The 72089-nt window shown below is 38.8% G+C and overlaps 2 protein-coding genes across 6 annotated transcripts; both read right to left on the bottom strand.

The window, feature by feature from the left end:
• Positions 1-30046: 30046 nt before the first annotated feature.
• On the bottom strand, positions 30047-33544 carry ppp1r3cb (protein phosphatase 1, regulatory subunit 3Cb). 2 transcript variants are annotated; one of them, XM_052612271.1, is made up of 3 exons: positions 33330-33544; positions 31953-32463; positions 30047-31781 (listed from the first exon to the last, which is right to left on the bottom strand). In XM_052612271.1, the coding sequence occupies exons 1-3, from the start codon at positions 33341-33343 to the stop codon at positions 31524-31526; spliced, it is 783 nt and encodes a 260-aa protein (XP_052468231.1). In that variant the 5' UTR covers positions 33344-33544; the 3' UTR covers positions 30047-31523. The 2 variants fall into 2 exon arrangements, with proteins under 2 accessions (XP_052468231.1, XP_052468230.1); XM_052612270.1 differs by having other exon boundaries at positions 30047-32463; positions 33330-33543.
• Positions 33545-35818: 2274 nt separating this feature from the next.
• mpp3b (MAGUK p55 scaffold protein 3b) lies at positions 35819-61093 on the bottom strand. 4 transcript variants are annotated; one of them, XM_052612233.1, is made up of 20 exons: positions 60925-61093; positions 58504-58613; positions 57866-57984; positions 57703-57780; positions 57119-57199; positions 56456-56593; positions 56246-56327; positions 52097-52182; positions 51908-51982; positions 51604-51800; positions 51002-51066; positions 49578-49598; positions 47233-47274; positions 40469-40534; positions 39999-40160; positions 39833-39913; positions 39530-39623; positions 39124-39232; positions 38516-38644; positions 35819-38388 (listed from the first exon to the last, which is right to left on the bottom strand). In XM_052612233.1, exons 2-20 carry the CDS (start codon positions 58526-58528, stop codon positions 38209-38211), a joined length of 1830 nt encoding a protein of 609 aa, XP_052468193.1. In that variant the 5' UTR covers positions 58529-58613; positions 60925-61093; the 3' UTR covers positions 35819-38208. The 4 variants fall into 4 exon arrangements, with proteins under 4 accessions (XP_052468193.1, XP_052468194.1, XP_052468195.1 ...); XM_052612234.1 differs by lacking the exon at positions 60925-61093 and adding an exon at positions 60734-60876; XM_052612235.1 differs by lacking the exon at positions 40469-40534.
• Between the last annotated feature and the right edge of the window lie 10996 nt (positions 61094-72089).

The following is a 72089-nucleotide window of genomic DNA, read 5'->3' as shown; positions in this document are numbered from 1 at the left end:
ATGTAAGTTATTTTGTGAAATCACAAGGGCAAAGCTGATGTAATTTCCATACACGCTCTCTTTTTCGCTGGATTGCATTGCAAGAGGCACCACTAGACCAGAGATTCTGATGGATTAAGAGTGTCTGATGGTGTTTGCTGTGTTGTTTCGGAAACTGAGAGAAGCAGAATATAAACCAGCTGACAAATGCATCATCATGTGGGGTCTCTTTATTCAGCAAGCAGAAGAACTCCCATTACACTATGTCAGTGGTTCTCAATTCCAGTCCTCATGCCCTACTCTGAATAATTAGCATTTATCTCTTTTTTAACACACCTGATTCAGATAATCAGATCGTTAGAAGTGAGCTCCTTGCATGAACTGTATTCCAGTTGACAATCCCTGTACAGTGTTCATTGCTCCCTACTCCCCGAGCAGGGGAAATCTGTTGAAGATTACCTTACTTCAGAACATTTATTCACAGATTTGCACTGTGCAATGTCTTCACAAGTGTGACATCATATACCTTTGTAAATAAATACAACAAATTTTACATCTTGCACACTTCAGTACACTTTGAATGGAAACATATATGTTTGCTTCAAACTGAAATCATGGCGGAATATCCTGTGATGTCCACTTCGCAGGGCACTTACATTCAAATAGAACAAACGTCAGATGCCATAGGAAAAACATACAAAATGTGCAGAGCAGGGGGCGCAAGGACTGGAATTGATAACTGCCGCACGAAGTTAAAAATTTAAAATATTCCCTCTCACTTTAGTAATAATGACATTATGAATTTCTTCACTCATAAAATAGTAGACTCTACATCGTCTTGTTATTCAGCTTTATTCATTGCACCCAAAGAAAAATGACAGGGCTTTAAAACTATAGGAAAGGAAGAGCTAAATAAACTTATCACTGCTTCTAAACCAGCAACATGTTTATTAGATCCTGTACACACTAAACTACTGAAAGAGTTGTTATTTGTATCAGAAGAACAGCTTCTCAATATTATTAATGACAGATGAATCGGGATCTCATTTAGAGAGAACAGTCCACATAGATTGTAAACTAAACGAGCCAATGCATATTTGACGTGATGATTACATCCAGCTGCCATTGATTGCCTAGTATAACTAGGTAGTAGGTGCAACGCATACTCTTTTGCTGAGGAGGTGAGCCGGTGACCTGGCAGTTCAGCGGTGGTATAGTAGCTGTGGCAAAGGGACGTGACGTATCCATTCCCTCCTTCAGGGAATGTGGGTTACATATGTAACCCAGACGTTCCCTTTCAGTCTGTCACTTTCTACATCACGCCAGTAATGACCAATGAATTGGGATTCCCACCAAAACATGGATGCTGCCCATTCCAATGTCCTGGGCGAGCCTCCTGTGCCCCATTTTTTGGTGTAGAAATGGCAGTGTAAGTATGTGTCAGTAGGTGCATATGGAATATTAGAGGTGATTATAGCCCTCTTGGAAATGGCAGGAGTCTGCTGGGGAAACACAGCCCTGAGGCTATACCGTGGACTTTACACATATGGGATCCACTTAGGTCTCTACATATGGAACCCAGCCCTCTACCGGTTCTCATGGATTCATCAAGTGAAGGCCTGGCACTGGACGTTCCTGCCAAGGGAATGGAGGAGCTCAACAGGGTCTACAGTATGGACACTCTTGAGCAGTTTTAGCAGGCCGCCATTAAACCAGTGCCTCTCAGTGCCTCTACCCATTTGAGGTGTGAACCTTGGAGGATACCGGCTCCACACAGTGGCTATAGAATCTAGCCAATGTGTTGGGGGTCACTCAGCACACAGCTCTACAAATATCTGTCAGTGAGGCACCAAGGGTTAGTGCCCAGTGCAACACTTCCACTAGAGTGTGCTTGCAACCTGAGTGGGCAGGGCACACGTGTGCCTGATAATCCTGGGTGATGGCATCCAATATCCAGCATGCCATCCTCTGCTTAGAGATGGCACTGCACTTCTGCTGGCCTCCGTAACAGACAAAGAGCTGATCTGAGGACCTAAAGCTTTGTGTCCCATCTTCATACCATTTCAAGGCTCAGATGGGACAAAGCAAAGCAAGGGTTGGGTCTGCCTCCTCCAGGGGCAGAACTTGAAGGTTTACTACCTGATCCCTGAGAGGTAGTAGGAACCTTGGGCATGTAGCAAGGCCAGGCCCACAGGATTACCTGGGAGTCATGTGGCCCAAACTCTAGGCATGATTCATTGACCAAACATGCATGCAGGTCCCCTGCCCTCTTGATGGAGCCCAAATCAGTCAGGAACAGAGTTTTCATTGAAAGGAACTTTAGCTTGACTGACTGCAAAGGCTCAAATGGACCCTGCTTAAAAAAATGAATTTAAAATGGATCATATGACGTGATTTCCATTTTCCTTAATCTTTGGAGTGTTATAAACTCTTGGTGCATAAAGAAGATCTGTAAAGTTGCAAAGATTAAAGTCTCAAATCCAAAGAGATATACTTTATAAAAGTTTGATCAAAGAGTCAACCCCGCCCTCCTAAAATGGCTCACTCTGATACGCCCCCACATGTCTACATCACAATGTGGGAAGATTGCATAACGCTGCGCAAACTTTTATTCTCCCTCTTGCCGTCACCTCCATGTTGTGCAGATGCTGTGTATTTCATTCTGAAACCGAAACTACTTTGTTTGGCCTTCCAAAAGACTAACAGACTAGAAATCCGAGGTTACGTTGTATTTACAACACTGTTCCGGAACAGTTCAACCCAAATATTCAGATGTGTGCAGCACATTTTATGGAGGATATGGACTATTTCCTGGAAGAGTAGCCTACAATGCCAGTGTCTGTTTATGTAAAGTGGGGCAATTCCAACTTTTCAAGGACAGTCTGGCGCTTCTGACTCACAGCCTGTAAGTACTTTTATATATTTAAATAATTTGCCACTGATTATTCAAACTAAAGTTTTGAGCAGTGTAAAGTAGCGCTTGTTGTTTGTTGTTTCACATCACAAATGCAGTAATGGTTTTATTTTAATGCAACGTTATATGCAACCCAACACATAAGAAGACAGTATAAGTCATTATAATCAGTAATTATGTGCTCACTGGATGCTATAAATGCCTCGTTTGTGAGTTTTATTTTTTATTTTGTGCAGTTGCACCAAGAGATGGCATCACAGTATGTTAAGGGGTGTAACATTTCCATCACATGCTTGACCGCCAAAAACAACGCACTGGATAGCTGGCCAATCAGTGTCCACCTCGCTTTTCAGGTTTGTAAAAATGTACTCGTTTAAAAAAAGGCAGGGCATAGAGGAGCAACAATAATGTACATTATATGGAAAATATATTTTTTAACCTTAAACTGCATAAACATTATGTGTTACCACATAAACATTATTATTGCATTACACCAAATACACAAAATAATGTTCTTTTAGCAACGTCATATGACACCTCTAACCTTACGACCAAGTAATGCCTTCCTACTGACTTGCCTTCCAAGGGGTCGTGGTATGCGGAAATCGCAGCCACATTGAAATTAAGGGTGGAGGGAGAAAGTCTTCGCTTCAACCCTTGTTGCAAAAAGGACAGCTCGACTCTGATCGGGCATCTTTGGTGACCCGCTCAGAAAAATACCATTTGAAGAACAGGTTCCACTTCAAGGCATAAGTATATCTCATATATGGTGCTCTTGCCAAAGTGATGCTGTCTATTACCTCTTAAGGTAGGCAGCTGAACTTGGGGGGATGCTGGCCGAACTGAATTGCATAGCCGAGTCTGAAGATCCCCAGGAGCTAGTGGGACGGTTTGGGTAGCTAGGCACCCAGACACTGTACAAGCTGGACCAGCTGGACCACTGATGTAACCGCATTGGGGCAGTGAGCATGGAATGCAGGGACCCAGTCCATGGGTGGACCAAAGAGGGGTCTGTGTGCAACGCTTACCTGGTTTCACAGTTTGGCAGAGGGTGCATGAGTAGGGCTTTTGATGATGCTCTCGAACCGCACACTGCTGCCTGCTGGTGAGAGAGGAAGATGAGTGTGGTCCAGTGTTGGTCCATACATTACTCTCCATGCCCTCTTTGGATCCAGAGACAGAGAAAACTGCTCTCTTGTTGAGATTTTTGGGAACCAGATTCTCCACCCGGCCCTCCTCCAGGGGAAAGGAGAAGTGCATTCACCATCCCCCAAAGAGCAGTTCCCCTCTCTCTCTGGATCATCTGTCCTGGGACCTCTTGCTCTTCCGCTCACCACCAGGTTTGACAGGTGCCTGGATGGGTGGGGCAGATTGCTCTACGGCAGTGCTTGCTAGAGGCTGCTGCAGATGTGGTGCAGGATTGCAGAGAACTCACACCCATCACCATCGACAAGGCACCTGTGGAACGGGTAAGTAGCTTCACTTCAAGTTCCCCGGCGTTAACATCAGTGAGGATCTCACCTGGTCCATACACACTGATGCAGTGCTGAAGAAGGCACATCAGCGCCTCGTCTTCCTGAGACAGCTGAGGAAGTTTGGAATGAGCCCCAGCATCCTTGGAACATTCTACACCTGCACTATAAAGAGCATCCTGTTGGGCTGCATCACTGCCTGGTTCGGAAACAGCACTGCTGGCAACCGTAAAGCTCTGAAAAGGGTTGTGCGAACTGCCAGCCACATTATTGGAGGTGAGCTTCCCTCCCTCCAGGACATCTACACCAGGAGGTGCATAAGGAAAGCCCACAGAATAATCAGTGACTCCAGCCACCCATCCCACAGACTGCTCTCTCTGCTGCCCTCAGGAAGAGGTCTCCGCAGCATCCGATCCCGCATTAGCAGACTGAGGGATAGCTTTTTCCCTCAGGCTGTCAGACTGATGAACAGTCAGAACTAATACACCCTACAGCATGCTTCCACAATATGGTATGCCACACACTGCACTTTAACTTTAATAGTTCAACACTGGACTATACATACACACTGCATTTAATACAATAACCTACCCGTTACCACATAACATCCTATGCACATCCATGACATTTCTGTATCCAGTTCACGTACACTCTGTTGCACCTTAGCATATTTTTATGCGCATATATTTTTACATAATGTAGAACGTGTACATTCTGTGTATAGTGTATAATGTGTAGTGCTAACTGTATGTACATATTTAATGTGTGGTGTTAACTGTAAGTATGTCTAATAGTACACTGTGTGTACTTACTATACTGTATGTATGTGCATATTGCACATTTTTACCTGTTGAAGTCTGTATGGTTTTATGTTAATTGTTTCTGCAATTTCTGGCACAAACTCCCAAGAATTTCACTCACCAAGGCACATGTGCTGTGGTGATGTGACAATAAAAAAGACTTGACTTGACTTGGATTGGGGGTTGATGCAGGGGGCCGCTCTCGGCGATGAGCAGGCTGAGCGCTGCAGCCGACAGATGGGTGGATAACCTCAGTCTGCTCCTGTGCAGCCAAGAACTTCTGGGCCATGTTCTCAACTGCATTGCCCAAGAGGCTGGGACACAGGGACCTTGTGGGAACAAACTGGTCATCATCCCTCATGTTGATCAGAAACAGAGGTGAAGCCCCTGGACCACAAGTGTGGAAATCGCATTACCCAGAGAACTATCCGTGATCTTCATCATTCAAGCATGAGATCAATGGTGTTTTGTAGATCTTTCAGAACTTCTGGATCATGACCACCCTTATTGCACCCTCAGTGCTTATTCTGAAAAACCTGCAGTAATGCCGTAGCGTGTAAGGTGGAGGCAGCTTCTCCACAGGCCACATAAGCATCACCGGTCAGACAAGACGAGTACCTAGAGACCCGGAAGGTGAGGCATGGTTTGCCCTGCTGGTTGGAGATGGTATTAGGACACAACTGCATCGCAACTGACAACGCTCCACCAGGGGGACCCCTTATCCCCATAGCTCAGGGGTCTGCAAACTTCAATGTTAAGGGTTAAGAAGAGTGAATAAAATGAATGTGCACAACATAATTTATCCTCAAATAAAGATAATGCGAGTTATAGCTAAAGTGAAAATCAGTTATGTTACAGGACATGAGGAGCAGCAATCATTTAAGAAGTGAGGGGGACAGAAATGTCAAATGTAATGATAATAATAATAATAGGCCTAATAATATTTATTTATTTATGTCTAAAACTGTCACCCGTCCCCTCTGTGGGACACCTACATTTACTTCACTATATTACAATTAAATTGAATCTAATCTTAAACAAACTATATATCGTTGGAAAGGTCTAAGACTCCCAAATATGTATTTTACCAATATTTTTTGTTAAAAAATATATAGGAAAAGTAATTGATTAATTTATGACAAGAGTGCACCCTCAGAAGGAGTTTTGACCTTTGTTTAAAAAAAAGACTTCTTTGTTGCCTTTTGCTCAATCACATTTTAGAAATCATCAGAAATTATATATCGACTGAAAACTTAAAATCTCAAAATTCATCCTTTAAAACCCATTTTAAAATCAGACATTGAATTACCATGTAAATGGTACATTAATATCATGTTACAAAATATTTCCATTCATGAATTATAAAAATTAAGTTTGGATTGTGCACTACAAAGTCAATGTTCAAAAATGTGAGTGACAGTTAAGGGGCTAATTGACAAAAAAAAAGTTTATCTTACTTTTAATTGGCTAAGAAACAAAATACACTGCAGTACAATAAACAATTATTTGTCTTCTATAATATTTTTGATATAAATTTTAATAATGGTTTATAAAAATGTATGGTTATAATTGTGTGTAATCAGTTCAATAGTACATATACTACAAACCCCTTTAAAAAAAAAAAATACAGAATAAGGGAGTTCATCAGTTCATGCTTACATATATTTAGCTGAAGTATGAAAATGCGTATTTGGCGTGCTGTCTGGGAAAGCGCTCTGAGCTTGGGAATGGTCTGAACCAAGAGTACCCCCCCTCCCCATAGAATTGTACAATGAACTCGAAGTTAGGAGATGGGGTGGTTGTGGGATGCTGATAAACCGTCAATGGATAAAGGTAAGTCAGCTGTATTTATAGTATCTGACACGCTCCTTAAATCTGTATTACTAAAACATCATAAAATATATTTATAGCTCCTGTACTCTGTAATTAATGCAATGTCAATTACCAGTATTAAATTTATATAAAATACTTCAAATATAGTGTTGTGCTGATAGACAATGCTATCGTCTATCGATATAGCATCCAGTGAGCACATACCGATGATAATGTTTCTCGCAGTTATATCATTGAATAATTACATTGTATAGAAATTGCGGTTATCAGGGAGACACTAAACTGCTACTGAATGTGCAATCCATTTTCAATCCGCAACATCATCTTTACAAAAACGTAACATCGAGTTTGCCAGATGCAATGTCATCTTTAAAAAGATGCACCCATGAATGCTCTTGTAGGGAAACAGTTCTTTTAGCATGCTGGTGCACACAGGAGATGGCCACCCACAACACAAACGGGGTAGCACAACCTGATGTATGCAACCCACTCGACACGGGAAACCACCATCGCTAAAGCGCCATACCGCCAACACCAAGAGTTCCAAAGAGTGTGCTGGATGTGTTCGGTCTCCTTCTCTTGGTAGAGTAGTTAGGAGCAAAATGATCGCTCTGCTCTGAAGTCAAAGATGAGTATGCGTTGCACCTCCTGATCAGCAGCAGCTGGATGCAAATATTGCATGCCAATGTGCATTGGTTCGTTTAGTTACACTCTAAGTGGATTGGTTTCTCTTGATCCCAATTCATTGGTCATTACCAATGTGACATTGAGAAAGACCCACTGAAAGAGAACAGCTTAAAAAAAGAAGATATCTATGAAGAATTTCAGGCCCCATCATAGAACAACAAGAAAACTTGTTAAAATTACATATGACTTGCTTCTTGCTTTGGGCCAAGGCTGCATCTCATTACTAGTTTTACTAGTGCTGCATTTGACACTATATATCATGACATAATCCTAGATCAATTAAAAAATCTACAGGCAGTCCAAATTGCAGCTGCTAGAGTCCTTACCAGGTCAAGAAAAAAAAAATCATTTTACCCCAATTTTACAATGTATAACCTGGTTACCCATTAAATTCTATATAAGTTACAAAATATTACTACTTATAAGGTCCTAAATGGTTTAGGCCCTGTGCACCTGACTAGTATTCTATCACGCTACCATCCATCACTCAAACCATAGACTTTTGATAGTACCAGGAAGTCCACTAAAGGAGGTAGGGGCTTTTTAATTTTTCTTGGCTCCCAAACACTAGAATAGGATTCCTGTTAATGCTGACAACAACCCTGAACAATTATACAAAAACTAACAAATTTTGCTATAAATCTGATCTCAACATATAATAATTGCTGTTAATAGTGCTCACCATTTGTTTGAATACATGTCATTAACTAACTGCATGATTTTTATGGTACATTTCTGCCATATGGACATCACCTTGAAAATCACCACCTATAAGCTTCTCCAAAATATAATGTACTGTAGAAACATTGCAATCCCCCAGGAAATTTTGTGTTCGGTATCAAAAGCATTGGAATTTAATTTATTCCCATCTCATTTTATTCACATCACCAGTTTTGCATTCAATTTGCAAACAATTTATTTACTGATATTTTTTCTTTGCAAAGGTTCTTGGTGAACAAAAACTTATAGAGTGAATGCAATAACACTGAAATATCATTTATTCAGTCTCATCTCATATTATTTTCTGTCACCATGTGTCTGTCCTAAGCATCTCCGTAATGAACTCACCAAAAGTAGGCAAATGTTTAGACAATTATGTATTGCTGCTGACCTAGAAAAAAAGCCCTCTAATTATTTAAAAATTGTATCCATTCTCCCTCTGAAGAAATAGACTTGTTTACTTGAAATTATTTATGATAGACAACAGCATGATGAAAGCTGGAATTTTAATGAGTAACTTGTTTGCCAATATGTCATGTTCAATCAGAGAGCCTCAATATCATCGGTTTTGAAGGTATACATCCAAAGTCTACATGAAGTTTAATTAAGATCTGTTTCAGATAAGAGAGACTGTGTAAGAGGTTGACATTATAGCTGGTTGTACTCCAGGCACCTTTTATCGTGTTAATGAACCGTAGCATACATTATTTGGATTGTTATTCTATAGTAAAGTCATCAGTTCACCATTGTTTCACAGCCGGAACAGATTGAGGTGTTCTGTTTTTGCCCTTCCTAATAATGTGCTAATTAGCAAGTTTCATGATGAATGTGGCTGAAGCAAACAGTCCCTCAGAGAGGGGCTCGGAAGAAAGAGGCGGGGTCAGCAGAGCTATTTTGAAATTGTAAAAAGGGGGTTGTTTTACACTACCATTGAGAAATTTTAACCAAACTATGTTACAGACTTTTCATTAAGACCCTAAAGAATCCTATCAACTTGTGGAAAATGGACATCCGATGACCCCTTTAAACCGTCTGACAGATCTGTAAAATTGACAGGAAGATACCCACTATATCGGTATCAACAAAGACTAGAATGACAGGACTAGAGGATGTAATCAAGTATCTTGTATTTATATATTGCAATACAAAAACAGAAACAATAAAGAACCTCCATCGGTGGCAGACTGGAAAAAAAAAAAACCTTGGGAGAAAACCAGGTTCAGTTGGGGGGCCAGTTCTCTTATGGCCAGATGAACCTGCAGGTTGATCCATGCTACAGCAAAGTTAGATTGTGCAGAGTGCTCATCTAGTTCTGTGGTCTTGCTCTGATGGATGTCTTTGAGACAAGGGGCCTCATTTATAAAATGTCCTAAATTTGTTAATTTAAAGATAATTCTCAAAGTGTGTGAGTGCGATTCAGAGAAAACGAAAATGCCTACAAAAACATGTGCGTACACCTCTCTTCCAGAGGTAGCATTTATAAATCACAAATGATCTTGAAATTGTGTGCAGTTGACTGGTGTCAGATCTCCACCTTGTAAACGCCCCCTAATTATTATCTTTACCATTTAAAGAGAGAGACAGAGTTTTCAGAGCGTAACAGATGTGGAGGACTAGTGTTGTAAAAAGACCAGGTTTTACAGTACCAAGTTGGTACTAAAAGAAAAAATAAAAATGTTACAGTTTTCTTAGGCACTGGTACATGGTATGAATGTAAAAGTGTATGATTAACAGTGTTTATATTAGTCTGTCCATTGAAAAAGTTCAATTTTTTTTTTAGGTAGTTGTGATTATTGGCTGAATATCTCTAGTTTGTTTCAAAAGCCCTTTAAAATTAAATATGAACATAGTTTTGTTACAGCTGGTAAAGGAGGCAAACAGGCAGATGGGTCCAGTATGTCATCTGTCTTCCCATGATCTCTCCTCAGGACCGTACCCCTCCCAGTCTATGAGGTATTGAAGTCGGCAACATTGCTGCCTGGAATCGAGGAACTCTTTGACTCTCTAGATGGTTTTGTTGGAAATAACCTTAGGTGGAGGAGGGGGTACCTCGTGCTCTGTGGAGGGATGGAGAAGAGGATTAGGGAATGGTTTTAGCAGGGAAACATGGAAGATGGGTGCCATTCGGTAATGGCCAGGCAGGTGTAGTTGGTAAGTGAATTCATTGATGTGCCATGCTATAGGAAAATGACTTTTGTACTGGGGACTCCGTTTCCTGCTAGGCAGCTGGAGGAGAATGTCCTGGGTGGAAAACCAGACATGGTCCCTGGGTTGATAGAATCGGAGAGAGAAGCATCTACATTGACCTCGTGTCTCCAGACTGCCCGCTGGAGATGGACATGAGCTGAGTCCCATACCCTCTTGCTCTCACAGAACCAGTAATCTATCACTGGGACTTCCGAACACTCCTCGGTCCAGGGAAACTGTGGCGGCTGGTATCCAAGGGCACATTAAAATGGAGTGAGTCCAGTGGTTTCCTGGCACAGGGAATTCTGGGCCTACTCTGCCCAGGGTAGATACGGTCTCTAGCTGTCCTGATGTTCGTGACAGTAAGGCCCAGAGATACCATCCAATTTCCTGGATTTTACATTTGGTCCAGACCAGGGCTGGTGAGGGATGGGTAATGGGCCCTCAGGCAGGTGACATGGTGTGGTGGAGATGGCACAGACCGAACATCCCTTGACATGGTAGGCGACATCTTGGGCCATCAGTAAAGGTTCTGGAGGAGCGAGAGGGTTCAGTGGCTGCCTAGATCCTGGAGAGGTGTGGACGGAGTAGACGTTCTTACTCCTCGGATTGTGAGTAAACACAAAGCGGAAGCGGGTAAAGAACAGATCCCAGCAGGCCAGCCTTGGGTTAAGACGCTTGGCTTCTCGGAGGTACTGTACACCTCAAATGGATATTGGGCATTGTCTAATCAAGATGGGGTTCAGGCCTCGGTGGAAGGCCAAGAGAAGAACAGCCTTGTTCCAGCCACTTAATAAAACCACTTGCCGTATTTGGAAAAGCTCATGCACAGTGATCTATTTGGTTGACTGCCTGAATACCTCTTAGAAGTGTTGAAAAAAGCTATCCAGTGTGTGAACTTGAGGGCTCTGCAAATTCCACAAGGTTTCCGCCCACTACAAGGCTCTTTCGGACAGCAACAAGATGAATGCCACCTTCGCCCGTTCAGTCACAAACAGGTGGGGTTGCAACTTGAAACAGAGCGAACATTGCAACTAAAACTCACTGCAAGAGGCTCCCTCACCAGAGAAAGTCACTGGCCAGGCCATGGGACAGGCTGGTGGTGTGGTGGTGACAGTCGTCAAGAGGTTTGACTCAGATGAGGATGTGCTCTGAGGATCCATGTGAATCTTTTTGAGTATACGGTTATGGGCTGGTCACATCTGGTCAAGGAGGCAAACAGGCCGGTAAGTTTAAGGCAACTGATGGAGAAGCTTCCAACATAGGAGAATCAAAACTGAGGTGATCAATGGAAAAAAACAGTCTTATCTGAGCTGAAACTTCTAGTCTTTCGAAAGATAGCAGAGGATTCCATGATCGACAGGGTGACAGATAGGTAAGGGACCCACTGAGAAGCTTGTAACCTTGAGACCAGTCGACAAGTGACTGTGTTGAGTATGTTTATTGAATGCTGTGGTAAGTGGATGCAGGTGTCTGTGATTAATAATCAGGTGATTGTGAATGGGTGTATGAGGCTAGTTTGGTTGGTGATTCTGTGATAAGTTTGGATTAAATAAATACACTCAGGCAGACGCAGACACCCACACGGAGACGCGTTTCTGTGAATACGCACACATTTTTTATCGGATAGGCGTTTCGTCCACACGGATCCGGCGTTTTTGCAAGGTGAAACCGCTATTTTTTGAAACCGGGTCCCAAAGTGGATAAATTTGAAAACGCCGTCTTTGCGTTTTCGTCTGGACAGCTAATCCGTATATTTTCTGAAATGATGGCGTCATCAGCCCACGTCTCCCCCCTAGTCAGACAGCTCTACGTCACGTAGCAGCAACAAAAACATGAACAAACACTGAACGATTGTCTTTTTATTAACTAACATTAACACTGATTAATAAATGTATTGTTCCATGTTCGTTTGTGTACCACGCGCAAGGTTTATGAGCATAGTCTGAGTCTTCTTCTCTGTTTTTAGTGTATCTCTGTGTCAGAATTTCAGCGCCACATACTGGTCTGGCATGTATACTAAATCATTTTGTGGTTTTGTGTGGACGCGGATATTTCTTGAGACGAGGGAAAAAAAGATCGGATTGTGGTAAGCTCCGTTTACGTGTGGACGGGGCCTCAAATTATATCTCCTGTATCGACTTTACCGTACAATGACTTAATGTTTTCTGGATGTGTGTTCACAGTGTATGTGTGTGTGTGTGTGTGTGTGTGTGTGTGTGTGTGTGTGTGTGTGTGTGTGTGTTCACTGCTGTGTGTGTGGACTTTGAATGAGTAAAATGCAGAGCACAAATTCCGAGTATGGGTCACCATAATTGGCTGTATGTCATGTCACTTTCACTTAATATATGCAATCTTAACTTAATTTATTATAAAAGCTGAGGATTGTTATGTACCAAAATGTTACATTTTAGATAGTGTCAATGATCAAATGTTGAATTTTGTTAGAATCAGCCAATTGCTTTACTTAAATATATTATATTTTCATTTTAAAGCTGCAGACTGAGGAAGTTCCTGAAACACACCAGCAAACCCTAAAACAGACAAGTTTACAAATGTTTTTTTAGTGGCAGCAGAACTATGACTATTTTTTTTTTATTACTTAATTACTTAATCATTTAAAATTGAAACAATTTTTAATTGGTTTTGTACATTTTACATTTTGTTTAATGTTGTTAATAAAAAGAATGTTGTTCAATTGGCATGTTTTTGTGTTTTGCTTTGGTACCGAAAATGGTACAGAGAACCGTGGATTTTCACTGGTATTGGTACCGAATACTAAAATTTTATGATAAGAGCTTGCTCAAGTACTGAGGTGCTAAACCATTCAGGGCTTTATAAGTGATTAGCAGGATTTTAAAATCTATACAATGTTTAATAGGGAGCCAGTACAGTTTGACAGAACCGGGCTAATATGATCATACTTCCTTGGTTCTAGTAAGAACTCAAGCTGCTGCATTTTGGACCAACTGCAGTTTGTTTATTAAAGAGCCAGTAAGATGAAAATTCTATGCTTCCTATCACTGTTTATAAGTCCTGTACAACAGGTTTAAATCCATCCAAGGTTAAAAAAAACATTGTCATTTTGTCAAAATATCATTTTAAAATTACCTCAATTCTCAGAGATCCCCAAACGGTTCGCGCGAAGCTGTTCAAAAGATTCAGTTTCCTTAAACCCCACCTTTCGATAGCATACTGTGTTCTGATTGGTCAACTGACATAGTCAGTTTTGATTGGTTGTTCCGCACACAACTTCACGGTAAACAATGCGTTAGCATCTTTTTGGGGTGAATTATGTCTTATTCCTCTCATCGCGAAGCAAACAGTAAAATAAAAAACTTGAAAAATTTTGCTGCTTTTTCTTCTGTGTGGGCGTATTCAAGCCGCGCGCTTCAGTTTGAATCTGAATAGCGTGTTCAGCGCGGGGGCGTGGTCACATTAGATCTAATGAAGGGAGACGTGAAAAACGAACATCGCGTTGTTTTCATATGGATTACTTTATCACAGAATATTTTCGGCAGCACTTGTTTAGTTTTAGATAAGACATGTCAAGCTTTCTATAGATATCTCTCTCATGTATCTTAGTTGAGTATTCACGGAGTTACACTTCATTTTAATGACGTGTTTGTAAATGAAGATCAGTGCAGACAAAGGCTGCAGACAGCACACATACTGATAAGACGCTCGGGAGAAAACAAACACATAACTATATAATCATACTTACAGGTTGTGATTCGGAGATGCTTGTTGGTCCAAATAAAGTTGGTAATGAACCCTCTTTTATGGCCTAACGCTTTGAAAATCCCGCCTTGAACTCACCGAGATTAGAAAAGCAGTCATCAGTGAAATGTTGTGAACACAACAAAAGGGATTTGTTGTACACTGGTATTGTGGTAAAAATGAATTTTAGCCATTGGTTCTTCTGATCTTCATTCTTTGGCAGTGAAAATAAAACAAACTTGCCTTTACAATTAAAAAAACACTGTCTCCTCGACATGATGCTATCACACCAACCAGAGCATCTGTGTGTAAGGGGTAGGGCAGGTCAGAGTTTTGTTTCTCTCAAGACGGTAGGCGGAGATTATTATGCAAAGTGTTCTAGTGACGTACATAGAGATGGGCAAAAGATTTGAAATCTATAACGACTCGTTTCAGCGATTCAGAGTCGACTCCTTACTTTAGAAGCCAATAACTTTATAAATCGTGTACTTTTTGGTTTAATTACTTTGCACATTGTTTACACTGATGGACAGCTACATCATACTCTGTAATACAGTTAATTTTTGATTTCCCATCTGTGTGGCTCTTTAAGCATGCAGAACAACCACCCAATAAAGCATTACAACAATATAACCTTAAGGCCATGAACACATGAATTAGCATTTCTGCATTTGACAGAGAGCATAAGTCACAATTTAGTTATATTATTTAGATGGAAAAATGCATTTTTACAAATGCTAAAAACGTGGCTTTTGAAGGAAAGATTGCTATCAAATAACACACTTAAGTGCCTAAATGATGATGAAGAATTGACAGAGTAGCCATTAAGTGTTGTATAGTGTTCTAGGTTATTACATGCAGAGGTTTTAGGTCCATTAATTAACACCTCGGCTGTTGTTTTTTTTCTTCAGAATTTAGCAGTAAGAAATTACTTGTCATCTAGCTTTTTATATCGATTATGCTTTCTGTTAGTTTTTCATACTGGTATGTTTCGCTGGGCCACAAAGAAATATTGAGCTGAGTGTCATCAGCATAACAGTGAAAACTAACACAGTGTTTCCCATGATATCTCTTAAGGGTAACATGTAAAGCGTGGAAAGTAATGGCCCTAGTGCTGAGCCTTGAGGTACTCTATACTGCACTTGTGATCGATATGAGACCTCTCCATTCACTGCTACAAATTGATGCACTGCTACAGTGCACTGTCTGATGCAATACTGTAGCTGACGGTTGCATGGTTACAATTTTATCTCTAATAGTATCGATCTGGGAATGGATGCTGTATTGTTATTAATTGGGATGTGAGCCATACTCCTGTAATTAACCCATATATTTACTGTACATTAAGGCACCTTTATCTATAAACCTACCCCTTATTTATGTGCATTATAAGGAAACTATAATTATTCCATCTTGTGACAGAGGTTTAATGACTTTTCATCAGGGGATTCAGCTGCTCTGGTTTAATGGCTGAAATTTGGTTTGATGTGATGCTTCTAGAAGCAATGTAGACTGCCACTCTCGTGTTCTTTTTCTTCTAAAACACAATTTGAATTATAGCATCACTTTCATTACCCTAAACACAATACCATGACTGTGAAATAATGCTTTGCTTATACAGCTCTGCAACATTTTTTATTTTTATTTTTTGATTCCAATAATGATAATGTAATTGACAATAATACCCATCAGAGTGTGTACTGCCTGACATCACAGATTTTGCTGTGGGGGTTAATAAAGGCCTCCTGAAGCGAATCGATGTGTGTTTGTAAGAAAAATGTCCATATTTAAAACTCTATAAACCAGTGGTCGGCAACAGGCTCGCCAGCAATAATATCTGGCCTATGCCAACAGCCAGATTATTTTGATAGCAGTTGGTTTTAAAATCGATCTGTCATGACAGCAACAATTACTCACAATCAGAGAATGAGCGGAGCGGTGTGATTTTGACTGGAGTGAGGAGCAGAGCGTCGTGGTATTCTCTCACTCCAAATGCCAAACTTACTAGCGACCCCTGCTATAATTCCGCTAACTGCCGTACGTGCATTCACTAGGAAGTAGGCATAGCGTCAGCTCCAGTGAAAAATGAAAAAGGAGGTGCGCAGAAGAGAGAGCAAAACAAAACAAAATACTAGTCACAAATTAAAAATACAAAAGATTGATTTTTTTAAAGAGGATTTCGATATAAACCAAGAGGAGACTGGTTTTCCTGTGCTAAAAAATTAAACTTTGCTTCCTTTGCTCCTATGGTTGCCAACTATTGAGTTGTCCGATGACATACCCCCACAGAAGAAAATTTTGAAAAATAACCCCTGAAATTATGACTTCTGGTGAATATTGTGGAAACTAATTGATATATCTTACATGGCGCTAATGATGTTCGACTTTGCCAGTTGGAGATCAGTAAAAATAACATTAAAGGTCCCATGTTTTGTGCTTTTTTGAAGCTTTGATTGTGTTTACAGTGAGCAATATAATATGTGTTCATGTTTCGCATGTAAAAATACAGTATTTTTCACACAATTCACCTATCTGTATACCGCTGTTTTCACTGTCATAAAAACTGGCTGATGTCTTCCTTGTTCTATAAAGTCCCTCCTGCAGAAATACATAACGAGATTGTGCCAGCGGTTCCTGTGTTGTGATTCGGCACCAGCTTAGCACACGCAGCCCTCCTGCAAATGCGATTGGGCTAGTTTTGGAGTAGTTTTGAGAAGCAAGTGGGCAGGATTTGTTTTGAAAACCTGTCAATCCTGATCTGAACGCATTTGCCGGAGATGTACTTATAATCACAGGAGTGTTTTTACTGACGAGATGCGCATGAAAATCGCATTCGATTTTTTTTGCACAGCCCTAAAATCTAGTTAACAAAGCTAAACAGCGTTGCCCTTTGTGTAATAAGTTACAGAAACCGTTAAACGCACCAACTTACATAATAAAATACACTTACCAGTTGTGGTCCATAAACAACGCCTTCTCCAGATAAAGAAGGAGCTGCTCCATCTTTCAAGAATAATCTTTGCGCGAATCCGACATTAAACTGATTGAGATTGAGGAAGCTCTCCTCAGCTAAATGTGCTGCACATAGTTTCACATGTGGATTATAATTTTCGGGAACTGAGTTAAACATAAATTGTAACCATTGATCTCCAAGTACAGCATCCCTGGGAAGGCCAAACAAAGGTGATTGGACAATAACAGCGTTTCAACGACATGGTGACAAACACAAACGCAACTCTTCCTCTTCTCCGTCAGAGCGCAACAAGACCACGCACCCTTTTTTGTGTATTCCTGTGGCAGAGGTTAGTCAAAAAACTGTTTTAGTGACGTCATTACTGCAGGAACTAGAGGGATGTAGTCCAAAAGGGTCATTCGTTGTAGGCAAATTCTGTTAAATAGAATATCTCGCTTGTCATTGAACTTTGAGCTTTAGAATTTTACAGATATTATTTATACTCTAACAAAAACATTACACACTAACTAAAGTTTAAAACCTGGGATCACGAAGAACAGGACCTTTAAAAAGGTGGGAGAACTTGCAAGCACGATGTCAGACACTGTAATATGCTCTAGTCCCCTCCCTGCTTACCGTGGTGACGAGATGTATAGCAGATTGTCATCACTCAATGGGTGAATGTCTAAGGCAGGGCATACACTGTGCGATTTTCATCCAATTTTCAGCCGAATTCTGACTCGTGCGACTCTTTTTTGTGTCGGGCCGATTGAAAGCATTTTCGTGCGTCGTTTGTCGTGCAGTGTTCGTGCAGTGTACAAGGGGAAACGAGAGACGATTAATCTCTCCCAACCGGCAATCGGTTGGTCGGATGGAATTCTGAAAATGTCAGAAATTTTGGTCGCCTCTCGTGAGGTATCGCACTATTGAAGCAGGGCTACGAACCGATTTTCCGCGTTTCCCTCACTGCGCGTGCGTGAAACCATAAACGAAACCATGGTGACACGGCATGTAGTGTGGACTGAAGTGATGGAGGGAAAACTTGTGGAGTTATGGCAAAGAAAAATAAAAAAAGGGAAGAAAACGCCTGCTTACCTCCAGTTCACGTTGCAAAATGGATAAACCATATTGGCCACGGCCTCCGAGCCACCTGCGCGTCTAGATATGGCTACGCCTTTTTTTTTTTTGGGACGTTTCAGCACACAGAATTGCGCATTTCATCAAAGCAGTGCGTTTATCCCGGGAAAGCATGTTTATTCAGAAACCACCACAAACATCCGGGTTCTGAGGGAACCTACATGTTGATTCCTCACGTATAGTGTGAGCAGTCAAATCGCAACTCGACGATCGGACCGTACAGTGAGCGCATAAAAATTGTGAGTTTTGGCTTTACATCGCATGCGATCTACTCGTACAGTGTGAGTTGGTACCTTGCCGAAATCGCACAGTGTATGTCCGCCTTAAGTGGTGCCAGCAGAATAACATAAGTTTCATAGACAATTAGACGAGCTTTTAGGGCAGACCTGACCTGTTGAAAAGAGATGGTTTTCATCCCTCCGGGGGTAGTGCTGCTCTTCTCTCTAGAAATATGGCACATAGTCTTAGAGTTTATACTTGACTAACTGGGGCCCAGGTCAGGAAGCAGACAGACTGGCTAAACCGACCGTCTTCTAGCTGCCTCATGTCACAGAGGTCAGTTACTGTCTCAGAGCATAGAGACTCTTTCACCTAGATATCACACTATAGAGACTGTGTCTGTTCCCCAAACTAGAAAATACAAAAAACGGCCAAACCAATTTAAGAGTAACAATTTAATTAAGGTTCAACAAATAAACAACAGTTGCAATACGGATAAACAGATGATAAAGCTTGGCTTATTGAATATCAGATCCCTTTCTACGAAAGCACTTTTTGTAAATAATATGATCACTGATCATAATCTAGATGTCCTCTGCTTGACAGAAACCAGAAAACTAAAACCTTAATGATTACATTATTTTAAATGAGTCCACCCCCCAAGATTACTGTTATAAACATGAGCCGAATCCAAAAGGCAAAGGGGGAGGTGTTGCTTCAATTTATAACGATGTTTTCAGGATTTCTCTGAGGGCAGGCTTCAAGTATAACTAGTTTGAGTTTGCTGATTTTACATCCAAGTTAGTTCTGGCTGCAGATAGAGTTTTAATAGTTGGTGATTTTAATATCCATGTTGATAATGAAAAAGATGCATTGGGATCAGCATTTATAGACATTCTGAACTCTATTGGCGTTAGACATGTCTCAGGACCTACTCATTGTCGAAATCATACTCTAGATTTAATACTGTCATATGGAATTGATGTTGATGGTGTTGAAATTATGCAGCCAAGTGATGATATCTCAAATCATTATTTAGTTTTGTGTAAACTTCATATGGCCAAAATTCAACTTCTTGTTATGAGTATGGTAGAACCATCACTTCTACCACAAAACACTGCTTTGTAAGTAATCAGCTGGGCGATATGTAGCAAAAAATATATCTCAATATATTTTGCTATATCTCGATATCTTTACAGGAAAAATAACCCCCCAAAAACTACTGCAAAAACAAATACGCCGAATATTATGTTTAGGGCCCTTTGAAACGTTTTATTTTTTTCTTCACCATATGTTTTATTGTTACCTAATTCTGTGTTTTAGCATTTGTAATTGTTTAAATGCATAAAAACAACTTAATTAGTAAAAAAAAAAGTCTTAAAATAGCCTTATGTGAAATGTTTTTTCCCTTTAGAAATTCTGTGTATTTACATTTTTCTGGTAATCAAATGAAGGCATAAAACATTCATTTAATTTATCTTTTAATTATTTAAAATTAAGCAAACTTAATTTTTTGGTAAACAAAGGGTATTGACTATTCAAAATAAAACATGGAAGAAATGTTGTGTGATTATTCCTTAAAAAAAAAAATTTAAGAGTAGTAGTAGTGGGCACATTCTGCTGAACAATAGTAATAGATGTCTGGCAAATACTTTTATTTTGACGGGTTTACCTTTACAGTTCTGTGTTTGTGATACTACAGTCTATGATGTAATATATGACGCTAGTTTTACTCAAATCAAATGGGCAAATGCTCATGAAGTGACTCTCAGTGCAGTTCTTGAGATGTTCTGCATGTGTTTACGTCCTCATTTAGTGAGAGGAAAGATGCTGAAATCAAGCGTGCTTCCGTGTGTGTAATAGACGAAGTCGCGCTTCTGACACAGACACACAGAACATGCATGATTCATATTTAAATACACTTTTCTGGCTTAATATTTGCAGATATTTGTCCATATCACGATTTGATGAAAGTGCAATGACCTACTTTTGGTTAATTCATTCAAAATTTGACAAATTCCGTGACATACCACGTCAAACTGTAAATTCCGTTTTATGACTGGATTCCGCGATTCCGTCCGTGTTATCTGCATCGCGGAAAATCATAGGGCCCTACAGTAGACATCTGCCTGCTGTTCACCTACGCCTTAAACAGAAGTATCTCCATGTAATGGAGCCAGTTGTCCTTTAAGACTTTTTTTGAGACTAGTCCTGTACACGTGAGGGGAGGGGGGGGGGGGGGCAAAATCAAGGAGGCGGGGGGCAAGCAAGCAGGGGTGAGCACAGCACAGAGAAGGCAAACAAGCAAAGTGGCAGAATCAGAATTAAATATAAACAATATATCGATATATACGATATGTCAAAATCCATATTGTGTTTAAAAAATATCTCGATATATTTTAAAAAGTCTGCATGTTATAACCTAGAACACTGTCTAAGACTTGATGGCTGCTCTGTCAAGTCTACGTCATCAGTTAGGAACCTAGGTGTGCTATTTGATAGCAATCTTTCTTTAGAAACTCATGTTTCTAGCATTTTTAAAACTGCATTTTTCCATCTCAAAAATATCTCTAAATTATGGGCAATGCTCTCAATGTCAATTGCAGAAATGTTAATCCATGCATTTATGACCTCAAGGTTAGATTATTGTAATGCTTTATTGGGTGGTTGTTCTGCACGCTTAGTAAACAATCTACAGTTAGTCCAAAATGCAGCAGCAAGAGTTCTTACTAGAACCAGGATGTATGACCATATTATCCCGCTTCTGTCAACACTGCACTGGCCCCCTATCAAACATCATATAGAGTTTAGAATATTGTTTATTACTTATAAAGTCCTGAATGGTTTAGCACCTCAGTATTTGAATGAGCTCTTGTTACATTTTAGTCCTCCACAGCGTGAAATCCATGCGGGCCAAATGTGGGCCAGATCTGGGCGGGTTGAGGCTTAATATAATTCACCCTCCTCACAGTTGTCATGAAGGGTAAAATATGATGTTAATTGGTATTAACTAAAGTTCGGAGCAGGGGCATGCCTCAAACAATCACCTGACTTATAAGAACCTCCATATATACCGGGCCATGTCACACTGCACTACTAGTCTCGTTCTCTTGATGTACAGATGTACTTGTACATCTATTCATGCCATTAGTTACATTATTAAATCATTTATCATAACAGAAAAAAGTGTAGAACTTAATAACACTCCCTTGTGGTGTTCCATAATCTACTTTATGCTTATTTGAAATATCTGTTCCTATTTTAACTTGAATTGATCTTCCTTTTAAAAAATCTAAAATCCAATTAAAAACTTTACCTCTTACTCCCATTTTGTGTAGTTTAATTCGGAAACGTGGGAAAAATGTGGAATATGTAGTTAAAAAAATACAGGAAGGAATACATCAGGTTGAAATGTGGGGAATGGAATAGGGTTTAACATTTTTCTGCTGAAAAATAAAAAGTGATGGTTTTCTGTGGAAAGAGAAATAAAGATATTGAACTGAAATTATATAGGAATAATCTGGAAACATTTTTTTTCCGTCACATACAAAATTATATATAGCATATATAACCAGCAATGAAATGTGAGTCAGGTCCGCTCCATGGATAGTGCAATTATTAAAGAAAACAACACAGATGAAAATATACATAAATATAGCTATGTAAGAATTAAATAAAAGTTAACAATAAAAATATTAGAATAAAATATAAAAAAGATGTTTATTGTAGAATTATTCTACATTAAATATAGAACCCAAAATAATGTGCATGAAAGTAAACTGTAGTCTTAAATATTAAGATACACAGGGATGTAAAATGTGCATATGGGGCGGGAGTGGCTCAGTGGTTCATGTTGGTTGTCTACAAACTGCAAGGTTGGTGGTTCAGTCCCCGGCTCCACCTGACCAAGTGTCGAGGTGTCCTTGAGCAAGACACCTAACCCCAGCTGCTCCCGATGAGCTGGATGGTGCCTTGAATGGCTGAAATCCACAGTTGGTGTGTGAATGAGTGTGTGAATGGGTGAATGTGAGGCAAATTGTAAAGTGCTTTGGATGGCCATATAAATGCAGTCCGTTTACAATATGCGCACTATACTCTATTCTTAAATATTAAGATACACAGGAATGTACAAGAGGCAAATGTGCAAACAGGTTGACACAGTCAGTGTGTCAATGTGAGGTAGTGAATGATGAATATCTTACTGATGAAGTGAACATTAAGTGGAGACATGATTTAGAGGTTTAGAGTTTAGGCCTGGGGGAAGAAACTCGTCCTGAGTCTCTCGGTTTTTGCCATCAGGCTACGGAAGCGCTTAGCAGATGGCAGCAAAGTGAAAAGATGGTTACTGGGGTGGGTGGAGTCTTTGATGATTTTAGAAGCTCCGCTTCTGCAGCGTTTGAGGTAGATGTCCTTGCAGACAGGGGAGAGCAAACCCTGAAATGCGCTCAGCTAAGCGCACAACTCTCTGCAGGGCTTTGCAGTCTTGACTGGAGCTGTTCCCATACCACACTGAGATACACTGAGTCAATACACTTTCTATAGCCCCTGAATAGAAAGTTTTCAGGATTGCTGGTGAGACCCTGAATTTCCTCAGCTGTCGCAGATGGTACAGTCTTTGCCTGGCTTTGTTAACCTGTGTTTGAATGTGAGTAGTCCAAGTCAGGTCCTCTGAGATGTTTACACCAAGGTACTTGAAGCTGCTCACAGTCTCCACAGGGGTCCAGCTGATCATAAGAGGTGTATAGGGCTGCTGCTGTCTCTTCCTGAAGTCCACAATCAGTTCTTTAGTTTTGCTCACATTCAGAGAGAGACAGTTTTCCTGGCACCGTGATGTTAATTTCTCTATCACATCCAAGTATGCAGTCTCATTATTGTTGTGAATTAGGCCCAGGACCACAGTATCATAAGCAAATTTGATTATAGATGTGGAGCTGTGCGAAGACACGCAGTCATGTGTGTAGAGAGAGTAGAGCTGGGGACTCAGGATACAACCCATTTGGGGCTCCAAAGTTCAGAGTGATGGAGCTGGAGGTGTACTGGCCTAGTTTCACCACTTGAGGTCTGCCGGTGAGGAAATCAAGAATCCAGTTGCAGAGTGAAGAATTCAGGCCGAGGTCTATGAGTTAAGAAGCTAGCTTTAAGGGGACTATAGTATTAAAAGCTGAGCAATAGTCAATAAATAGCAACCTTACGTAGTTCCTGTTATTGCTGTCAATGTGTGTGAGAGAAGAGTGCAGGATGTGAGAGATGGCATCATCAGTGGATCTGTTTGGGCGATAGGCAAACTGAAGAGGGTCCAAAGTATCCGGTATGGAGGAGCAGATGACGTTTTTAATCAGTCCCTCAAAGACCTTCATGACTATTGATGTGAGGGCAACTGGACGATAGTCATTCACACAAGAGGGTTTATTGTTCTTATTGTATTGTTTGAATGAGGTGGGAACCACCGATGTAGCAAGAGACTCATTAAAAATGGATGTAAACAAACCAGCGAGTTGATCAGCGCAGGACCGCAGAACACGACCAGAAATCCCACCAGGTCTAACTGTTTTCCTTACATTCACTCGCTTTAGAGCCCTCCGAACCACGTCCTCCGACATGGTGATCACATGATGATCGCTGCTCTGACTGCTGCTTCCTGATGCACTGATCGGCAGACTCGCGCTGCTTAGATTGTTTTCAAAACGGCCGTAGAAAGTGTTTAGCTTGTCAGCCAGTGACGGATCTGCTCTCACCTCTGCAGAGGATTTATGTCCAAAGGTACAGATGGTTCTTAGTCCTTGCCACATGCGTCGGGAGTCATTTAGCTGGAAATGTGACTCTATGCGTTCCTTGTATCTGTGTTTGCGGTTCTTACTGCGCGTCGGAGAGCATAGCACGATGCTTTGTACTCGCTCATGTTTCCTGACAGAAGACCGGCGTTGTAAGCATCAGTGCGTTTGTTTAGTGCTGCACGGATTGATCTGTACATCCACGGTTTCTGATTTGAGAATGTCCTTATAGTTATTGTATCCGTAGCTTGTTTGGCTAGCGTGTTTACAAAGCTTAATGCTACATCCGTGAACTCGCTGACGTCAGAAGAACTTGCGCGAAACATGTCCCAGTATATGTCATCAAGAGCTGCCTGTAGCGTTGCTTCTGATTGGGCGGACCATCGCATCCCCACCCTCTGCACCGGGGAATCTTGAACGAGCCTTTGTTTATATTCCGGTGTTAGGAAAATGGCGGCATGGTCCGATTTGCCGAAAGCCGGTAGTGGGCGAGCTTTGTAGGCATTTTTAAACTGAAAGTAGCAATGATCCAGTGTATTCGGTCCTCTGGTTGGACAGGATACATGTTGATAAAAATTAGGCATAACTTGCCTGAGTTTGGCTTTATTAAATTCCCCAGCGATTAAAATATCAGCGTCAGGATGTTTGTTGATGTTACCGCTGAGCGCATCGTGAAGCTCAGACAAAGCCAAACCAGTGTGTGCTTGTGGTGGAATGTAAACAGCACCTATGATGATCGATGAAAACTCCCGTGGCAGATAGAATGGGTAGCAAATAATGGATAAATATTCCAGATGAGGCGAGCAGGAGCGCGACACAGTGGAGATATTCCTGGGGTCACACCATTTCTTGTGAATCATGAAACACACTCCTCCGCCTTTGGATTTGCCGGCCTCGGCTGTCTTGTCTATGCGTAAAACAGACAAGTTTTCAGACGGCATTACAGCAGCGTCCGGGACCAAGGGCGTGAGCCATGTTTCAGACAAACAAAGGATGTTACAGTCCCTAATGTCCCATTGGAAACTTATCCTGGCTCTAAGATTGTCCATCTTATTCTCCAAAGACTGGACATTGGCGAGCAGAATGCTTGGTAGAGGAGCTACCAAGTGCTCTTTTCCTCAGTCTGTTGCGAATCCCAGCACATTTCCCACTGTGTTAATTGATCCGTCGCCTCGGGTGGTTATTCAGGTGGCCATTGATCATCTCAGCGTTCCGGAGAATCTCAGAAGGCCATGGGTTGGAGGATAAAGTGTCCTGAAACAGGTCAGTGAAGCAGTGTCCAATATCCAGAAGTGTTTCTTTGTCGTATATGATCAGTGCAGAGGGTATGTGTGTAAAAAGAGAAAGCAAAAGTAGGTAAAAAAAGTAGATAAAAACATAATCTAAGTGGAGTGACCTGGACGGCGACCATCTTGGTATCTGTTGAGAGTTTCAATAATAAGATCTAGGTTGGATTATGGGAGTCAGGCATTTGGATCAGCAGCAAAGTCATTATAAGGGAGGCTGGACCATATTCAGGCACAGGCATTGAGATTATGTCTCAAAGCCATGAGAACATCACCAGTGTGCTCATTGCAGTTAGAAACAGGAGAAATGCCTTTGAGTCTAAGACGGAAGCAGCTTATTGTAAATTACTGGATTAGTTTGAGGGGACGAATAGACCCAACCAAAAGAGTGTTGCAAGACAATTAGGAAAGGGGAATGGGGAAAAATGTAGTTTTGGTTGGACAGGAGATGATGCTGCACGTGATCTTGGAGTATATGGAAAGAAGTTTTGTAAAACTGTGGTATGGCCCAGTAACCCTATGTGGAAGTTTGATACTCCAAAAGTGGATTTGAAGGTATTACAGACTAAAATAGTAAATAATCAAGTTGATTTGGTGAGTGAATTTTATATACATGTGAACCAAAAATATGTTAATTTTAAACAAGTTTTTTTTACAGATAGATCTAATGACCCGATAACAGGAGTTACAGGTGGTGCAATTTTAATTCCCAGCCAGAAGAGTGAGATGAGCAAGAGAACATCAGATCACCTAAGTGTACATGCTGTTGAGATGTTTGCCATTTTGATGGCATTAGAATGGATTGAATACAGTAAGTCAAGTCAACTCACCTTTATTTATATAGAGCTTTAAACAAAATACATTGCGTCAAAGCAACTGAACAACATTCATTAGGAAAACAGTGTGTCAATAATGCAAAATGACAGTTAAAGGCAGTTCATCATTGAATTCAGTGATGTCATCTCTGTTCAGTTAAAATAGTGTCTGTGCATTCATTTCATCAAGTCAACGATATCACTGTAAATGAAGTGACCCCAACTAAGCAAGCCAGAGGCGACAGCGGCAAGGAATAAAAACTCCATCAGTGACAGAATGGAGAAAAAAAACCTTGGGAGAAACCAGGCTCAGCTGTCTGACCAGACGAAACCAGCAGTTCAATTCCAGGCTGCAGCAAAGTCAGATTGTGCAGAATAATCATCTGTTTCCTGTGGTCTTGTCCTGGTGGTTCTTCTGAGACAAGGTCTTTACAGGGGGTCTGTATCTGGGGCTATAGTTGTCCTGGTCTCCGCTGTCTTTCAGGGCTGTAGACGTCCTCTCTAGGTGCCGATCCACCATCTGTTCTGGATACGTACTGGATCCAGGTGACTGCAGTGACCCTCTGATCTGGATACATACTGGATCTGGTGGCTACGGTGACCTCAGAATAAGAGAGAAAAAGACTAATATTAGCGTAGATGCCATTCTTCTAATGATGTAGCAAGTATAATCAGGTGTTATGGGAAGTGTTTCCGGTTCCAGTTTACCTAATTAATGAAGCCTAAAAATCCTTTAAAGGTCCCGTTTTTCGCGTTTTTTAAAGCTTTGATTGTGTTTACAATGTGCAATATAACATGTGTTCATGTTTCGCGTGTAATAAAACACAGTTTTTTTTTCACACAATTCACCTATCTGTATACCGCTGTTTTCACTGTCATAAAAACGGGCTGATGTACTATAAAGTCCCTCCTTCAGAAATATGTAACGAGTTCTGATTGTGCCAGCGGTTCCTGTGTTGTGATTCGACACCAGCTGAGGGCGCGCTGCCTTCCTGCAAACACCATTGGGCTAGTTTTGACAAGCAAGTGGGCAGGAGCATGTGCTGGAGATGTACTTATAATCACAGGAGCGTTTTTACTGACGAGATGCGCATGAAAATCGCATTCGTTTTTTTGCACAGCCCTAACATCTAGTTAACAAAGCTAAACAGCGTTGCCCTTTATGTAATAAGTTAAAGAAACTGTTAAACGCACCAACTTAAATAATAAAATACACTTACCCGGTTGTGGTTCATAAACAACGCCTTCTCCAGACAAAGAGGGAACTGCTCCATCTTTCAAGAATGATCTTTGTTCGAATCCAACTGATTGAGATTGAGGAAGTTGTCCTCAGCAAGCTGTCCTCAGCAAAATGTGCTGCACATAGTTTTACATGTGGATTATAATTTTTCGGGAACTGAGTTTAACATAAATTGTAACCATTAATCTCCACGTACAGGGTCCCTGGGAAGGCCAAACAAAGATGATTGGACTGTGAAAATAACAGCATTTCGACGACACGGCGACAAACACAAACGCAGATCTTCCTCTTCTCCATCGGAGCGCATCAAGGCCACGCCCCCCTGTTTTTGTATTCATGTGGGCGGAGGTTAGTCAAAAAACTGTTTTAGTGACGTCATTCCTGCAGGAACTAGAGGGATGTAGTCCAAACTGGTCGTTTTTTTGTAGACAAATTCTGTTAAATAAAATATCTCGCTTGGCATTGAACTTTGAGCTTTAGAATTTTACAGATAGTATTTATACTCTGACAACAACATTACACACTAACTAAAGTTTAAAACATGGGATCACGAAGAACGGGACCTTTAACAGATTTGGATATTTGAAACATATTAGTGTGTTATGTGTAAGCCAGGTTAAAGAGATGGCTAAATTTAAACTGCAAGAGTGTGTCTGCCTCCCGAACAATGTTAGGTAGGTTATTCCAGAGTTTAGGTGCCAAATAGGAAAAGGATCTGCCGCCTGCAGTTGATTTTGATATTCTAGGTATCATCAAATTGCCTGAGTTTTGAGAACACAGCGGACGTGGAGGATTATAATGTAACAACAGCTCATTCAAATACTGAGGTGCTAAACCATTCAGGGCTTTATAAGAAATAAGCAATATTTATAAAATCTATACGATGTTTGAAAGGGAGCCAGTGCAGTGTTGACAGGACCGGGCTAATATGGTCACACTTCCTGGTTCTAGTAAGAACTCTTGCTGCTACACTTTGGACTAGCTGTAGTTTGTTTACTAAGCATGCAGAACAACCACCCAATAAAGCATTATAATAATCTAAACTTGAGATCATAAATGTATGAATTAACATTTCTCCATTTGACATTGAGAGCATAGGCCGTAATTTAGAGATATTTTTGAGATGGAAAAATGCAATGTATGACTAACACAAACAGAACTTTCATTTGCAGCGACTCTGTCTCTGTACTGAGTCTCAAAACCGGTATTGTTAAGAATCATTAGGAGGATTTTCATGATACTATGTCTGGCTATTTAAGAATAAAATAAAGGAGATTATGTTATATTTACCCTGCACATATGGGTATTAAAGAAAATGAAAAGGTAGACAAAATAGCTTAGAAAGCACTTCAAAAAGAGAGTATAGGAGCAGTCAGCCTTCCAAAATCAGAAGAAAAGAGTATAGTGTGGGAAAAAAAATTATTAAAGAATGGCAACAAAGGTGGGATCAAGAACAAAAAGGAAGACATTTATATACTCTATTAAAAAAAGAGTTGATACTGTGGAGAATAAGGAAACAGAAGGGAAGAGACTATTGTAACCAGATTGAGAATATGGCATAATAAATTACCGTAAATGGCACTCTTCATATAATGGGGAAACATCCGGGTAGACATGATAAAAGATATGGGAAAAATAGGACTAACAGGACGTGTAGTAAGGAGTACAATGGACTGCAGTAGGAATGAACAAGGACTAATGACAAAAATATGATGACTAAAGTATATGGGAAATAACTTGAACCAGAAGATGGCAGTAATGCAATGTCAAGAATGCAAGCTGCCCTTAAAACCCAAAGAAGAAGAAGAAGACGCGATGCAAAGATGTCGATGGACCGCTCTGTACACTTTTGGCGTCAAAAACGCTCTTCAGAAACCTTTAGGTGACATCACGGACGATACGCCCATGTTTTTATAAACAAACCATCGTTCATGTGAGACTAGCATATGCTTAACGGACCTTACGCTATGCCTTTGCAATTCGCTTGAACACGACTCTCTTGTGTATGTGCGTATGACAGTTAGCAGTTCGTTTTATGAAGTTTTAAATATGGATATTGTTCTTACATAAATGCATCGATTCGCTTCAGGAGGCCTTTATGAACCTACTGTTGTAGTATTGAATATTACTACATATTTACTGTCATTATAAAACTTGTAAGAGCCAGGACATTTTTAAACAACTCAGATTGTATTCGTTTGAAATGTCCTACATTACTGTAGATCTAGGATGTCTGGAGGTGAGTAAATCGTAGGGAAGATTTCATTTTCAAATAATGTGAAGCAGTGGAAGTAAAACATGACATGTTCATAATAAAACAGAGAAATATTAGGTTTTATTTCTAACAGGAACACAGTATAGTACAACATACTTTCAAACAAACATCTTCTTTGCAGTAGAAAAATATGTAGGCATACACTGTGGCTTGTGTAGGCCCCTTTTTACATTCAACCTACATGATCCCTCTCCGCAATTACAGCAGCTCGCCATTCATCACAGTCCACAATCACCTTTGTTTAAGGCCTCAACCCGTTTTACTATTGGAGCGGAAAGGGAAAAACAGTCTCAATTCAATATTATTCCTCACCTTAGCAACGCTTCCTGACTTACTACTACCTTCTTGGTTACATCCAAATTCCCCATCTTCTATCCTCCAAATAACACTAGAGAGCTTCCACACACTACGGGTCATAAATCACATTATAACACACAAGACCACACACAATACCATAGCAGCAAAAATGTTGTAGGAAAGATATTGTTGTAGGAAAGTGCAGCTTTAAAAAGGTAGAACAGACGGGGGAAAAATCAGAAGCGCAACAGCTGGGATTTAGCACTTAATGGGCATTATTATCTCTCATGGACTTCCTTATAATGTGTCACGCTTAGTGTATTCACTATAAAGTGACAGATAAACTGGTACTATCAAATGAGATGCAAAACTTCAATATGAAGCAATCTTATATTGTACCAGATTATTCCATAATCTGAAAACTACACACATTTTATGCAGTGCAGGTCTACCTGTTCTAAAAGCGAAAATTCACCCCAAATTGAAAATTTTGTCATCGTTTACTCACCCTCATGCGGTTTTAAACCTGTACAACTTTTTTTTCTTCATTGGAACACTGAAGAGAAGATCATTTGAACAACTATTTTGTCCATTCAATGAAATAACATGTTTCCAAGGCTTAACAGAGCTTTCATTTTTGGGTAAATTATCTATTTAAACATGACTTAAATTATTGCATATTAACATCCAGTCACATATCAGAAGTAGGATTCTCAAAATGCAGTGACTTTAGATGGAGTAACAAAATTATTACCCTTCAAGGTAACAAAATAAGTACACTGAAGAATCTATTTCAGAGCAAATGCTAGTTGTTCACTTCATACAAGGACAAGTCCAAAACAATGCCATTGTGTAAAACATTTTCACAAAATAACACAAAGGAAGGCATCTATGTTAAGAAAATTTTCGTTTATCCCATGTCAGATCTACAAAATAGTGTATGTAGTGTGCAAAAAATTAGAAACTAACATAAACCAACATTTTTCATTATGAGTAACTGCCATTATGGTTAACATGGTTGGTCTCAACTTTGCATAATTTTAGAGCCCCGACATCTCGCATTAAGCTGAATGTGTATCTCAAAAACATACACCAACACTGAATTCATTTGGATAGTATCAAAGATACACATGGCCAAAATGCCAATTCAATTCTGAAACTATTTGCATTTGTCCTTGTTACAGCATTTACTTCAAGTTTATCGGGGGTCTTGACCAGTCACCAGTAAGGGGTGTTGTTCTCAATATGACCCCAACTCTGCCACTCAGGGAAGAATCCAGTAGATGTTCTTGGGCTCCCGAATTCATCAAATTCCATCTCTGGCCGTTTGCCTTGATTCTTGAAATCTGTTGTCATCTTTTGGATAACACTGTTCTGGCTGGAATTGTTCTCTGCATGTACCAGCTTGTAATTTTTTCCATCATTATTGTCCCAGTATGTGGTATTGTGAGTTTTGTAGGATATGCAGAACTCCACCTGCTCGTGTAGGGGCACATAACTTGGAAGGTCAATGGAAAACGAAAAGGTGTCAACGTCCTCACATCCATAAACATTATTCATGTATGTACAAGGAATGTCAACATAGCTTTTCCATGACTCAAATGTTATTCGCACATGGACCATTTTCTCAAAGCTTATATTGCTTACTTTGACTGTGCCAGTGAGTAATCTCTCTTGAATTATGCAGTTTTCCAAGCATACCAGGTTCTTCTTTAGATGGTTCCGGAAGTCCAAATAGTCTGCAGCAGGCTGAGGGAAATCCAAGATCAAATTTTTCTCGTTCTCTGCTTTCAGGCCCACAATGGCATCATCCAGGTCTGATAATTCAAACTGCAGGTCTAACATGGGGTCTTCTTCAAATTCTTTGAACACATGGACTGCTGTCAGAGACATGCCTTTGGAGTCAGCAAAAACCACTTTCTTTTTAGCTTTGGTCTCAGGACTCTTCCATTCTAGGTTATCAGTGTTCACATCTGTCTTGGAGCTGATGCAGGATCTCAGAGGTTTGTATTGGTTGACTAGGCTCCTGGACTTGCAGTCCTTATATGAACTGAGGAAACTGCGAAGAGGCGGCGAGTGTGCCAGACAAATTCTCATTGCCACATCCACAGGCATAATTGGACTTGGCATTGGCCTGGGGTTTAGTATCTGCAGAACCCTGTCATGAAGGCAATAATGAAGAATACTACAGTGACCAATTATGCAGGTGATGCAAAAGACTTTCTTCAGAATTCAGAGATTAAGCTGGTTAACAAAACTATAGTTGCAGCCAGTTAGATCTATTTTACAGTACAATTATTATAGTGCCAGAGCTGATGGTTTAATCTTTTCAAATTATAATTATCAGTTTTTATTAATAATATTTATACTTCCATATTATATTGGGATAAATCTAAAAGCAACAAATTATAAAATATCTATTCCAGTCTTTTTAGAACAACATTCACCTTATTAGACTCATTAGACACATTTCAGTTGTTACTAGAATTTTTATTTTATTTAAAAAAAAAAATTGTATTACTACTAAGTTTTAACCTATAAATTAAGCAGGCTGTATATATGTAATAACTGGCTAGTAATTACATACAGTATGACAAGTAAAACATAAAAATAAAAAATATATAAAGATACAAAATAATTTTAAAGCTATAACAGACAAGTAACAACAGAATTAGTACCAGTTCCATTTACTAGAACTCTTACTAGTAGAACTTCAATATGTATTATAGCTGATCTAAACCACAGACCATAAATAATTAATTGGTAAATAAATAAATGAACAAAATTATGTGTTTAACTAATTACCAGTTGTTAAAAATTCAGAAGAAAAAACAGGTGAAACAGCTTGCCATTGTCAATGTTTAAATTATATATATATATATATATATATATATATATATATATATATATATATATATTACAATTAATCTAAATCATTAGTCATATTTAGAGATCATCTTACTTCCAGCACAGTGAGCAGTGACAAACCCCCTCGATACACTGTGACGCACTCTGAATTCTTACCTAGTGCAATTCATTGAAACCCGATGTTTGTTTCCAAAACGGCAGACACAGTTTGCTCTGGTATAGTCTGATCAAGTACAGTTTTCCCCTACGTGATTTTAAACTTCATTTAAAAACGTGTCGACCACCATGACTACAAAACCCCTGACGAACCGTCGATTGCTGCAGCACGCCCCCTTCGCGCTCCAGCTGTACTGCAAAAGTCAAGAGCTTTCAGCCAGTACACCAAGCCTCTGAGCGCATTGGTTCACACGATGCCATACTGACAGCCAATGGGAGAGCACGAGAGCGAAGCGCTCGAGCAATCAGTACACAGGAAAGAATCATTCGGGGCGCGCGTGCATGCAGATCGGAGTCGGCACAGCAGTGAGCAGAGAGAGAGAGGCGGGAGAAAAGCGTCCAACTAAATTAGATTGCCTGTAGACCACTGACGAATCTGTGACGTGTTGAGAGTAATTTATTTTCTGCATTTATTTCTCGTTATTAATAATACAGAAACTTGTGAGTGTGTCACTTTAAAAATTTTAACTATTCAGTTTTAACGAAGTTGTTGCTGTAGTTTGAGTCACATGTGGTCTAAACTTAGGATACTTGTGGCACAACAACTAAACTGGTTCTTGTGTTGTTACCTGAAGTAGACCTGACTTTGACCAGCTGGGTGTTCTGGCTGTTTATTTATTTATAGCCTAGTGATTTCAACACTTTCTAATTGTGCTAGTAATTGCTATGTGAGTTCAATCACTTTGAATTGATTAAAACATAATCATGAATATCTGCATGAAAGCATGAAAGATCATTGGTCAAAATGAGTAGGAACACTGTTCATAACTGCAAGATCAAGTCATTGCCGCAGAGTATTCTTGCCAATTGCAAGCTGTCATTTGTGCGTGTTAAACATTTATGAAGCTGTCATGCTCTAGTCGTGTTACAATGAATAGACGGTCAAAATGCCATATGTTGCAATGACAGCAGCCTATTGAGTAATGTGACCTACATTAGCAAGATCCCTATTGCAACATTTTACAAAATGTTTAATGCATTTATGATCTTCACAAAACACAGAAAATACTTGAACCATATTTCATGAAAGTGATAAGGTCATTTTAAAAACTTGCGTATAGTTTTAGAAGGCTATATATATCTAGAAAATATTTATTGCATAGTGAATTTTTTATTTTTATTTTTTGTTTAAGATAAATTTATATGTTTCAGATTAGTTCAAAATCCAGAAAAAGCATACTCATGAACACGCTCTCAGCATGTTCAAAATAATATAGTTTTTCCTTTTAATAAGGTCTTCTATTCCATTTGTTTTGGTGAAGTCTATTCTAAACACTTTAGTCGGTATCTCAAGAGTGGAAACGTCAAGCATCTATTGGTCCATTAACCACAATGTAGCTACAGCTGGCCATCAATGATGCAAAATACACTAATCGAATCACATTCTGTTTACACCGTTAATGGCAATGGTCTGTGATAGTCAGTGAGAATTCATTTACCCCTATAATTTAGAACCAAGGAAAGTGCTTGATTTTCATTTAACCAGGTGTTTTGCAAAATCCAAATGGTTAGTGCGATTACAGATTGCAGTAAAATATGCAGTTAAACATAAACAGGACAATATTATATTTACAATGTTAGGTGTTGTGTTAAACATTTTGAGTATTGGATTGACTTTAGACATACTGTAGGATTATTGTTTTCACAGTTAGTGCTTTTGATTATGGATGATTTCCTGCAGTCGGTTAAACAATGCAGGGTGTGATTGCTTGATATCAGCAGTCATGCAAATGTATTAAAAGAAAGAGAGTACAGAACAAGACATAACTTGCAAGGATTTCTTAATTTCTCTGTGTGACTTTTTTGAGTATGACACACAACTGTGTTACGGTCTAAAGTTTTTATGTGTCACTTCCTCAGTTACCTGAAGTAGACCTGACTTTGACCAGCTGAAATGTGGGCAGTTCTGCATAGTGTGGCAATATTTACAGAACTATTTCAAGAATATCAGTATTAAGAGAAATCAGATGAGAATGTTCTGTAGTCCATGAGCCCAAAATGTTAGACATTAATTCTAAATGGTATTTTATGCTTATAAATGTTGGTTTCATATGATCTCGCTAATGTCAGTTCAGATAGAACAATCCCTCTTATTCATGGACAGAAGATAATTTAGTATCTTTGAAAAAATAAATCTTCTTCAACAATTAAAAAAGGGAAGGCCTATGTTAAATGGTTCTTTTTACCTCCTTTTGCCTGATTTGTTTTAAGAGATTTAAAAATAGAACTAAAAAGCCTGTTACTACCATCTGCTGCTGGGTGGCTGTATTACCAGTCTCTGTCATCTGGAGCACTTGGTGTAAGGCTCAAGGTTTTTTGGCTCAAACATTCAAAGTTATAGCAGCAATATGTGTGTATATATCGTATAAATGTTAAATATTAAAATATCTATGTTCTCTCTAATAAAACAGAAATCTAAAAGAAAGATATACAGACTGTATTTTTTATTATAACAATTAACATTCAAAAATACTCCATATAAACTAAAAGGGTACACAATCATAACATTTTGAACAGTACTATATGGCCATAAAGATGTTAACATGCCTTATGCTCTTTGACTATAATGTAGAATTTGTCTAATAAACTACACAGACATAGTCAACAGTTTGATTCAAAAACTTTGACAATTACATGGACAACTAAATTATGACAGGTTGTGAACAAATACAACATTTTATTTGACACAAGTATAAACATGTAAGTTGTTTGCAAATAAACAATATGATATTTTACATCATTCCCATTTACATTTGACTAAATATACACTGCCAGCATAAGCTGAAGATAACAAAACAAGAGACTTTCACACTAGATGGTTTGCCTGGCAGAAACCAGCTTTGACACAGTGAGAGAAACATCTTGGAAGGTATGTAATGTAACCGTCGTTCCCTGAAGGAGGGAACGGAGACGTCACGAATGGGATCTCGCCCGAGAGCCCAATCACCTTTGAATGGTACAAAACAAGCCAATGATACACAAAGGAATTTGCATCGCGAGCTCTGCCCCACAGAGCGGGTATATAAGGAGCAGCGCGAGTAACTAGCATTCAAGTCTTCGCTGAGGTGCCGAGCCAGTGACCCGGCTGTTCAGCGGAACAGCAATGTGGCAAGGGGACGTAGGAACGAGGGTTACATACGTAACCAAGACGTTCCCTTTCAGCCGATCACGTTTGATGTTACGAATTGGGTCCCTTACAATACGCCACATGAGTGTCTTCCAGCGACCCGTGTGAGTGATAGCACACTGTCGTGAGGCCAGCAAGAGTGGGGGCCTATAGCTTACACAGAATACACTGGGTAGCATATTCCAGCTGGATGTATGCTAGCAGGCTGCTTGGATCAGACTCCCTCATGCCTGCCAGGTTCAGCCATAGGTGGCGCTCCTGGACCACCAAAATGGACATTATCTGACCCAAGGAGCGCGCAGTGACATTCGTCGCCCGGAGAGCGAGGTCAGTAGCAGTACGCGCCTCCTGACAAACCCCTGGGTCAGCACTGCCCTCCTGCAGCTGCTGGAGTAGCTTGGCCTGATAGACCTAAAGGGAGGCCATGGCATGCAGGGCTGAAGCGGCCTGACCCGCAGCTCTGTAAGCCTTCGCCACAAGCGTGGTCGAGAACTTACAAGGCTTGGAGGGCAGCTTGGTACCACTTCCACTCAAGTCCGATACTCTTCGATGCCTGGGAAAGCACAGCCGTCAGCTTTGGATCGGACTCGGACAACGAATCGTCATCTGCCGAGGGCTCAAGCCCGCCTTGTGATGCGGCGATCGACATACAGTCCTCTCCACGAGCCCCAAATGAGATGTCATGAGCCTGAGAGGGTCCAGCAAACTCATACGGAAACTCAACCGGCTGCGGCGTATGTGAGGGGGGTGTGGCCTGAGGAGGTTGGCTTATCGGGGAAGCACACACGGTAACCCTCAGATCACCCTGGCCACCAGCCGAAGTAGCCCTCTTGCGAGAAGAAGAGCTAGAACAGGGTGTGGCAGAGGGGACTCTATACATTTTAAGGTAATCGAGTCTCAATCTCAACGCTGAGATGGTCATGTCCCCGCAATTAGAACATGAGCCATCCAGACACGTGACACAGCAATCGTGGCCTCACGAGGAGCGATGTATCGACCGCACCCAGAAACACATGGGCGAAATGACATCTTTAAAAAGACGCAAATCGGCCTGTACTCTTTTGTGAAAGGAAGTAGCTCTTTCAGAGGTGTTGAAGCGCTCAGGAGCTGTCGCAGGAAACCCAGACGAACCGCTGGATCGCGCCGTCACACCAACACCAGTGACTCTTGCTTGAAACACACACGGGTGAAAGCAGCAAGCGATGTGCTCGTCTCCGAAGCAAAATTGCGAGTTGCTCGCGCTGCTCCTTTTATACCACTCGAAGGTGATTGGGCTCTCAGGCGAGTTCCCTTTTTGTAACGTCGAATGTGACCGACTGAAAGGGAACCTGAGTCAGCGTTTGTCCTCACATTCAAGTGATGCTTTCCTCATCTGATGTTTTTTTTTTTTTTTGTGCAGCTCACTTGACAGAACTAAGGACAACCATTTTTTTCCACAGAAAACTAATTCTTTCAGCTATTAATGATACATTTCTTCTTGTCAATGCTACTTTCATGCAAAGTCTTATACTAGCGCAGTACAACAGACCCAGTTTCAACAAGTCAGCTGACATTTGTATTTTGCTTTTGTATTACTTCAGTCGAACAGAATGAAACGGAAACTGGCAGCAGACTCAGAAAGAGGCAGAGAGGTTCAATACATGTTTTCATTACACCATATGTGAGCATTTGAATTTAAGGAAGGAGGGAGGATCAAGAGCGGACCCAGCTGACAGGCACCCACTGCGGCTCTCTCTCGAGTCGTTCCAGAATATTCCTCAGCTCTACACAGGCACTGGCAGAGTCCTCCTTTACCAGTACCCTGTCCACTAGGTGGCCATATTGCTGGTCCATCTGCTCGGCAGACTGTCTCATGTCCTGCAGGTCTTCATCCTTTTCACAACAGGAGAGAGAAAGAGAAAGATTTTGTTGACTGTACATAGACTGTACAATATAAGAGTTAAATAACAGGGATTTACTAGCTGCTTTAGAGTAGTATGGTGATATAAATCAGGCTTACTGTGATGTGTCCATTATCACCCCTTCCTGGTGATGTGGGAGAGCTACGTTGCCGACAAATCTCAGGGATGCGTGGCCTTATAAAAATCACATAGGGCTTAAACTCTGCTGTACGGAGAATTTTCAGAGCCTGAGAATTATAGTAAAAAATATATAAATATTAGCATGGTTTCTTATTATGTGCTCAACAAAAATCAAGGTCAGTGTCTCTACTAATGTCGTTGGAGATTCAATTCCAGATTAGGTTGAACAGAAACATTACCATGGTGCAAGAGATCACTATTTATAAAATGTATTATTAGCAAACACTTGTATCCAAAGCGATTTGTGATTTTATAACATGACTATTATAAAATAATCTACCTGTAAACCTGTTTTACATTGTGCCATGTAAAACAAAGGGGGCTATTATCAAATTATCAAAGATATTTGATTACTTTTCAGTGCAAATAAAATTCATTATGATTACAAGTTCGCTGCAGTTAATTATTTATTTAAATTACTTCATTTATGTATTAATTCACATCACATATGACCAGAGCTCAGAATCAGATATATTGAGAAAAACTGATACTGACAATAATTACAATGGCAAAATATTCTATTTACCTCAGGTTGAACATCTACTAGGCACACTTTACTTCTCACCAGGACACTCCGGATTGACTCTAGACTTGTCCCATATTGGTTATTCTTATATTCACCATGTTCAATAAACCTGGGCATACACAATAAATGTTTTGTGTCAATACAAATAACAGCAAAATGTAATTTAATATCTCTATTAAAGGGATAATTTTCATTTTCATTTACACACCCTCATGTTGTTCCAAACCTGTATAATTTTGATTCTTTCTCAGAACACATAAGAAGAAAATTGCCATGCAGTTACAACAGATGGTAATTTAGGTTTTCGTGGTGAACTATGCCTTTAATAAATTGGCAAACAAATGTGTTACAATATTGACCAAAAGTGCACCCAACATAGTTATTAAAATAATTGGATATAACATACTTATTCGATTGGATGTCAGCCTCAAAGGCTTGCTTGGAGATGAAGTGGTATTCTACACCTTCCTTCTCATGGCTCTTCCTGGGTCTTGTTGTGTCTGTTAGAGATATTATTAATATTAGTTAATAGAATAAATACAGTATAATATATTATACAAAAAAAAAAAAAAAAAAATAGAAGCCTTAGGTCATGAATCTGAACCAAAAGTAGGTTCTACTTTGATTCAGCTTCTTGATGTACAGTATCAGCCAGGACCTCCCACAGTCACAGTCTCTAATGTTGGACTAATGGAAAAATGAAACTCACGTGGCACAGCAACACCGTACCGATGAGGATTCTCAGCAATCACCTTCTGCTTCAGCTCATTGATTCGAGCACCAAGAGATCCTGCAGAGAAAAAAAGGAGATGAGATTGTGAAGGTCAATAAAAGAATGACTCATTTAGAAAGTACTGACATCCATTGAATCTTACCTATCAGCACCACAAGTCTTGGTTTGTCTTGTGGTCTCATCTGATATAGTGTCACCTCTTCATATATGAAAAACTCACTCTCTGTGGACTCTGCTGGACGAGACTCTTTGGTCGAACCCTGATGATCCTTTCGGCTTAGTCTGAAGCTTCGCCTTAGACCAGCTGTGAGAGCAGAAATATTTTCCAATAGATCAACATAGATAAAGTACATCTAAAACATAGAGAAGATCAAAAATAGACTTGACTGAATTTCACAAACACAAAGATTAGACAAACAAGGATGGAAAGAGGTGCATCTTCCAGACTAAAAATATTATGTCTCTCACACTGCTGCTGATTCTATGTAACAGCTGCATCTCAGGGGAAAACAGAAACATGCTATTCATCTGCTTTGTAAAATTGTATATGCAGTGAATATGTAAAAGCAGCAATGCATCTATTCACCTTACAAGTATGAGAAAACATGGTACCTGAGTAAAACTCCCAGGAAAAGGCCTGACCACAGGACGGTGCCACCGCCTTACACTTTGGAGAAACTACAACTAATGTTAGACCATCACACATCCAGCATATTTCTACAGAGACTATCACGAGCTATCAACCATGCCAAAGCTTGTGTGAGCCATTAGCCCACAGCAATAGTTCCCTGGCAATAGCAGTGCACTTGTTGTTCATACTTATAGGAAAAGTTCTTCAAAAAATGTCATACGTGCATAAGTTCCATGACTGTGAAAGCCCATTTCCACTACACAAGGAAAAAATAATGCATTGCTATTATGAGATTAATATACAGCCATGGTCAGAATTATTGGCAACCTTGGTAAATATGATCAAAAAAGGCTTGGGAAATTAAATCTGGACTGTTAATAATTTAGATCTTTTATTTAAAAAAATCACATAAATCTAGTCTTCACTGGAGAATAAGAATTTTAAATGGGGGGAAATATCAAGACATAAATGTTTTTCTCTAATACACATTGGACACAACTAACGATACCCTTTTATTCAGTGCTTTTTGACAACTCCATTTGGCAAAATGACAGCTCTGAGTTTTCTCCTATAATGCCTGATGAGGTTAGAGAGCACCTGACAAGAGATCAGAGACAATTCCTTCATCCAGACCCTTCACATTCCCAGCTCCATGATGATGCTTCTCTTCTTCAGTTCACCACACTAATTTTCTATAGGGCCTCGGTCAGGGAACTGGAATGGCTATAGCAGAAGCTTTTTGCTTGGTGCCATGTGACCCATTTATGAGTTGTTTTTAAGTTTTGTTTTTGGATTATTGTCCAGTTGGAAGATCCAAACATTTCCCATTATAAGATTTTCACTTTTTGATTTTTTATCTGTTGGTATATATAATTAAAGATGGCATGTATATAAACAAGATGTCCAGAATATTCAGCAGAAATATAGGCCCACAACATCAAAAATACAGCAGTATATTGTATTTCAGTGTACACATGGGGTACTTTTAATTCTTGTGTGAAAAGTAAATTTTTTTGTTACATCTGAACATATAAGCCAGTTCCATGTGAATTCCCAGGTGTGTCTGACAACAGAATAAGCTGGGGATTTATTTATTTTATTTTATTTTATTTTTTTGGGATGAGAACATTGTGGTGTAGGTGCTTTTAAATGTTTGAATGCTTACATTTTTTTCAAGGTTTTCTGTCCCTGAGACTCAAGCTGTGGTCTTTGGAGAATCTTTAGACACTCAAACTCTCCTCTTCAACTTGCATTAGGATAATATAGACACATGTCCTCTTCCAGGCAGATTTGTAACATTTTAATAATCGTATTTATTACCCTGATGGTGGATACTGCAATTTTTTTTACTGCTCTAGCTCTTTTCTTTAAGTCACGTTCTAATTTGTGGAGCTCAATTATCTTTTGCTGCAAATCAGAAATATATTCTTTAGTTTTTATTGTGATGGATGATTAAGGGAATTTGGCCTTTGTTTTCCCTACTATTTATATTTATATGAAACAGGAAGCCATGGCTGGATAATTTCATGTTCATAATCACACTGGTTTATTTAAAAATGTAAATATACATTGGAATATAATTCACAGATATTTTACTCATAAGAATTTCTAGGGGTACCAATAATTGTGTCCAATGTGTATTAGGGAAAAAACATTTAACAATGATTAACAATGCAGACATACCTATGACAAATTATAACTATGATAACTATAACTATGAACTATAATAAAAATATAAATTGTGAGATATAAAGTCATAACTGAAATAAAAAGTCATCAATATAAGATAAAATGCTGACAAAAAATGTAGTCATAACATAACTCAACATAATTAGAAATATTTTATCATAGTTTCAACCTTGTTATACTTTCTACTTTTGTCATATTGATGACATAATTTCAAATTATGTCATTACTATGACTTTTATCTCGTAATTTTAACTTTTTATGTCATAATTATAACTTTAGATTTTTTCTTATGTTGTCGAAATGCACTTCCACACCTTTGTTCCACCTTGTTGTTTTGTTGTTGTTGTTTTTTTGCCATATAATTAACGATGAATAGGGACTTGGGATGTCAAGAAATAAATGCCAATGTGTCAAGTTTATGTGAATATAACATGACAAATAATTGAAATTTGAATATGCTGAGGTCTACATTTGAGATAAAATTCTTCTCAATGTCTATTCCTTGTACAAATCTACTGTATGACTTCAGAATGCTTGTATATGTTTTCACAGGTTGTCATTAACTTTCATTATAAGGAGAAAAAACTGCTTTTTTCTCAGAATACTGAACCCTTTTTAAATCACATAGTGTAACTGCACGGCCATTGGAAGGTGCAGTGTATTAAAAACTAACCAATGGCTCAGCAGCAGAGCAGCATGAACCTAAGGCGTCACAGCCCACCAGAGCCTGCCAATATGGGCGGGGCATCTGGCTATATAAGTGTGCACTTAGCCATACGATCTTCAGATTACCTGAGCCTCCAAGACCCTTTCAAAAAGCAAACAACTAGGCTGTTTATACCCACCGTCAGGCCAGCTATAGGAGCATGTGAAGCTGCTACGGCTGCTAAATAGACCTTGAGTGTGGAAGGGGAATGGCCCTTGTCCAGCAGCTCCAGTAGGCAGGACAATATCGGAGATATTAGAGATCTTCACACTATGAGAGAGATCCGATTTAATTCGGTGGAAGTGAGTGTGACGCCATGGACAACTGCATCTCTGGCTGCCTCAGATGAGGAGGAGTTGGTGGGCTTGTCTTTTGCCTCCGCCCCCTACTGTCTGCAGAGCCCAGTGCTGCCAGCTGCATGGATGGACGCCAAACTTTTCTGTATCCAGGTTTTTGCAACAGCTGAGTTTTGACTGGCCTCAGCCAGTGGACTCCATCTGTAGCTGCCTGGATGAATGGATTATTGCTGGGGCACCGAAAAGGCCCTCGACGACAAGCTTTTCCATTCTTTCCAGAAGTCCATGAAGAGATCACCAAATCTTGGCATGCCCCCTAACTCGGCCCACATGTATGCCTCCTCTTTGTCTCCCCTCACTACAGTTGACTGTACCAAAGAAAAGGGGTATGATATACTGCCTCCCCTGGATGAGTCAGTGGCTGCACATCTCTGCCCACCCACGGCCATCGGCTGGAAGCAAAAGGATGCCCACCCATCCACTTCACTCCATGGCTATCCTCCAGGTTCCCAAGTTCTTCAGAAAATGGACGAGTCTGTACCAGACGGGACCGGCTTTCAAAGAGCTATGCAGCGCAACCAACCTGGCTTTTCATGGCACTAAGATGATGGCTTAGGCAATCAGTAGATCCATGACCAGCCTTGTAGTGCTGGAACACCACCTATGGTCAAGGATGTGGATAAGGTCCCCTTCCCTGACTCTCTGGTCTCCCCCGATGCCCAGTTTTGACCTGCGGTTGAAGGGTTTGCAGAACGCTTCACTGCTGTACAGAAGTCGTCCCAGGCAATGTAACACTTCTTGCCAAAATGCTCTATTCTCTGCGACTGCAGCCAGTCACCCCAACATTACTCACGATCAGATAAACACCACCAGTTACCTAAGTGCCAAGGACCCCGGCCCAAGGTAGTGCTGGATCCAGCGCCTCCAGCGTCAACCTGATCCACAGGACAGGAAGAGGAGGGGTCAAATTCTTGTCACGACCTAACCATCCCTTAAGCAGCTTAAATGTCTGAAAAACTCAATTCGAATTTGCAATTCAATATTGTCAATGTTCGAATTATATTCAAATTTAAAATGCATAATTTCAGTTAGGGTAAAGAAAAGCTTTTGGCTTCTCTTCTGAGGCCACAAGAGGGTGCATTGGGCAAAATATTAGCAATGCACGTTTATTCAAAGCATAAGAAAATATGACTGTGAAAAAAGTGCATAATATTTAAAATAATGTTTATAAACCAATTATAATTAAGTAGCCTAAAGAACTATAAACAAAACAGCATAATGTGTGCATGCATAGTTTAAAGGTCCCATGACATGGATTATTTCCTTTTCTTTAAATGCTTTTTAATGTTTCCTTAGGTGTACTTATATTGTTAGTATGATTTTTACATTTAAAATTTAGAAATAAAAAGCATTTTTAGATCCTGATATAAGTCCTCTGGCTTGAATGCTCTGTTTGAAGGGGCGTGTCTGCTGTGAGACTCCGAGTAAACCACAACTGTTGTGATTGGCTGACATCTTTGCATTCAAAATGCGTTCATGTGGAACCCCTCTCAAATATATATATATATATTTACTATTACAGCTGTCGAGACAGCTGTCGAGATTAACGAATCGTGGATTTGTTGATTATATAATTATTTTTTCGATCTTTTCCCATCACATGAAAGGCTGCAGTGATGAGCATTGAGTAGACAGAGTCTGTTTATCGCGTGGATGCAGTGATCTCGTCATTATTGCAACACATTTTCTCACAAAATGCTTTCAACACAGCTAACAGCAAACACATGAATACAGTAAGAGCTCCGCTGTGCAGCATAACAGCGTCATTCATTGTAACGGCAGTTTGGGCATGCTCCGGAAAAAAGCGAGTGTTCTTTGAACAGATTTGTTTCATGCTACTAAGAGAAACAACGTGAAGTTGATCGTTTAGTCACTGGCTTGATTCACTGATGCATAAACAGTATTAAACGATTTAGAAAGAAAGTCTGTGTGAACTTGAATGATTAGCTACCCATCAGAAATCACTGATCACAGATCAGGCATTAATGAACACTGTTACTCACTGTTTGTGGCGGTGCTGTCGAATCCATATCATAAAAGTTTGTTTGTAACGCCTGTGCTGACTGCTGACATTGCGACTGAATTATATGTAAATATTTGGGCGGGCAAAGCAGAGAAAGGGGAGGTAACAATTCTCGTTGTAACGTCACAACGAGGAGATTCAAGATCAGCCTGGTTGAGCTTCCATTTTCTCAAAGGCAGAGAAAGATAGAAAAATCTCGATTTACACCGATTCAAATTTCTAGAAACTTGGGGACCATATACAGGCTAGGGGAATTCATATTAAACTTAAAAAACCCCAGAAAGTGAAATTTTCATGTCATAGGACCTTTAATACAAAGGGGTGAAAGCCAATCACACAAAGTTTTTCATTAAAACATGAGATGCAGTGGAATGGGAAAAACTCACCATAAAGTCTCAAGATAGGTTTTTTAATATATTTAAAAACCTTAATTTTACATGGCTTTCTAAACATGTGGCTCTGTTGTGTGAAACATGAATGCAATGGTGATAGAAGATATCCCTCTCTATATATTAGTGAAATATGCGTTCTGTGTGAATATGCGTTCTGTTCTCTGTTTTTCCGCAGTTTTTTTAATGAACATCGCAGCAGCGCTGCATCTAGTTGCTTCAACTGTATAGGTTAACAAAAGCATTATAATGCAATGACACTTATATTGTCATCGCATCTCGTGCACCACTGATAAACTGCCAAAGTATAATTTAACCACCCGCATCCGCGCACTGTCTGCATAATGTAATTATCGTCACCAAGGGGGCTCGCGGACAGCCGGGCATCCATCTGCGCAAAAATATTTTTCATTCGAATGTGGATTTTTATTTTAAATTCGACAAATATTAGAAATTCGAAATTCAAAAAAAAAAAAAAAAAAAAAAAAATTGACAGCCATAGTACCCAGGGGACTGGTTATTTTAAATGGATCTGAAAGATGCCTACTTTTACATTCAGATAGCCCCCCACCATAGGCTAATCTTGAGATTTGTCTTCGAGGGAATGGCATATCAGTACACAATCCTACCCTTTGGACTGTCCCTAGCTCCCCGCACTATTACAAAGTGCATGGATGCGGCTCTTTCCCTGCTCAGACAGATGGGAATACACATCCTGAATTATCTCGACGATAATTGGCTCATCTTGGCCCAGTTGGAGAATGAGCTATCATACCACAGATTCTTACTCCTCAGCCACTTGGAGTGCCTGGGACTCAGGGTCAAATTTGCCAAGAGCGTGCTGTCCCCCAGCAAACGGATATCATTTCTGGGAAGATCATTTTTACTTTTCAAATGGCAATGATGTGTTGGCCTATGACAGGCCCAACCTCCTCCTTTATGTCTTTCCCTCGATTTCCCTGATTACACAGGTAATCAGGCAAATCAAGGAGTGGAGACACAAGCTCAAGCCAGATCTCCTGCCTATATTGGTGGGATCTGGTGGGTGTGCTACCATAGGCTTGTGCAGCTCCGTTGCTGAGCCATTGGCCCATTTTTAATACACTGCATGAACCAATGGCCGTGCGGTAACATTGCGTGATTGAAAAAGGCTTTAGTATTCTGAGAAAAAGGAGTTTTAAGAAAGAAGAAAATCATACAGGCTCAAGTGAATAACATGAGACTGAGTAATTTACAGAATTTTTATTTTTGTTGAACTGTCCCTTTAAGCAGTAAGCAACACAAACAGTAAGTGCATCAATATGGCAATCTTCCTCCTAGCAAAAAGCACACACTAAAAACCACTGAGACTAAAACTCAAAGAGGGAGTTGTCCGAAGCTGGCAGCAGAGCAGTGGGCTCAAGATGTGACCAATGGCTGGGGACTTAGGATGTGCCAAGCGCATAAGCTCTGTGCTGAAGTGTACTGAAGAACTCACAACAAAACCAGATGATATGTAAAGCGCACCACACCACAGAAAAAAGCATCATCCAAAGCCAAAGCCATGTGGAGTTCATTCAGTGTGTAAGGTGTCAGCTCTCACCTATATGCTGTCCACTGACACTGCCCTCACTGTCACAGTCCTCTGGAGGGTTGGTGGGTGGTTCAGGAGAACACAATAGATTAAAGGGTACAGGCAGGAGAGGAGAATCAGTGGGGATCACACTTTACAAGGACATTTTATAGGAAAGAGTTATTGGAGAGGCCAAGAGAACCACAACAGCAAAATAAAGCAGCAAGCACTGAGCGAAGGGATTTCAGCATCTGTACTGGGTATTCAGAGTATTGTAGTTAAAAATTTTAAAGAATTCTTATAATTGCTTAGACATACATATTAGTAACAAATACCTAAAATACCCATTTTATAGATTTATGAATTGATTTGAAAATAATTTACAAATATTTCTATTTCATTAGGTAACACTTTATATTAAGGTGTCATTGTTACAGTACAAATAAGTACTGAGTAATATTAATTAACAACACATATTTACTATAGAGTAAGGGTTTATGGCAAGGGTACCCAAACTCTGTCCTGGAGGCCCGGTGTCCTGCAGAGCTTAGATCCATCCCAAATTAGACACACCTGAACCAGCTAATCAAGCTCTTACTAGGCATACTAGAAACCTCCAGGCAGGTGTGTTGAGGCAGGTTGGAGCTAAATTCTGCAGGACATCTGCCCTCAAGAACCAAGTTTGGGCACCCCTTGTTTATGGTTATTTGCTTTTTTTTTTAATCATTTTACTATTCTCTCATTAAAGGTTCAGTTGTTCTAAACCTGAATGCATTTTATATTACATGACATTACAATATATTATATAATGTGATATTATTGCAACGTGTCGGTGCTACATAAAAGCTCATGACAAATGAGTAAAGTTCCAAAAGTCTTTTAATTATAAATCCTCACTGAAGAAACACAGAAGATCACTGAAGTAAACATAGCACAACACCTAAACAATAACCAGCAAGGAACAGAGTGAAATTGTATGTGTGACTATTAGTAACTATAGTAAACTCAGGAAGGCAAACAGGAGCAGAAAACTAAGGCCATGTCCACATGTACACGTGTATTTTTTACAAACAGAGGCTTTCCTACGTTCGTTTAAAAAGAGAGAGAAAAAAAAAATCTCTGTCCACATGCAAACGCAAATGCATGCTATGATAAACTGTCAAATGCATGCCAAACCAACAGGTGGCGATATAATCTGAACCATAAAGCCATGTTGGCCAATCAGAAGCCTGGAAACATTCCCAGTGGGTGGAGATAACAGTGTAGGCTCTTTGAGTTCACAAGCCCAAAACACCGGTTTTGCCATCTAAATGATAACACTGCAACCAGAGTTTTTGAAAAACTTCACCATTGCAGGCGTTTTAAAAAATGTTCGGTTTCAGTGACCTTGTGCTGCGTTTGCGTGTGGGCGCATGGCCAAACCCTGTAGAAAAAGCTGAGGTTTTAAAAATAACCTAAATCAAAACAGAACATTTCTGAACGTTATGTTATGTTATGTTATGTTATGTTACGTTATGTAATGTTACATTATGTTATGTGAAGAATATTGGTAACCAACAGTTGCTGGTAGCTATTGACTTGGTTGATGGCTACCATCAACAGTTTGCTTACCAACATTCTTCAAAATATTGTTTTTGTGTTCAACAGAATAAAGAAACTCATACAGGTTTGGAACAAGTTGTGGGTGAGTAAATAAGGTCAGAATTAAAAAAAAAAAAAATGTTCAGGTGTACTATCCCTATAAGTTTGATAAGTGGTAAGCCATGATACATTTTTGCTTGCAAACTCTGAGACTTTAGTGGATGCTTTTTATACGCAATCATGATTCATGATACCCTCAAATATTACCAGTTCATCTGATTTATAATATTTTTGCTTTTATTTTGCATATGTCCCAATATTTTTGAATTTGTTGCAGCCACCAAAAATCTAAATTTGTTTATATTGTGGTTGATGTTGATTGTGATTTCACTTTTTTATATAATGTAATGTAATTTGTAATGTTACTGCTTGAGTTTGAATTTTATTTAAAATTCTGGCAGTTTAATGACTACAACAAGTTACTTCCCGGGTTCGTGACTTAACAAACCCAGATAAACCCCGCCCTCAGGAAAAGGCAGCAAAGAAGGCTAGGCCATGCTGCTCTGCTTTAGAGAAGAGGAAGCGGAAACACAAGGTACATGTAAAAATCTAATCTAAAAATTTTTTTTCTGGAAATGGGTTAGTAATTATGCATAACTTATTATTACTGCTATACTAACTTTGTGTAACAGGATACTATAATATAAAATGTTACCTTCTATTTATTTCATAGGTAAATATATATATATATATATATATATATTTTTTTTTTTTTTTTTACAAAAATCACCTACCTTTTTCACAAGTTTGGTCCCCTGAGGCAAGCAGAATAAGGAAACAAACACAATTGCTGAAACATGAATAAAGCAAATGAATACGGAATCTTGAAAATATTGTCATTTGTGATAGGTCTGGGTAAAATATGTACAGTGGAGATCAAAATCCAGTCTCTGCCACAGTTAGGTAACTGGACTGGGTTTATTAGCTATAACTTTATCACCAAGGATTTCTCAGAGATTTTAAATTGGGTTTAGATCAGCATGTCTGGAGCAATTATTTCCTTATTTCAGTGTTCTTAGCTTGACGGAATCTGTTTTGAGTGCTACAGTGGCATTGTCTTATAGGAAAATTGCAGGCTGATTGCAAGATTCTTTCATGGAATGCACCACATGTTGCTGAAGGAGTTTCTGATAAACATATGCATTCACCCTGCCACGTATTTATTTAAGAGGCCCAACTCCTGTTGAAGAAAACATCCCGCAAACCATGAAACTTCCTCCTCCACTTTTCACAGACTTCTTTACACACTCGTGTTCAGTCTTTCAACAGTTTGACCCCAAAAATGTAACCTCCTCTAATCACTGAAGTGAACTTTTGGACCTGCTCTCCTCTGTCCAAACAAGATTCTCCTTACCAAGGGTTAGTCTAGCCTTTTGATTCTTTCTGCTGATGAGTGGCTTCAGCACTGCAGAGTACACTTTCAGTCCGACTTCTCTTAAATGTGGCGAAACAGATCCTTACAAGCAAAGCAAATCCAGCTGTGTTGCCCAGATTCCCCATTCCCCATTGAGAGTTTCTGCATTACCCTGTCTTCTCGTACATTTGTCTTACATGGCACACCAGCCTTTTAGTGTTTTTTTAATTAATTTTTGTAATTGTAAAGCAACAATATTCAAGGAACATCCAACTGCTCTTGCGATGGCTGAAAGGGTCCTTCATTTGACCTTTATCTGGACATCTTGCTATTGCAGGGTTTCAGTCAACTTAGAGCAGGCTACCATCTTGTAATCTCAGTGAAAATTAGAGAAATGCTGCCAGTTAAATAAGGTTTGTCATATAATTAAGGAAATTAGCACCAGGCATCTTTTGCAGTTTTCAAACATCTTATTTAAGTTTGTATATTGTGTTTCAATTAATTAATGAAATATGCTTAAAAAAAATTGCCCTTCTATCTTTAGGATCATTTTAAATATAAGCAGTGACCTTGAAATTTAGGAAATTGTAGGTTGTTCCCTAATTTTGATCTCCACTGTACATTGGCCATCTTTGTTTATTCTATACCCATATTCTTATACTCACTGTGAGATATTCAGCTGTCTGCTAAATAATTTCTGCAGTTACAGAGCGTTTATTTAAATATTTCCAAGAAGGTAATGTCTTTAGATAAGTAGTAGGTACCGTATTTCTATTAGCTACCTAGTAGCTGCCGAGAACTTACATGGTGATGCTCTAGGTGACTTAGGGCTCTGGTTCGTCCCCATTTTCATCCTATACAATAGTCGTCTGCAGATTTGGGACAAAAAGTCGAAATATAATTACAATAAGGAGAAATCAAACACTTTGTTTCAGAAGACCTATAGTGGTGGATTGTCACAGGGAGACAAGGCTGAGCCTTTTAAAAATGTATTCAAAATGAAATTATTATTTTACCTACAGACATTAATTACTCTGATGCTTTTATTATTATTATTATTATTATTATTATTCCTTTAATATGTCAGCCCATTAAACACTGCAGAAAGAGGCTGATTTGATAAAAAAAAAAAAAAATACAGATCAGAACGGATAGTAAAATAATGCTACATAATTTTGGTCAAGAATGTATTTCCCTCTCCTTTACTAGCCAATTAATATAAACAATTTCATTTACATTTTAATAAGTCATCAAACATTTATGTAATCTACATAAAATGAGTAAAGAAACTTAATATTAATGTACACAAACAAAAGTAAATTACTGAAGAATCAGCCTCCCCACCACTGGATATTTGAGACATCTGGTGTATATGGTAATAATAAGGGTAAATTTATGTTGTGTACCTCTCCTGGAACTGTCTTGAAGGAATGAGTCCAGCACGCAGGTTGCTATCTCCCACTCTTTTGGCCTGCCACCATGTTGGGTCATCTTGGCTCACTACCTGCAGGATGTCCCCACGTGTGAAAGGCAGTCCTGCCTCCTGACAGGGTGTAGCCTTGTCTTCAAATGGTGTGTAATCAAACAGGGCTCTTAAATAGACCTTAAAGGCAGAAACAAAATAAAATAACATATAACATTGCACACATATTATGAAGCAGTTGCTATGTGTTGTGTCCTATGACATTCAAATAAAGTGCTTAAATTCACCTTACTCTCCTTGAATCTATCCTCCTCCTTAATGGCAGGGATTATCTTCAAAGTGATCGAGCCCTGAGACTGAGACTGCATCCCAGTAAACAATAAAGGACACTAAATCAGGTAAGTGCATTTTCAGATAAGGAATTTTATTGGAATGACTCCGCTTTAGAAAAAACAACAGCGGAAGAGTGAACACACCAGAATCTGACTGATCTCCTCAGGACGTTTGTGTATAATTAGATTTCCATTGACCTCCCTCAACTCATCTCCAACATGTACCAGACCTGAAGAAGAATTCAGTGAACAGTTATCATGGTGCATTCAAAATAAAGGGGGTTCCTAAAGTGTAAAATACTTCTATTTCATACACTTTTATTAATATTGCACTGTAAGTACACATACTGTAAAATAAAGTGCAACCCAATACACTATATATTTTAAAAGAATATTGATAAAAAAAATGTGTATATATATATATATATATATATATATATATATATATATATATATATATATATATATATATATATATATATATATATATATATATATATATAGATCTTTTGCTAAAACAACAACAACAACTGTGCTCTCATTTAAAACAAAATTGCAAACACATCAAAAACAAATATATTTTGTTAAATATATATTAAGAGTTTGGTTCCAAAACGCAATAAATCCATTAAGATTAATTTTAGTAAAAAGTAGTTTTCTTTACCAAGAAAGTGGCAAGATGAAAAACACTATTTTATGTTTCAAACCTTCACATAACATTTTTGATTTTCAAAGAGTTATTATAAAATTTTATTCCCTTACATTTAACTTCCAAAAGTGCATTCATATTTGCCATGTTACATTAATTTACATTAAATTAAATTAAATTAAATTTATGCATTTAGCAGACGCTTTTATCCAAAGCAACTTACAGTGCATGCAGGCTATCAATTTTTACCTATCATATGTTCCCGGGGAATCGAACCCCCAACCTTGATAACGCCATGCTCTACCACTTGAGCCACAGGAACTCATTTAGTTGACTAGTGCTATGTGCTGTATTAACAAAAACATAAATGGCATTAATAAAAACACTGGCATTCATAATCAAATGTTATTCATTTAATGAATTCAATATAGCGCAGCTTGTCAGTGATCTACGGCTTTGTGTATTAAATGTTACTCCATCTAAAAGCCCGTGTTGGAGGTTTACCGGTACTATTAAGCACAGAACCAACTTTACTGATTAGATGCGCATTACAATCACATGCGAATTATAGTGCAGCCCTTGTTTTTTGATCACAAAATACAAAGTAGAGAAATAAAAATAAAATGTGCAGTTCATTCAAAGCGCCGCCATTACTCTCTAGAGTGCGTGGAATGGTGCACTGTGATTGGTTGAGTGGATATATCAGATTCTGCAAAAGAGGGAGACTTGAGGGTGCTTGTCGCGGTTTGGAAAAAAGGGAGAAAACATCCTAATAGCTTGAATATCGCATTTTGCTTAAAATTACCAGAAACCATACTGATTTTGGCGGACACTCAGTTTTGTTTAAAAAATGGCATTTATTGCGTTTTGGAAACAATTATTGACACCCTTTTAGTCAGTAATTTGTGCTGCCTCTTTTTGCCAAGATAACAGCACTCTGCCATCTCCTATAATGGCTGATGATGTTGGAGAATATGTTTAATGTGGTACTTTTTTTTCCATATGGCTTCTCTCTTTGTGCGCCAAACCCACCTCTGGTGTTTATTGCCAAAAAGCTCTATTTTGGTTTCATCTATAGACTATAGAACCACATCTTATTTGAAGTTCCAGTAAAGTCTGGCAAAGTGAAGAAGACACATTACTTTGTTTTTGGAAGTAAGTAGAGGCTATTTTCTTGAAAACCTTCCAATTTGTGGTGATGTAGATGACTTTCAGACCCCCAAACCCACCGGCGGCGCCAGGGGGGGTCTTGGGGGGTCTCAAGACCCTGCCAAAAAATGCCTTGACCCCCCATTTGACCCCCAGCCTCTTCCTGATTGAAAAATATATATATTCAGGATAAAGATCCAAAAATGTTTCTCTTCAAACTACGCAGAACAATAATAAATAATAATTATTTCGACATTTATTCATACACTGAACCGAGAACCGTTTCTGTCGGACGCGTCCGATTCGAGAACCGATGAGCTGATGATAACTGCGCATGCGTGATTCAGCGCGAAGCAGACTGACACAGAGCGCATCTGAACCGAACTGATTCTTTTGGTGATTGATTCTGAACTGATTCTTTGCTAATGTTATAAGCGCGGGTAAACCAAAGGCTTGAATGAAGGGCAATCATCGCCAATGACGGCATTACATCGAGCGCAAAAGAACCGGTGAACCATTTTTTTTTCAGCTGGTTTATTTGATCGAATTGTCCGAAAGAACCGGTTCACTTGAGCACCTGCTCCTTTGCCCCTTAAGTGCCCTTTTGTCAAAGCAAAATTTCCTCAATTTTTTTTTTGTAATAACATAAACTTTTGTGAATGCCTGCCCACGTCCAATCATAATATTAGTACAATTTATTAATAATAATTTAGCCGTAAATAAAATTACCAACATGATGACAGTTCACCTGACTACGACCTCATCCAACCGGGAAGATTCCTCATGCTGCACGCGCATTTTTTAATTGCTAGAGGATATTTTCAACATCGTGGCAGCTGGTAAGTGGTGTTTCATTCTCAGCGAAGTGATTTTGGTGTTTATTTACTTATTATTATTTTACAAGAACGATGTGATGTGAGAACATGCAGATACGTTGTTTATATTGCTTTGTGTAGCCTGTAGTGTAGAAGTAACACTAGCGTGCTGTTTGAGGGAGAAAAGTTTCACAGGCATCGAGGGGTCTGGTCTTTTTTATGTTATTTGAATAAACTTTTATTATATTACAGTACTTATTTATTTTTAACACGTAAAAATAATTATCACAACACTGGTAAGGCTTATTCAGATTTTCTCATTCTCTGAATTATCATTATAAAAATAAAAACAATTCAGAAATGAATTAAAATATAATTATATTTTAAATGTGATGCAAATATTTTTTTCTACAAAAGCAACAGTGTTTACAACAGCAAGACCACTTTAGCCTGTAAACTCAATAATATCTATCTGGAAATAAATGTAAAAATATCAATGTCAATAATAATGCATAATATACCTGACATGAAAGTGCTGTGTGAAGGATATGAATAACAAATGTAGCCTGTCATTTGTTTACATTGCAAAGGTGTTTTTGTTGTTTAGTAGCAGAAATATGCAGTTATTAGCCATGTCCACTGTATTTTTTGTTGGTTTTCATGAGACCCCCCTTGAAAAGACCAGGACCCCCCCATTGCCCCCCGAATCAAAATTGTCTGGAGCCGCCACTGCCCAAACCCAACTCACTTTTACAATTCTCCAGCTGATATTCTTGGAGATTTTTTGGTCACTCAAACCATCCTTGATTGTTGGAACAAGATAGACCCACAGCTGATTCATAACACTTCCAGTTGACTGGAATTTCTTAATTATTGCCCTGGTGGTGGGAATGGTTTTTTTTTTTTTTTTTTTAGATTATATGAATCTTTGTTTTTGTTTTTTTTGTAAATTGAGGGTTTTTTCTCAATTGCACTGATCATACATTATATTCCCCTTGATTATCTTGTACTTTTTCTTCAACATGGTTTTCTGATAAAACACATTTTAAGCTTAAACTGCATACTAATGTCATTATACAATAGAACAACCAAGCTTGCATGGTACACGTCATATTTCAACAGAATTTCCATGGCAACCATAAAATCTGCTCTGTATATTTCCAGTTTAATCTATAATCCCCAAAGCAAAGCATAATCTCAAGGATTTTAGTCAATATTTTGCTTGTGATAAGAAAAATCCGCTGCTCAGAATGCTATTAATATATAAAAAATAATGATTCTACTGTGATTACAGTCTCCCCTTGTTGCTGTTGTATAATTTACTAAATGTCCTTTTGGATCTCTTAACAGGAGAGATTCTCAATTTATTTTTATAACATTTTAATAAATGGTTATTCAATTTCCTCTCTTTATCTCTCTGTTGAGAACTGAGTTGTCTGTCATAGGTTTTATAGATTCAACAATATATATATATATAAAATATATATATATATTTTTTTACTTAGATGGCTCCTGATTGCATCATCACAGATTATGTTACATCAAATCTGCTGAGAGAGATTTTGTTGTTGTCCATCCACAGTGTAAAAAAAACAACAAAACCAAATCCCTTTGCACAGAGAAAAAAAAAACAACATAAAATTTTATGCTGACAAGGGGAAGGACTAAGATGCTACTCACCACTGCGGTCTGCTGCCCCGCCCCTCATTATCCTAGCAACCACTACCGCCCCAGTTACTTCATCTCTGCGGATGGTTGCACCCTAAAGAGACAAAATTGATTGCACAAATTAAATACAACCCTATATTTTGCACGTCCTAATGATGATGGACAGTACATCAAGAATACTATTCAAAATTGTTTTTGACAAAAGTCAATCCTAAAACTCACAAGAGGCTCCTTGTTCTTCACCAAACGCACAATCTTCACTGATTCCTCCTCTAGCTCATCATCTAGATCATCCGGCAAAGGGGGAAGCACAGGCTCAAAGTTCTTCTGCGCCACTATGTCATGTACTGTTAGAACTGCCTGATGGGTCATGGAGAAAATATTCGCAACAAAAGTTTACGAGAGCGAGAGATAGAGAGAGAATTAGCATGTAGGCATAGATAGGTTGACAGAGAATGGAAATAAAAAAAGTGAAGAGGAATGCCTGGGGCACATGATGGAAATGAGCAAGTCTAATTAGAAGGCAGTAAAATGTCATCTGATTATATTTTGTCATGCTGCACACTATCAAACTGAAATTAATTAAGCTTAATCACTTTAAATTTATTTTAAATACTGATTTAACTTTTGTTGTGTCAGCATCATATCTGATATAGAATTTGCATACTGATGCTGCGGCTTTCAAATTGACAGATTAGTAGGATCTAAAGGGGCAAGTGTTAATGTGCATCTGAATTTATTTCTAAAAATATCATAAGTATTTTAGGGACAAATTTATCATCAGTGGATGATTTATTAGAAAATTCACCACAAAGACATGAACCAAGATAATCGACAGTTAAGAAAATCTCAACAAAGACAAGTGCACAAGTGTGGGTTTTGCACCTTCACATGTGGAGCAGTAAGAAGTGTTAATAGTTCTCTCTCATCTTCTTCCAGTGGTCCGTTCTGTAGCTCCTCTGTGACCTGTCAATTCAAACCACAAGACCAATGTAAGCTAAAATCGAAAGAAAGAAAAGAAAGAATCGAAAGAAGAAAAAAAAAATATATAATAAAAATATATATATATATAAGAAATGTTTCTTGTGCTCCAAATAAGCATGTTCAAACTATTTCTGAAGGCTCACATGACCATGAAGAATGGGGTAGAGACTGCTGAAAATTCTACTTTGTCATTAGAGGAATGAATTACATAAAAAGTATATATATTGCAATAGAAAACAGTTATTTTAAATAATAAGAAATTATATTTTACAATATTACTGTATTTTTGTTACATGTTACATTTTTGTTTCATAAAGTAAATGCAGTCTTGGTCAGCAAAATTTAAATATTTCAGAAACATAAAAAAATAAAAATAAAAACATTTTGAAGGGCTTTTGAATGGATGTATATATATTATAGTATTAAGTCATACGATAGAATGAAGATTTTTGATTGTTTACCATTGAGGAAGAGATACCACTTACATCTTCGGCAAGGCAGGATGCGCTGTGGAGCACTGGGGTCGGGCTCTGGAGCTGGAACTGCCTGAGTCGCTCATGGATCTGTATGAAAGGTCAGTACATATGGAAAATCATTCACCAAAACAATATTAGGATGATGTTAGACATTATCATTTGCTTTACGCACTTTCATAAGATAGCTGAGGCTCCTCTCACTGAAGACCTCCCTGAGGAAAACCATGTCCTCTTTATGATTAGCATCTGGATGAAGCTGGGAAGTGAGGAGGGCTAGCATCTCATGTAAACCTGCAAGATAAAATTATACAAAATTATTATATTATAAAATCATACTTTAAAATTTTTACAGTTTGTACAGTTATTCCTTGTCTGTATACTTAAAAATAATAATAATAATAATAATAATAATGCTGTTGTATTGACCAACACATCAGAACTTACTGACACCTATTAGTGCAACTGTGGTTGCACATAAAAACAAAGATTTTAATTTGCCAATAGTACTGAAAAAGGCTTTTCATAAACTATTCTGTTAAGTCAAGTCACCTCTATTTATATAGCGCTTTAAACAAAAAGATTGCTTCAAAGCAAATCTGCTTCATAATATAATGTTTCATAAGGGGATTAAACCAATTTTAGATTGATCATGTATTCGCAACATTTTCTCATGTAAAAAAGCTTTTAATAGATATTTAAAAAAAATTTTTAAACTTTACATGTACTTTTTTAATGAGGAAGAAGTTACTGTTCTTTTATTATGATTATCAAGTGAGTTAAATTTACAATCACATCTACTTAATGATGTACCTGTGGTAGGTGAGAGAACAGGCATGGCTGCTCATGAAACAGACAGAGATGCAAGAAAATTGTCCTCCTCTTCTCTCAGGTCACTCAAAATATGGGCTCATCTGAAAAGCCTGATAGAGAAAAATGGCACAAGCCAGCTTTAGGAAACCCTTAACGTTAGTATGTTATAACAGTTCCCTTCTACAGATTGCATGGTAAATAGCTGTTCAATAATTATTTGGCACATCAGATCAATGAGGCAAATCCTGTATGACACAATTAGAAGGTAATAATATTTTATGCTCATTTGATCATTTCATTTGAAATGGCTTTAAATATCAATGCTGTTTGCATGGTGAGGTTTGCTGTGTTGTGAAGTAGCAAACTCTATCATGGTGGAATTTTGCCTATTTTGTTAAAAAAAAAAAAAAAGATGAGATAAAAATGTACGCAGTTAAAAAAACAAGGAGAAAGAAAGAGAAGAGAGAGGGAGAATGAAAGCTTTAGTCATTAGACATGGCAATAAATTAAATTACACTTAGTCATCTCAGTTTAATCAGGATAGAGTCTAGATAAGCATCTCTCTTTAGAGAGGATAGATTCTGGTGGTCTGCACAGTTCACAGTAAATGAGTGAAGTAAGTAGAAATATGATCACTTCACTCGAAAACGAGTCTCTTAGGAAATAATCCCCATGGCAACAACAATCAATACTTTACCATTGCTTTTCACCCGGAGAGACATCACAAGAAATAGTATACTCTGCACTAAAGAAAGAAGTTCCCTTTAACCTAGTCTAAAAATGCTGGATTTTAGTCTGATTGCAAGCATCGTGTATTACTAAACCATGTAGCCAGGCAACAAATCAAACAATGCATTAAGAGATATTCTGAAGGTTGTATATTTCACATACAGGAGCCTAAACCCTCAGTACAAGAGAAGATATATTGAGGGGTGTCATGATCTGAAATTTTGGTACGGCTTGTACCAGACCAGCTGTAACCTTACTACGGACTTTTGGTTTTCTGAAAGCCCTCTAATCCATGCTGATTCTCTTAAAGGCCCAGAAGTATCTTTCTCTGCCCCTTTTGCTCTGATTATGACGTGCGTGATGGAAAGATTACGATGCTCTGTGTCTCCCTCCTTCTTCCTCACATGCAGCAACTGCATTGAGAAGATTCTCACTAGACATATGCTCAAATCAGAGTCATCTTACTAATACTTTACAGCCCAGTTTACCATTTGAAAATACAATTGGGGAAATAGAAAGTGCCACCCCACCTCAATCCAAAACACAAAACCTGGATGGTACAAATATTAAATTGCCAATGGTCTCTTTTGGTTTGCAGTTTGAAGACCTTGGGCCTGCTCTGTCTGACCTTTTATCATTCTCTCTTTCTCCAGAGGAACAGTGGTTCTTTTGCCAAATTCTCGCCCTTACAGAAATGATTCATGTAAGGCTGAAAACGTGCCCTGTTGGGGGACAAGGTCATTCAGCCACCCTTCTGCCACCATCTGTCTCTTTCACTATCACGCACTGCTAAAGGCCACCATTAGTGCTGACAGCTCTAGCTCTCTTTTGGTATGTGTATGTGTGTGCACATAATGTAAATGCTTGTACAAGCAAACACATCAAATTAAATCTCTTTGGAGCAGATTATCGTAAATGACATCAGCAGGAGTCAATGAGCCCTATGGGATAGAGCCTAATTCATTCAAATTCAGCAGATTATCAGAAAACAGCCTGTCCATCAAATCAAAAACACATCACAATATTGCATATGGACCCGAAAAACATAGTACAAGCAGATTCATTAGTTGACAGGTTGCATATGATCTTGCCTGTACATACACACACATGCTGTAGACTTTTCATTGACTTCTAGTGGTTTTATGCAGAAAAATATATATATTTTCTATCCCCTACATCTTATATAAAACATTTTGGATTTTTATGTTGTCACTAAGTCATTATTTGTTATATTTATTGAGTCATTTACCTTCTTAAAACCCATAATGTGGGTAACAACTGATCCACACACACAGTCATGACAATACAAATCACAGATGCAAGGGAATACCTTCAAAATGGCACAAAATTATCTAAAAGGAACAAAATAGGAAACACTAAATACAATATTTAAATCACTATTTTTCAATTCACCTAATTCAGTAAGGCTCTTTGAATGCATTTACTGTGATAAACTAAAGGGAATCCTAGAAATATTAAGGTATACCCAGCATCCCTCTACCTCATTCCAGCAGACATGCATCCCGGAGTCTCTCCGTAACTGTCCATCACAGAATGTGGCCAGTGAAAAATGCATCACTGGATATTGAGATCCTTTTAAGTGCTGAATCCTTTCTCCCTGCTGTTCACTCTGTCTACAGAGAGGATTATACACCCAGCATGCAAAAGGGAGAACGCCCCCGTATGTCTTACCTTTCATCACCCATGCGTGCGTGAGCGCGTTTATGCTTTCATGGAAAGACCCTCGGCATCTCTGTGCCGATTCCTGCTACACTGGCTCAGTGTGTCTCGGTTCTTCGTTACCTCCCCCTCCCTCGTTCTCTCTCACATACAGTCTTCAGCCCACCCTTCTTCAATCTCTTGCTCTATCACCATCCCCCCACTGGTCCTCTTACTCTCTCTCTCCTCTAATGATGCTCGCTGTGATATGGCAAGAGCTGATCGGCAGCGCCGCTGAATCTGTACAGTGTTTAGTACTTATTCCTTCAAAACCTTGGTGTTTGTCACTTTTAACAATAAAATTTGTAGTACACATGCAGAAAACTAGAATAGCAACAAAAATTTACATTTTAGCATGTTATTCCTGACAAGTGAGTCAAGTGGATAATTTGAAATTGCAGATTATGCTCATCGGGATATGGGTCATAATTTTCTTCCTCATTACCATTTAGTTGTCCTTTTATTAGATCATACTATATCCCCCTGTGGCATTTACAAACCCGATTCCAAAAAAAGCTGGGACACTGTACAAATTGTGAATAAAAACCGAATACAATGATGTGGAAGTTTCAAAATTCAATATTTTATTCAGAATATAACATAGATGACATATCAAATGTTTAAACTGAGAAAATTTATAATTTTAAGGGAAAAATGAGTTGATTTTACATTTCATGGCATCAATGCATCTAAAAAAAAAAGTTGGGACAAGGCCATGTTTACCACTGTGTGGCATCCCCTCTTCTTTTTATAACAGTCTGCAAACATCTGGGAAGTGAGGAGACAAGTTGCTCAAGTTTAGGAATAGGAATGTTGTCCCATTCTTGTCTAATACGGGCTTCTAGTTGCCAAATGTTTTCTATGGGTGAATGATCTGGACTGCAGGCTGGCCATTTCAGTACCCGTATCCTTCTTCTACGTAGCCATGATGTTGTAATTGATGCAGTATGTGGTCTGGCATTGTCATGTTGGAAAATGCAAGGTATTCCCTGAAAGAGACGACGTCTGGATGTGAGCATGTGTTGTTCTAGAACTTGGATATATCAGCATTGATGGTGCCTTTCCGGATGTGTCAGCTGCCCATGCCTCACACACTCATGCAACCCAATACCATCAGAGATGCAGGCTTCTGAACTGAGCACTGATAACAACTTTAGTTGTCCTTGTCCTATTTAGTCCGTATGACATGGTGTCCCAGTTTTCCAAAAAGAACTTCAAATTTTGATTCGACCACAGAACAGTTTTCCACTTTGCCACTGTCCATTTTAAATGAGCCTTGGCCCAGAGAAAATGCCTGCGCTTCTGGATCATGTTTAGATATGGCTTCTTTTTTGACCTATAGAGTTTTATAGGTAAAAAAAAAAACGAATGGCAAAGGCGAATGGCAGGGTGGATTGTGTTCAACGACAATGTGTTCTGGAAGTATTCCTGAGCCCATGTTGTGATTTCCATTACAGTAGCATTCCTGTATGTGATGTAGTGCAATCTAAGGGCCCGAAGATAATGGGCATCCAGTATGGTTATCCTGCCTTGACCCTTACGCACAGAGATTGTTCCAGATTCTCTGAATATTTGGATGATATTATGCATTGTAGATGATGATAACTTCAAACTCTTTGCAGTTTTTCACTGTGAAACTCCTTTTCTGATATTGCTTCACTATTTTTCGCCGCAGCATTGGGGGAATTGGTGATCCGCTGCCCATCTTGACTTCTGAGAGACATTGCCACTCTGAGAGGCTCTTTTTATACCCAGGCATGTTGTCAATTGACCTAATAAGTTGCAAATTTGTCCTTATATGTACATTTAACTTTTCCGGCCTCTTATTGCTACCTGTCCCAACTTTTTCGGAATGTGTAGTTCTCATGAGCCAATATTTGGCATGACATTTCAAAATGTCTCACTTTCAACATTTGATATGTTATCTATATTCTATTGTGAAATCTAAGTTTATGATATTTGTAAATTATTCCATTCATTTTTTACTCACAATTTGTAAAGTGTCCCAACTTTTTTGGAATCGAGTTTGTAGATATTAAGAACTGCAATACTAGTTTTTTTTTTTTTTTTTTGGTAAGAAATGAATACTCTAATTCAACAATTGAATGCATTCAGTTGATCAAAAGTGACAGTGAAATACATAAAATCTATTTTAATTTGCTCTTTTGAAATATCTTTCATTCAATGAATCCTGAGAAAAAAAAAAGAAAAAAAAAATGTTGAGTTTTAAGCATTGTTAATAATGAGAAATGTTTCTTGAGCACCAAATTATTATATTAGAATGATTCTGAAGGATCATGTGACATTGAAAACTGGAGTAATGCTTTGCCAAAATACTTTTTAGTTTATATTTAAATGTTTCACAATATAACTTCTTTTTTATTAATGTATTTTTAATGCAACCTGAGATACCCCTCTCAATTTTAGTCAACTTTGGACACCTCAACTCAAATTTAGAAGAGGTATAGCAAAGAGGTAGCAGAGGAACATTTAAATTTTACTTGAAACACTACAGTATATATCATCTTCCAAGTCATTAGGTGCCTTTCGTTTCTGCTGATGTGGGAAAATCATGTCACATTATGGAGGGAATGATAAGTGAGCAGGAACTAAGCATAAATATAATTAATCTGCATTTAAATAAATCTCCTCACAGGTCTCGAAGGAGCAAATCAAGATAGATCTGTGTCACAGCTGTATTTTAAGCATCTGAGGGCCTGACCTTTCATAAGTCTATTTCAAATAAAGCATGTTGCGCTAATTTTGAGATACTCAGTAACAGTTCATGCCTTACTTGCTTAACAATGCAGTATATTACTTTTAAATAGCACATCCTATTATGAGAATGCTTTGATAGCTGTTCAAATTTTAATTCAAAAGTATCACGTTCATAGAAAAACAACCATAACAAATGCAATAAAAACATCATACTCATTTGAATAAATATATAAATATAGATGTGTTGTCAAACCATTTGCTATTTTTTAAATACATTATAATATTATTTAAAAAATTATATATGTACATATAATTTTAATGTAATACACTTACAGATAATACAATAATAGTTACAATAATACAGGTCAAAGGTTTTGAATACATATATATAGGAATACAGTAAAATATTGTGAAATACTATTATAATTCAAAATAACTGTTTTCTAATTGAATATATTTTCAAATGTAATTTACACTCACCTAAAGGATTATTAGGAACACCTGTTCAATTTCTCATTAATGCAATTATCTAATCTACCAATCACATGGCAGTTGCTTCAATGCATTTAGGGGTGTGGTCCTGGTCAAGACAATCTCCTGAACTCTGAAACTGAATGTCAGAATGGGAAAGAAGGGTGATTTAAGCAATTTTGAGCATGGCATGGTTGTTGGTGCCAGACGGGCCAGTCTGAGTATTTAACAATCTGCTCAGTTATTGGGATTTTCACACACAACCATTTCTAGTGTTTTTCAAAGAATGGAGTGAAAAGGGAAAAACATCTAGTATTCAGCAGTCCTGTGGGCGAAAATGCCTTGTTGATGCTAGAGGTCAGAGGAGAATGGGACGACTGATTCAAGCTGATAGAAGAGCAACTTTGACTGAAATAACCACTCGTTACAACCGAGGTATGCGGCAAAGCATTTGTGAAGCCACAACACGCACAACCTTGAGACGGATGGGCTATAACAGCAGAAGACCCCAACGGGTACCACTCATCTCCACTACAAATAGGAAAAAGAGGCTACAGTTTGCACAAGCTCACCAAAATTGGACAATTGAAAACTGGAAAAATGTTGCCTGGTCTGATGAGTCTCGATTTCTGTTGAGACATTCAGATGGTAGAGTCAGAATTTGGCGTAAACAGAATGAGAACATGGATCCATCATGCCTTAATAACACTGTGCAGGCTGGTGGTGGTGGTGTAATGGTGTGGGGGATGTTTTCTTGGCACACTTAAGGCCCCTTAGTGCCAATTGGGCATCATTTAAATGCCACGGCCTACCTGAGCATTGTTCCTGACCATATCCATCCCTTTATGACCACCATGTACCCATCCTCTGATAGCTACTTCCAGCAGGACAATGCATCATGTCACAAAGCTCGAATCATTTCAAATTGGTTTCTTGAAAATGACAATGAGTTCACTTTCAGCAGCATAAGGAGAGTGGGGATGTCAACAGTGTTGGCTGTGTGCTTACATCTGTGAAAGAGAAATATATTACCATTAAAACATATCCTCTCATTCATCAAAATGAAACCAAAAAGTGAAGTCCAAAGATCGCTCAATGAAAAGCCACATAACCGATGCTACTAACCACAAACTTAATTGACCTATCAATCAAGCGATTTCAGGACAAATAAACAAAAATAATTCCAAAACACTCAACATGTTAAAATAACATAACAATATAGACACAAAAGGAAAGAAATTATAACAAAGATTATAACAAGACATTGCAATATTCTTTAATCTCACCCCTCTTTAGGTGACACTTTAAAAAATCTCCTTTGTTTATTTATAAAATATCAAATAATATAGCTAAATGACTTTTATACTGACAAAACTTAAACATTTATAAAAGGTTGTTTTCCCTGTAGGAGTTGGCTGCTCATCGATAACAAAAAATAATCAATTCAGTGATGTACATTCTGATAGAACATTTTCAATTAAATCATTAATTACCTGCTCTACAGGTTATAAAGCTTATCGGATGTATCTTTCTTGTTTTCTTTAAGAATTAATACGTTGTTTATTGTTTTGTTACAGTGGGTGATACAATATGGACTAATGAACGGCTTGTGGTCTGATATGTCGGCTTGTTCCTCACTTTGTTTTATGGTGATGTTTTGATGTAGATTTTTAGTATTTTGATTATTTGTGATATACAGTGTGCTTTCCTTTTGTGTCTGTATTATGCTGTTATTTTAATGTATTGATTGTTTGGAATTATTTTTGGTTGTTTGTCCTGAAATTGCTTGATTAATAGGTCAAGTAACATCTGTTATGTTGCTTTTCACTTGGTGGTCTTTGGGCTAGCTGCCCAAACATTTTTGTTTGCTCTGCTGAAAAAAAATTATAAATTGAAAGTGATAAAGAAGATTAAGCAAGTGTGGATCCCTAACTAGAGATGTAACTGTATAAACATTTGTACCCACATTTCTTGCACACTGCATCTGCAGAACTTCTGTGTGTGCAGAATGGAATTTAAAAGTTTGATGTCGCTGACGCATCTGATAAATAGCAAATTACACTGTGCAAAATGTACATTATCCTAAACATTATCCTAAACATGAGATAAGCTTGATATTAAAGGGACAGTTAACCCCAAAATGTAAAATTCTGCTATAATTTACTCATCTTCATGTTGTTCATGTTGTAATTTTAGGGTGAAATATCCCTTTAAAAGGAATTCCAAACATTGTTTTCATAAAGTGAGGCACAACATTATGATAACAAACAACGCTTCATACAATATCATTCATGTAGCATTTTATTGTTATTTCAGACCATTAAGACATATGTGTTAGATTGACTGGTTCACCAGTTGTATGTATTGTATATTTTGTTCACATTCGTATACAATTAGTTTTCTTGCTGTTAACTGGATGTTCACTAGCTAGGACCACGCCACAAACACGTTGTGAAACTGTTAGTTGAATGTTGGGGCAGAGTAGAAAGAGGATGAAGGTGTCGAGGGAATGGGGTGATAGTCAAGTCGATCAGGGCATCTAGAATTGATGGCTCAGATAGACTCAGGCTGGAGATACCATCTCTATCATATATTTAGTCCAGATAATTAGGACCCCCCCCTCCAATACAACCTGAAAGAAAGAGAATGTGGAATAAGGTTGTCTGAATGGATGAAAGGGGGAGGGAAGGTTGGGTTCGAGAGAAAGAAACAAACAGAATGGTATGAGGTGGCCGAATATAGAGAGGTTTCGGGAAGTCAAGTGATTGTTTGGGGCATTCCCCTTTCCCTGAACATCTGGTAACCAATTAACTCCATATCACTAGTTAGGACCATGCCATGAACAAGCTATGAAACTGTTAGTTGAACAGAGTGTTGGGGAAGAGTAGAAAGAGGATGAAGGAGTTGAGGTAATGGGATGATGCAGGTTCATCATGGCATTTAGAATTGATGGCTAAGAGAGAGGTTGGGGGTACCATCTCTATCATATATTTAGGCCAGACAGTTAGGACCCCCAAAGTGGGAAAGAGCTCAGCTAAGCCTGAGCTTGGAATGCCTGATCATACGGAGAAGATGCAGAGGCTAAATAGTTCAGGCATTCAATGTTTAACGCAGGTTCTTGTTTTCGTAAGCCTTTCGTACAATGTGTGAGAATGAGAGAAAGCTTGGGTATCAGTGGTTATTCATAAGAGTAGTTGATCCCTGACGAGTAAGTTTAGAAGCACACATGTGGATCTTAGGAAGGAATAAGCTTAATATATTAAGTTGAGAATGGACGGCGGTTCGGTTGAATGGAAAGGAAGCTTTGAGACAGTTCCAGCCGGAGAGGTATTCTGGAAATCTGAAGAGGTATTCTGGATTGTGGGAACTGAACTACGGAGGCTGTTCGGAATCAACACAGCAGCCACCATATTAACTTCTGAAGTCTATTTAGGGTGTTGCATCAGTATTTAGTTGGATGCAGCCGGGATGAGAGATACAGACATTATGTAAAAGAAATGCTGTTCAATGACGATGAGAGGTGTTATTGTCGGAGGAAAAATTCCATTGCATGCTTATCTCATGTGACTGTAGTCTGTCATAGGAGAAGGGATGGTTGTAAATTTTGACAGAATATCTGATGCAAAGGATTTCCCTTGAGGAATTATCTGGATGGAATTGTTAAGGTGGCCTAGAAGTCCTGATAGCTGACGCTTAACACATATGTCTAGCTCAGATGAAGTTTGAGGCTCTGAAGTTTCTACTCTAATAATGGAAGGCAGTGTTCAGTGGAAACATATATTACTGTGGAAATCCTAATTATAGTGGTATAAAGGAGTCTGTGGTTGTTAGTAAGAATCCATCGTAGCTTCGGAAAGAGAGTCTAAAATCCTAGGGCTGCTTCAGCAATAGAAGTTGGCTTACGGTTAAGTAATGGCACCTTCCCAGAAATCTCACCGGATTCTTGATGGATAGAGAAGACTTGGCATTAGTGGTATCGGCTTTGGTGAGCCAAGCTCCGTGGTCTGCTAAGTGAATGAGTATTCTGGGGTTGTGAAGGTACAGTTAATGGTTGGAATTTGAGTGTCATGGAGAGAAGATACATTTATTGAATTCAACCTATTCCACTAGTAGCCTGTCAACTATATCAGGTTCTTGATAGGAGTGCTTTGCAAGTCAGTCTGCTGGTGTTGTAAGGCAAGGCAAGGCAAGTTTATTTATATAGTACATTTCGTACACAATGGTAATTCAAAGTGCTTTACATAAAAGAAAGTAAAATTATAATGAATACAAATAATAACAAGAATGAAACAAGCAATTTTAAAACTTTTAAAATTATTCAAAAAATCACTTTATTTAAAACAGTTAGAAAATGATTTTACATAAAAATAAAAAAAAAAACAGTGAAAATATAGTGCAATCAGTTCGGACATTGCACAGTGCTCATTCAATAAATGCACAGCTAAACAGATGAGTTTTAAGTCTAGATTTAAATGTGACTAGTGTTTTAGCACATCTGATCTCTTCTGGAAGCTGATTCCAACTGCGGGCGGCATAGTAACTAAAGGCAGACTCCCTTGTTTTGTGTGAACCCTTGGTAATTCTTACTGACGCTCTCTAGACGAGGAGAAACACTGCCTTTGTTCATAACCCCTCCTCTAGCCCCAGTTGGCCCGCTTTGGCCCAAGGTTTTCATCGGGCCAATAAACCCTGGCCGTTGGCCCGAGGAAGCCCCAGTGAGGCACGATCAATTAACTCCATTAGCATTTATCTAATAACCTATATGAACAATTGGACCAGTGCTGCTTCCTCAATTAAGTTTATCATTCTCACGTGTTTTAAGTTGTGTCATTCAAGTGTGAGACAGCACGGACTAGAATTCAATACGGTTCACACCCTGTAGACCTTTAATGAAAGAGATTTTAATGCGGTACTTAAGCATTGTGAATGTGATAGATCATTTATTTTTGCGCCGGCGGCTGCACTGCACACACACACACACACACACACACAAGTCAAATCAAGTCAAGTCACCTTTGTTTATATATCGATTTAAACAAAATACATTGTGTCAAAGCAACTGAACTACATTTATTAGGAGAACAGATTGTCACTAATGAAAATGACAGTTAAAGGCAGTTCATCATTGAATTCAGTGATGTCATCTCTGTTCAGTTTAAATAGTGTCTGTGCATTAATTTGCAATCAAGTCAAAGATATCGCTGTAGATGAAGTGACAACTAAGCAAGCCAGAGGTGACAGCGGCAAGGAACCAAAACACCATCGGTGACAGAATGGAGAAAAGAAAACCTTGGGAGAAACCAGGCTCAGTTGGGATGCCACTTCTCCTCTGACCAGATGAAACCAGCAGTTTTATTCCGGGCTGCAGCAAAGTCAGACTGTGTAGAAGAAAAATAGTCAATCATCTGTTTCCTGTGGTCTTTTCCTGGTGGTCATCTGAGACAAGGTCTTGACAGGGGATCTGTATCTAGTTGTCCTGGTCTCTGCTGTCTTCCAGGGATGTAGAGGTCCTTTCTAGGTGCTGATCCACCATCTGGTATGGATACGTACTGGATCCGGGTAACTGCAGTGACACTCTGATCTGGAAACAGACTGGATCTGGTGGCTACGGTGACCTCGGAATAAGAGAGAAACAGACTAATATTAGCGTAGATGCCATTCTTCTAATGATGTAGCAAGTACATCGGGTGTTAGAAGTGATCCCGGTTCCGGTTTACCAAATTAATGCAGCCTAAAAATAATTTAACGGATCTGGATATTCAAAACATATTAGTATGTTATGTGTAAACCAAGTTAAAGAGATGGGTCTTTAATCTAGATTTAAACTGCAAGAGTGTCTCTGCCTCCTGAACAACGGTTAGGTAGGTTGTTCCAGAGTTAAGGCGCCAAATAGGAAAAGGATCTGCCACCCGCAGTTGATTTTGATATTCTAGGTATTATCAAATTGCCTGAGTTTTGAGAACGCAGCGGACGTGGAGGACTATAATGTAGCAGGAGCTCATTCAAATACTGAGGTGCTAAACCATTCAGGGCTTTATAAGTAATAAGCAATATTTTAAAATTTATACGATGTTTGATAGGGACCCAGTGCAGCGATGACAGGACCGGGCTAATATGGTCATACTTCCTGGTTCTAGTAAGAACTCTTGCTGCTGCATTTTGGACTAGCTGTAGTTTGTTTACTAAGCGTGCAGTACAACCACCCAATAAAGCATTACAATAATCTAACCTTGAGGTCATAAATGCATGGATTAACATTTCTGCATTTGACATTGAGAGCATAGGCCATAATTTAGATATATTTTTGTGATGGAAAAATGCAGTTTTACAAATGCTAGAAACATGGCTTTCTAAGGAAAGATTGCGTTCAAATAGCACACCTAGGTTCCTAACTGATGACGAAGAATTGACAGAGCAGACATCAAGTCTTAGACAGTGTTCTATGTTAGTACATGTAGAGTTTTTAGGTCCTATAATTAACACCTGATGATATCTCCCAAGGGTAATATATAAAATGTGAAGAGTAGCGGCCAAGTCGCTGTTGGCCTTCTGTAGCTAATCGTATCTCCCGTGTAGCTGTTCTTATTATTTTTTTTTCTCTAGAATCTTTATCTTACTACCACTCTCTGTTTAAGTGATAAAATTTAACTTAATTCACACCACATTTTTGATATTATCGATCAATCTTATCAGATTAATTTTGATCATTCACTTTTATTTTATATCCGTGATCGCAGATGAGGGATTCACATGTGATAAATGCAGGGAAATAGTTAGGCTGACAGAGAATATTTCAGAATTAGAGACATGCATCCAAACTTTAATTGAGGACAGTAAGAATGTTAGGGCTCTAGATATGGCGTTGGATGCATCTAAGCTCAGGGATTCCTGTACATTGTTCGGTTCCGGCAACAGAGCCCCTGCAGCAGGGCAGCTGGGTGACAGTGAGGCAGCGTAGTCGTGGGTCAAAACACCTCTCTTCTGTTCAAAACATTTAAACAGGTTCTCCCCACTCAGTGATGCACCCACTGAGAAACCTGATGAAAGTGCTCTAGTTATTGGTATTGATTCTATTGTACGGAACGTGAATATAGAGACACCAGCCACCATAGTCAAATGTTTACCGGGAGCCAGAGCACCTGACATCTTGGCAAATTTAAAAGTGCTGGCTAATGCTAAACGTAAATACAGTAAGATTGTTATTCATGCCGGCGCTAATGATGTTCAACTTCGCCAGTCGGAGATAAATAAAAAAATAACACTAAAGAGGTGTGTGAACATGCAAGCATGATGACAGACACTTTAATATGCTTTGGTACCCTCCCGTAGTGACGAGTTGCATAGCAGATTGTCATCACTCAATGGCTGGATATCTAAGTGGTGCCCACAAAATAACATAAGTTTCATAGACAATTGGACGAGCTTTTGGGGCAAACCTGACCTGTTAAAAAGAGATGGTCTTCATCCCTCCTGGGGTGGCGCCACTCTTCAATCTAGAAATATGGCAAATATTTCTTAGTGTTTATACTTGACTAACTGGGGCCAAGGTCAGGAAGCAAACAGACTGGCTAAACCGACCGTCTGCTAGCTGCCTCACATCACAGAGGTCAGCTAATTCTCAGCAGATAGAGACTCTTTCACCTAGATATCACACTATAGAGACTGTGTCTGTTCCCCAAACTAGAAAATACAAAAAACGTCCAAACCAAGTTAAGATTAACAGTTTAATTGAGGTTCAACAAATAAAAAAAACAGATGCAATATGGATAAACAAATGATAAAGCTTGGCTTATTGAATATCAGATCCCTTTCTACGAAAACACTTTTTGTATATAATATGATCACTGATCATAATATAGATGTGCTCTGTTTGACAGAAACCTGGCTAAAACCTGATGATTACATTATTTCAAATGAGTCCACCCCCCAAGATTACTGTTATAAACATG

The sequence above is a fragment of the Carassius gibelio genome, chromosome A12 (genome assembly GCF_023724105.1).
Source record: "Carassius gibelio isolate Cgi1373 ecotype wild population from Czech Republic chromosome A12, carGib1.2-hapl.c, whole genome shotgun sequence".
NCBI classification, from domain to species: Eukaryota; Metazoa; Chordata; class Actinopteri; order Cypriniformes; family Cyprinidae; genus Carassius; species Carassius gibelio.
Note: the sequence above shows the minus strand (reverse complement) of the source record. Positions and strands in the feature narration are given on the sequence as shown.

What these genes read in the sequence shown, in the direction of transcription:
- mpp3b (XM_052612233.1), bottom strand. Translation starts at nt 58,528, where the DNA reads ATGCCTGTTCTCTCACCTACCACAG. An exon ending in AAGACTTGTGGTGCTGATAG is followed by an intron (nt 39,914 to 39,998) that starts GTAAGATTCAAT and finishes TTTTCTCTGCAG; the next exon opens with GATCTCTTGGTGCTCGAATC. An exon ending in GCTGACATCCAATCGAATAA is followed by an intron (nt 39,233 to 39,529) that starts GTATGTTATATC and finishes GTGTATGCCCAG; the next exon opens with GTTTATTGAACATGGTGAAT.